The following is a 72,089-nucleotide window of genomic DNA, read 5'->3' as shown; positions in this document are numbered from 1 at the left end:
ATCCTATCCCTAACCTCCAGCGTGTCTACCACTTCTCCCAGTTTAGTGTCATCTGCAAACTTGCTGAGGGTGCAATACACGCCATCCTCCAGATCATTAATGAAGATATTGAACAAAACCAGCTCCAGGAACGACTCTTGGGGCACTCCGATTGATACCGGCTGCCAACTAGACATGGAGCCATTGATCACTACCCATTGAGCCCGATGTTCTAGCCAGCTTTCTATCCACCTTATAGTCCATTCATCCAGCCCATGCTTCTTTAACTTGCTGGCAAGAATACTGTGGGAGACCGTATCAAAAGCTTTGCTAAAGTCAAGGAATAACACGTCTACTGCTTTCCCCTCATCCACAGAGCCAGTTATTTCATCATAGAAGGCAATTAGGTTAGTCAGGCATGACTTGCCCCTGGTGAATCCATGCTGACTGTTTCTGATCACTTTCCTCTCCTCTAAATGCTTAAAAATTGATTCCTTGAGGACCTGGTCCATGATTTTTCCAGGGACTGAAGTGAGGCTGACTGGCCTGTAGTTTCATGGATCCTCCTTCTTCCCTTTTTTAAAGACGGGCACTACATTAGCCTTTTTCCAGTCATCTGTGACCTCCTCCGATCACCATGAGTTTTCAAAGATAATGGCCAATGGCTCTGCAATCACATCCGCCAACTCCTTTAGCACCCTCGGATGCAGTGCATCCAGCCCCATGGACTTGTGCTCATCCAGCTTTTCTAAATAGTCCTGAACCACTTCTTTCTCTACAGAGGGCTGGTCACCTCGTCCCTATACTACGCTGCCCAGTGCAGTAGTCTGGGAGCTGACCTTATTCGTGAAGACAGAGGCAAAAAAAGCATTGAGTACATTAGCTTTTTCCACATCCTCTGTCTCTAGTTTGCCTCCCCCATTCAGTAAGGGGGCCACACTTTCCCTGACCTTCTTCTTGTTGCTAACATACCTGTAGAAACCCTTCTTGTTACTCTTAAGATGGGCCTCTCAAAGAGTCTAGTGTCCCCTAACACTGCACTGTGACATTGGACAAGTACTGGCTCATGGGGGAAGAATGACACAGTCTATTGTGGAAGTAATAACAGGACCAAGTTTGATTAGTTTGCAAGATAATGTGTTAACAAAAGAGGTGATATGATTCTATCATGTGCTGCTCAGGATACATTTGAGGTTTTGCCAAAGGTTCAGTTTAGTTCTTATTTCATTAGAACAGAACTAGCTTATCCATCTCAAATATAAAACTAACTTTCTAAAAGCCTATCCAGTATGTGACTTTAAGGCATTTCAGATCATAAACTTTAAAATGTTTCTTCCTCCAGAATAATGTGCCTCATAATCCATGTTAGCTATTCCCCAAAAGCAACCAATGCCTTTGGCCTTTAGACTACTCACTTAATTAAAAATTAATTCTGTGGAGAATACATACTGCTGAACAAATATTTCTCCAGCTAATCATCAGATAGGTTAAGGGGAAGCTAAGCTATTCTAAAGTGCATATGTCTGTATGAAAGTACATTAGAAAATAATAATTTCCTTGACAAAAAAACATATGTTTGCCTTTGTGCCTTCTATGTGAAAAAATAAAAACAAATGTATGTTAGACAAGCTAAAATGTCTTAAAAGATCATGAACAAATGTTATTTGATTAAAAGTATGAATAAAAAATATCCCAACCATATTTTCCATACTCGCATGTGGAAACTATGGGGGACTTTAATCTAAACAAAAGGAACAATAATTGGATGACAATTTAACATGATGTATAATGTATTCATCCCTAACAAGTAGCTGTGCAAAAACACTCTTAGCTTAATCTTGCACAATTGCTTACACGTATCATTAATGCCCTAAAATAGGGGATCTGGCTCTGCCCCTGAGCACCAGTGGGGATCCACTGATAGTGGTAGCAGGATCCTAACCCTGGAATTGCATGGGTTCATTTGGCCTTATGTAGAATATGGTAAATGTATTACAAATAATGATTGTGGCAGTGAAGAACAGCAGTTGAATACTGTGAAAGGTGAAAAAAACTTCCTGAGGACACAGCAAAGGCTAAGAGTAATATGCACAATCAAAGGAAGAATTTTGCCTCAGACTATTTTTTTTTTTAAACTGCTGCTGCATTTGTAGATACAGCTACATCTAATACACATTGTGATTGTTTCAGTAGGATTGCCTGGGTAGAACTGAGGGTAGAACTTGGCTCATAATTTAAAACAGCAGTTGGCATTTCTGAGCCTTTTGCTTGAGGCAGTCAGCTGGCTTTAAAGTGATGTTATATCTGTGACACTGTCAATGTGGGAGCCTAATGTCTCGAAGTATAAAACAGACTCCAACTGGCTTTAATAAATTAAGAGTGAAAAGGAAAAACTTGAATATTTTAAGTAAACATTTTGTTCAGTGTTTCCTTAATAGTTTAAACAAAGAAGCAAAGTGTAAGTTACCATAATCATTTTTATAACAGAAATGATCAAGACAGAATATATGGATCTGAATACTGAATTCCTCCAAATTTGGGGGAGTTTGGCTCTACCCAAAAGCTCAGATCCACCCTGTATTGAGATTTTACAGGATCAAAATAAATTGCTTCAAGTACAAAGCATATCAGTATTTGCGTAAAATATGTTGTTGGTGGTGATTGTTTGTATTGCCATTGCACAAAGTGCACTGATAAGACCCCCATTGTGCGAGTTGCTGTACAAATGTGGAACAAAAAGACAGTCTCTGCCCTAAATAATTTACAATCTAAATAATAAAATTACATTCAAAGATATTATACTATTGATATAGCCATGATCTATCTATACTTAGAGTATATTAGATTGAGAAAAACATGTATTGGAAAGAGAGGAAAGTGAAGAGACAATGAAGGAAAGAATAAAGGAGAATAATAATCTTGGTAGTATTCAGTCATATGCACTGGCACATTAAAACCAGACTGTAAAATTAATTCATGGTGGTGGATGCTTACTCATATAATTTGTCCCAGTGAATTCCATGAGCCTTTTTGTGGTACACAATGGTACTCAGTATGAGTAAGGGTGGCAGAATCTGGCCTTTAGAATCTTGCCTTTCTGTCTAGGGAAAGAGAGAAATCCAGATAACTTGTATTTATTTTGTAGAGAAAAGCCCCAGCTCTATCTTACTGTTCAAGGTGCAGTATAGATTCCAAAATACATTAGAAAAACTTCAGATGGCTTAAGATTTATCTTTGTCCTATTCTGCATTTGTACTGTGTTACTTTCTGACTTCATCTCACTGAACAAATATGTATATTGAAAATCTACATTGATGATGGATTATGATTTCCAAGTACGTAGCCCATTTTGGAGGACACTAAATTATACCTGCCTTTAAGAATTCTCAAAGTGAAGAAGCTAGTAAAAATGGCAGCCAAATGATGAATTAACACTTGAAATATGTATATGTGTAGCATAGGCGCCAACTTTCCCTGGCACCAGTGGGTGCTCGTGCCCCCCGCCTCTGGCCCCACCCCGACTCCACCCTTTCCCCCCCCCCGCCTGCCCCCATTCCAACCCCTTCCCCAAAGTACCTGCCCCAACTCCGCCTCTCTCTGCCCCTATTGGACCCCTTCCCCAAATCCCCGCCCCGGTCCCACCTCTTCCCCGAGCGTGCCGCGTTCCCCTTCCTCCCCCTCCCTCCCAGCTGCGTGAAACAGCTGTTTCGTGGCACAAGCGCTAGGAGGGAGGGGGGGAAAAGCGGGCATGCGGCGCACTCAGGGGAGGAGGCGGAGCGGAGGCGGAGGTGAGCTGGGTGGGGGTGCGGGGAGCTGCGGGTGGGTTTTTCCCCATGGGTGCTCCAGTCTCGGAGCACCCATGGAGTCGGCGCCTATGATGTGTAGAAGTATATCTGGCAAAGATGGGTGTGTTCGACATTTAGTTATAAAATATGGCTGCAGATAATTAGGATCCAATTAAATCCTATGTTTTTATACTAGTCCAATATTTTAATCAATGAAAATAATGCTCAGCTGAGGGTTCCTTGAAAGACTGTATTGTAAACATATGTGGCAGCCCTGGGTCCTGTGGAGGAAAATCCCGTTCACAAGTAGTACTTACAAGTAGTTCCTTTGACATCAGTGAAGTTACTCATGTAAAATAAGCAGGATTTAGCTTGAAAGCTCAGCTAATTAAGAAACTCGTTCTCCATCTTAAAAGTATGTGGCCATCCAGGATTTATTTGACAGCATGTTTGTCTGACAGAAGAGAGATTATTTGGCTGCTGTTTCACCTACACTTTTGAGCAATAATCTCAATAGTATTATTTTTTTAAAAGTTGAGGGATAAGGAGTAGGGAAAATAGTGGAGTTTTTATGTAGGCTGAAATTATTTAAAACACGGCAGATAACACCATACTACATCCTAAGGTCTACTTTAGGGCATAGTGCAATTCACAATCTGTGTTGTGGTAGTCTTTAGGGAAATAGTATTTTAGTATGGGAAGTAGTTCAATGCACTATAAATAGAATTCCTTTGTGAAATTCATTAGAAAAGAAGTGGATGCCATTCTAAGGAGACAATAAATGTATGTTACACAATTATTCCTGTATAATTTTGCATTATATATGCTTCACTCAGTCTCTAGATTACAGCTGTAGTTTGGGATATGCCTCCCCGGCACCTTTTGGGCACAAATATAGCTAATACTTCTCAGAGAGATGCTGAGAAATATGATTAGGGAATATTAAATCAAAATATTCTATTGAAATTAAATTAGGAAGATTACTAAACTGATTAAATTCAAGAAAATAACATTAAATTGCCACAGTAGCCTTAGATAATTGTTTGCATAGTTCCTTGAAGAAATGTTGTTGTATAATGGCTAAGTCTTATTTTCGCTGACAGTATTAACCTAGGAATATTATTGTTAGGTCATAGCATGCTGAAAGTCTATTTTGCAGGATGTAAACAAGCTTGGAGTCTGCAGAATGATATAGTATCACACTGCATTGTCAGGAGATGAGGTTTCATCAATGTGATGACATAATAAGGTTTTGGTGCATTGTATGGTGGCTTCCTAATGGAACATCATAATGTTAGGATGCAAATGTTGCAACATTATGATTAACAAGCTTGTCCTGTTGCTACAAATTTGAAAAAATGTAGTCGTAGGTTGCCATCTGAACTGTTTCCTTACTTTGTTTTCAATGACAAAGCACTGAACTACACTTCTCCTTTGGATGCTAGTAACAACTATTATTAAGACTACCTCACACATCCCATTTTAACCATGTGATCAATTGCTTATAACATTGACAAGCCCTAACTCCCATTGGGCTGAAATTTTCCATGTTTGGTCTCTGCCTCAGGTTGAAATTTTACGTTTTAGTAAAAAAATCAACAACAAGCAGTCATTTTGAGAAAAAAAATGTTAGTGAGAAAATAGCATTCAAACTTTCTCATTTCTTGGGAGACAAGTCAGTCCTCGCCTACACACAGCCCCCCAACCTGAAGCAAATACTCACCAGCAACTACACACCACACAACAAAAACACCACCCAGGAACCAAACCCTGCTACAAACCCCGGTGCCAACTCTGTCCACATATCTATTCAAGGGACACTATCATAGGACACATCAGCCACACCATCCAGGGCTCGTTCACCTGCACATCTACCAATGTGTTATATGCCATCATGTGCCAGCAATGCCCCTCTACCATGTAAATTGGCCAAACCGGACAGTCTCTACACAAAAGAATAAATGGACACAAATCTGACATCAGGAATCATAAAGTTCAAAAACCAGTAGGAGAAAACTTCAATCTCTCTGGTCACTCAATAACAGGCCTAAAAGTGGCAATTCTTCAACAAAAAAACTTCAAAAACAGACTTCAATGTGAAGCTGCAGAACTGGAATTAATTTGCAAACTGGATACCATCAGATTAGGCCTGAATAAAGACTGGGAGTGGTTGGGTCAGTCCAAACCTACATTTAATTTCCCCAATACTAATTTCTCCCTACTGTTACTCACTCCTTCTTGTCAACTGTCTGTAATGGGCCACTCTCTTACCACTTCAAAAGTTATTTTTCCTCCCTTGGTATCCTGCTGTTAATTGATTTATCTCATTAGACTGACCTCACACTTGGTAAAGCAACCCCCATCCTTTCATGTATTTATACCTGCTCCTGTATTTTTTACTTCATGTATCTGATTAAATGGGTTCTAGTCCACGAAAGCTTATGCCCAAATAAATGTGTTAGTCTCTAAGGTGCCACAAGGACTCTTCATTGTGTTTGCTGATACAGACTAACACGGCTTCCGCTCTGAAACCTGTCATTTCTTTGAGAATCTCTTGTGTCTAGCACCTCAGAGGTTTCGAGTAGGGGGATATATCTGGGAGCAAAGAGAGCCTTTAGATGTCTCTTTGTCTGATGTGATCCCCAAAACATCATATCTTCCTCCACCCAAGTACTATTCATTCCCAATGCCAGCTACAGCACTTCCCTTTTATTCACTTCCTCTACTTGGCCAATGGAGCAGCTTCTTTGTTCAGCCTGGAGCCTTATCTAAAAATGCACTATATGTCTAGCTCTGTGTCCAGAGCGAAAATATCTGTCAAAGACAGGAAATATCATTGATGCTCCACTGTCTTGTCCTAATCTATGGGGAAGGGAGAGAACAACTCCCAACCACAGAACCAGGAGTCACTAAAATAGGATGCTTAGGTTTGACACAGCCAAAGATCTGAAGAGACTCGAGCCATCCCTGTTTTGTCTGTCTCATTTATTGCATGTCCTTTTGGCTTAACTGTGATCTGCTTTGTAGTCCTTCGTGTCTTGTATCATACATCAGACTATATTTATGGGATGGTATCATATCTCCAGTTACCACAGAATATTATGTAATTCAGTGCTTGGATGAAAATGAAACAAAACAACAAAACAGATGCCTATTTGTCAGGAGTGAGAGGGAAGCATTTCCTGTGATGTGATCACTTTCTACAGAATTTAAGTTCCTGCTGAATTTCTGATTGCAGAGGTGATTTTTAGAAACATGAGCCAAGTGTGAATCAGTGCAGTGCTGTTTTACTGAGTCAGAAGACCAAGCACTCCAGTGCTTCAGCTCTTGCTCCTAAGCAGCAGCAGAATGAGAAAGGCTGTTATCAGGTTCACTGCTGTAAATGAGAATCCTGTGGGCAGTGGTGAAATTGGCAAGACTCATTTCAGTTTCAGGCTCCCGTTTGTCAAAGTGATGAGAAGAAACAAAGGTAGTTGTTGGAGTCATTCCTTGGTTGGAGGACCCAGTACAGTGCCTGGGGGAAGAGGAAAAGTAATGGAGGCATTTGGGTTTTTTGTTTTATTTTTTTTTTGCTAGAGTAAATCCTACTTCCATTTCTGGTGTGTGGGGGGGATTTTTTTCTAGTCATACTAAACCTTCCCATTCCACCCCCATCTCCCCAAGCTGTACAGGAGTGTGTTCTCCCTTCTCTTGCAGTAAATGGAAAATACACTAAAATAGATTTATCTTTATTTTAAAATATAAAAATTAAGTACAATAGAGCCTAGAGATATCAGAGTTGGCATCAAAGCACCTGCATCCATCACTGAGGATTACGTCTCTCATGAAGTGTCATTCTAAAGGGGATCTCCTGTCCCTGTAGCTCAGCTCACTTGCTCCTCAAATAGTTAACCAATTTCTCATATTCTCATGTGGATCCATCTTCCATCCTTCCCTACACAAGACAGCAAACATGACATGTAGAGTGGGAATTCTCACTCCAGGGCCCTGGAATCAAATGGCTAGCTAAAGAGACACACTGTAATAGGGAGAGAGACTCCCACTTAAATATTTCATACTGCCAAATGTACCAACAGTGTAATGGAAACAAAACAAAAATATTTTTGTGAGAAGTGCTCTCACAAACATAAGCAAAGGGAGCCTTGGCTCTCACCACCGTCTCTCTCTCACTCTCCTAATTAAGGTACTATCCTACATGCTGTTAAATGCAAGTGAATCCCTGTGGTCAATAGTATCAGCCAATGTAGAACTGCTTGCAGGATCAGGGCCTTAGTCAAGATATTCTAGAAGACAACTGTTGTTAGGGGAGAGGAGGAAAAGATAAAGGAAAAAACTATACCAAGAGCAATATTACTAATACCTGTGCCCAACGCCCACCAGTAGCTGGTGCCCTTAGACACTATCTTTAGGCCACTGCCTTCCAGCTTTAAGCAGCAATGAGTGGAAGCCACCATGCTGGATCTTTCTTCATTACTCAGAATGTGAGTGACATAGCAATTACAGCAACACTAACCAATAGAGGGAGCTCCTGTCATATAATAGAACTCCATTTTATGCTAACTTTTGCAACAGTGCTCCAGCAGCTGGTGTAGATCTCCACACCGGCAGTTGCTTTTCAGTCACCAGGTTCATTAGATTATCCTCAGAATGTCTGTCATATTTAGTCATATGTCACTCTACATATTACTGGAGCAGTTACTATTAAATAATCTGGTGCCATTAAATCTCAATGTGAATTCTGGATTTCAGCCATCATTTTCTATTTATATAATGTGTCATGAAAAATAGTTCACTCTTTTGATGGGTGAGTAGTTCATTGTAAATGTATGTTGGTCCAATATCACCAGCCATATTTGCTTTAAAGTAGCAGCAAGGTTAATTGAATGAGAACATAATGCTGAGAACAATTATTGAAATATTTTCAATGAAGTTAATGTTGGCATTAAGGGACAGGCCCATATGTGATGCAGAGCTATGGCGTCTCATAGGAAGTTCCAGGAATAATTCTGAATCTGGAAGACGGAACTCATTATCAGAGGTGCCTACTTTGCAATGGAATGTTCCTGCTACTACCTTCCTTGAGCGAGTTCACCATATCCATCATGGGTGAACATGGACCAGCACTTAGCAGCACTAAACCTGCCTTTTCCACACCTCATTCTGGGGTTCATGGAGGAAGCAGTCTTTGTTCTCTGGGAAACATAGTCACTGCAGTTGTTCTAGGCCACTGATCAGGAGTACAAGTGAAGATGGGCTTCTTGCACTCTCCCTTCCTTTATCCTCCCATGCAAAGCAGAAAAAAGATACAATCTGGCCTTGACATATTAATCATATAAAGCACATTTAATTAGAGAAGCTTGCTTTTTTGTGCCAGAATGCTGTGTATGTTGCAGGGCACATGTCAATGACACAATCTGTTCAATATATGGTCTTAAAATAATTGCCATGGCTATATTAGTAATTCAACCCCACCTTTAGCCTAGCTCTTCACAAAAGCTGCTGTGTGCTATAGATATATTTGACATTCTCGACCAGCATACTAAGTAGTCCATCTGTGCTGATTCATAGAAGAGGAACAGCATCTACATGAATAATTTTAAATTTAAAACAGAATAGAGCCTGTTATTATAAAGATATTTCAACTTCTGTGTTTTAATCATAAATTTCCAGATTCACTCCCTCCAGGAGAAATCTATATTTGATTTAACTTCATAGTACAAGGTATCTTTGCTTGTTGAACAAAAATTCTTTTAAAAAATCACCCTCAAAATATGAAAGTTTTTAGCTGCATTCATTATCTTTTGGAGTGCGGTATCTAACCCTTTACAATAGCCTTTCTCTACAAGTTTTTGGTTACATTTTTTTTCCTTTGACGTCTGTACTGTGGCAGAGCTGAAATGCAGAACCTGCAAAATGGAAAAGAATTAAAATCTAAAAGCACACATTAGGTTGTGGCCACCACTATGTTCACATGCAGGAGGTCTTTGTCTGGCTAGCTAGAAGAAAAAGGGGAAATGCCCTTTAAAAGGGTCCCTTAAAACGGGTGTTGAGAAGAGAGAACATTTACAGTGATGGATCCCTTTCACCTCATGCAAGGGGAGGGTGATGGGGTCCCAGCAGCACAACGGCTGGGACCTAGTTGGGGATTATTTGGAAATTATTAAGGGAAGGATGATGCCTACACTGTACAATTGGTTGTTGGGTTCTCCCAGATATTTTAAGCGAATAACATTGTGGCCTAATTAACCCACATCCATTACCTCCTGTCTTCTTTATGGCACGGCCGGACAATGACTGACTCTTCCATTCCTGCTACTTTTTTAGTTAGGGCATGATTGAACAGCCCTTCTACACAAAATTCATATTATAATTCAGGGATTGGCAATCTTTGGCACGCAGCTTGCCAGGGTAAGCACCTGGCGGGCCGGGCCAGTTTGTTTACCTGCCGCGTCCACAGGTTCAGCTGATGGCAGCTCCCACTGGCCGTGGTTCGCTGTCCCAGGCCAATGAGGGCTGCGGGAAGCAACGCGGGCCGAGGGATGTGTTGGCTGTGGCTTCTCGCAGCCCCCATTGGCCTGGGATGGCGAACCGCGGCCAGTTAGAGCCGCGATAGGCCAAACCTGCGGACGCAGCTGGTAAACAAACCGGCACGACCTGCCAGGGTGCTTACCCTGGCAAGCCACGTGCCAAAGGTTGCCGATCCCTGTTATAATTAATGGGAATTGTTCATGTATAAGTAGTGCAGAATATATGGGAGTACTGGAATTAAGGCATGTGTTTTATTTATTTTATTAAATTCATAGTCCTTCAGTATTTAAAGAAATTTGTATAACTTTACTCACCTTCTTTTTAAAGTCTATTGTGCCTGTTGGTCACTCTGTGATTCCTCCTGAAATTCTTTTTTTCATTTTTTTCAGTTTAAATGTAATGACTTTTAATTCTGGTCTGTCCAGCAATGTCTGATAGGAATTATATTGCATTTTGTAATAGCCCTTAACTATATTAAATTGTTTCATTCATGTTGTTACCTGGGGTTCCCCAAACCCAAAGCTCTCAGTAACTTTTCTCTCTGTGAGGTGGTCTCAGGACAAACCAAGGGAGACTTTGTGCCTCTGGCTGACACAAACACATCAAAACCAAGTGCTTTCACTTAAAGCCAGCACTTTATTAGTCTCTAGCACTCTCACCAGAATGCCTTTACTCAAAGTCTCTGCTTTATTTAGTCCCAAGCACATACAAACACAATGGGTTATAGAGCACCCCAAACTAGTAGTTACCCTACAAGTCTGGAGTTGTCTTAGGGTAATTCAGCTGCAGATTTCCAGTGGTCAGCCTTCCGTCTGTGGCTGGAGATCCACGAAGCGATCCACTTGTCCTAGACCCACAATTCCCCTCTTATACCCAAAAAGTTACAAAGACATGTCAATCAAAAGTGTGACACAGCTGACCAAACAAAATCAACTGTTAGGCAAAACAGGAGTTACAAAAACATATCACTAAAAAAAAATCACCAAGCAGTTTCGAGCTATTAGTCTAGCAGCTCTATTTCCCCATAATGACACTCCTAAACTATATCCAGACTTCCTTTTTTCCCCCACAGATGTTTACCCCAGCAGGTCAGAGAGAGTGTAGAGTCAAACTCATTTCATGTGATAGCTGCCTACCTCTCCTGCCTTACCTTAGTTATGCAAAGTTCCTGCAAAGGCCTACTACAGGGCTAAATGCAACAAGCAGAATAATTGATAGTCCATCCCAGTAATTGGCAGTGGCTTGGACACTTGGCTGGTTGCTAAAATGCCCCTCTACAATGTCACTTTTATTAATCATCATCATCATCTCAAAATTAGAGCTGGACAAAATAAAAAACACAACAGAATTTTAATTCCCCAGGAAATGTCAAGATTTTGAAATTTTGGTTTCTCCTGATTTGGAACAAAAAGTTAATCTTAATTTTATGCAAAACAAAATATTCTAAAATATTTCATTTTGATAAGGTTGAAAAGGTTTAATATATGCTATTATGTATTAATATAACATAAAAGTCAAAATGATCAAACTGAAATAAGATGAAAAAATCTAAATGAAACATTTTGATTGTTTCTTGTGAAAATTTCTATACAATCAATATGTTCTCATGAAGCATTTTGATTTTATCAAATCAGCATTTTCTGAGGAAAAACGGTACCATTTGGAAATTTTCAATCAGCTCTGCTCTCAATGTCTCCTCAATGTATTGTATGTAAACCATCCCATGTATCAACTTAGTTACTCCCTGCTGTACTGTGGGCAACATAGTCACATGTTTAGGGTGATCAAAACTAGACACTTTACTCCAGATATGGCTGCTACTTCATAAAGAGATAGCATAGTGTCCTTATATTTGTATATTTCATCTCTCTTGATAAAAGTCAACATCATTTTGTGCTGATGCTCCACCTGCATACTTGACCAGGTTTTAGAATACTGAGTTTTTCAGTACATGTAGATCCTTTTTTCTATCTTTACATGTAACTGTTTCATCTATTCATAAATAAATAAAAAAATACCTAAAAGTACTAGTTCCGGTGTAGAGTCCTGTGGGACTTCATTCCTCACCAAATAACAACAAGTGTACATAACTTTATTTCCCACCTCCTGTCTTCCAATTAACCAATTTCTCATTCATCAACAATTATTATCTGACTACTATTTAGAGAGCTTATATAACAAATTCCACCATGTGAAGCTGTCAAAAAGCTTTCTAAAGATTGAGTTATATTAAATATATTGGTTTCTGTTTACCCAGACTGTTAGTTATTACATTAAAAGAGTAATCTAATTTGTCCAACACAATTTACCTTTCAAACATCCATATTGACTCTTGCTTATTAAATTGTCCTTTTCTAAATATATCCTTTAGTTAAGCATGCTGTAAATATCACTTCAATAACGTCTCCCATCAGCTGCAGTTCAGTAAGCACTTAACCACTTGCTTAAGTCCCATTATCTCCAATGGAACATTTAAACAAACACAAACTTAAAGTTAATCACAAGTCCTAAGTGATTTGTTGAATCAGGGCTATAGCTGTTTGATTTACAGGTCTGGAAGAAGGAATCTGAATCAGTTTTAAGAAGGTAACTGGGGTGGGGAGGGAGAGAGAGCATTGTTTACTTTCTTAAAAGAAGAATGGAACTAAGATTCCAGGAAGGAGGCACACCCACTCTCTGAAAATCAGGCCTCTTTAGGTCATAAATTAAAATTGAATCACCAAAAATAACTAGTTCCTTTTGAAAATCTTGGCCACATTTTGTGTCGTGCTGTATTAATAAGTTACAAAGAGTCAGTGAACCGAACATTGGTCCTGTTCCTGATAATTACCAGGCACTTGTAATTCCCACTGAAATCAGTTGTGAATATGATTGTGAATATGATGTGGTTGTGAATATTCTGTACCTCTCAAGATCTGAGCCTTCAAAATCAGTTACCCAGCAGAATAGATTGTAGGGGATCATGAGTGTTGTATTTAACTAAAAATTACATATACCAAAAAAGTAAGCAATAGAGTATTAAAAAAAACCCCATGTATATGTTAGCAGTGGGATCAATAGTGTTGTTAGTGCTGTGTAATGTTGTAGCTGATGCTGCAGTGTTGTTACTGCTGCCAGTGTTGCTGGTTTTGGAGCTGCAATGTCACCTGCACTAGCAGACTGTGCAGCATATTCATTCAGCACACTTTCATGTTACTTATGAAGAAAGACCACAGGGTCAGTTTGGTGGCAAAGGTGCTTGGCTAAATTTATTATTGACGAAGCACCCCAGCTCAATGGTTACAGGTATGCTAACACATGCATGCCTGTGACAGGGAGGAGCCAATGTGTTTTTGTACCATCTTTTAAGTATATGTTTACATAGTTACTTGAGAGCTGTGTTTTTCTACAGACCTTTCTAGTCAGGAATGTGCTTACTTTGTTTGTTGATGCCTGGTACATTGCAATTTTGCCAAAGCCAGGCCTACTCTGGTTCACAGCCTTTGGTTTACACTGTTACTTATGTTTAGGGCTCCAGCAAGGTCTCTACAGTCTTATAACACGGAATGTTAAATATGTATGTTACCAATGTTCAATTTATGGTAGCTTAAATGGCTTTTCTACCTCCCTCATTCCCCCTCCCATGTATTTTAATTCTGTTTTACATTCTAGTTCAGAGATTCCTTATTAAAGTGAACTAAAAAAATGGCATGGTACTCACATATGTTATCCATATAAAATCATGTAGTGCAACATATGTATATAAGCATCCTTTTCTGTGGATTATAAACACAAATTGTGGATAATAATTAGCCTTTGGTTTAAGGCCCTTGGAATCATTTGATTCACTAGAAACATACAGTCAATATACTCCAATAGTCTACTGTATGTCAGATACCACAATGTTTCCATACCTGGGAGCAAGTTGGGATATGTTGACTTTTGAAAGGCAATTTACTGTTAAGATTAAAGTTCATAAATCATTCTAAGGTGATCCCAAAAGCCAAACAGGAACTTTTAATAATTATTATAACTACTAAAAATAAAATAGTATGTTATAAATATACATATAAATATAAATTATTAATAATTATTACTAAACAATATATTAATAACCAACATAAGATTTGACCTCTCCCAACATGGCTATAACAACACTGCAAACAAGAAGAGACTTTGTCATTTTAAAATTTGGAAAGGGCCATTTATCATTTATGGTGATTATTAAATAATAATGCAGAATAAATATATACATATATATAAATGGAATGAACTAGAGACATGTTGAACTTCACTGCTCATTCACTTTGCTTTCTGTTGCATCCCATCCTATCCCATCTCACGTAATTCATCTGTACATTTTGTAGAAATTGAAGACTCCTCAGGAAAAGCATCTAGCCTCCTTATTTGGCATTAAAGTATGTAGCACACATTAGTTGCACATCTAATAATAATCAAATATTCCAGTGCTATAACCACTATGCAGAAAGAAATGTTTGAATTATCTGACCTTTTATTGCTTCCCTATCTTGCCAGTATTACCTTGATCTTATCGAGATTGCATTTCAACCACCTATCCTTAATCTATGACCCAATTTAATTCAGATAATACAAATGAAGTCTTACTCCCTAATGCCAGCTGAAACATAAAACCGCTAATTCCTTTGGAGTGCAACTGAATTTTACCATTGTGTAAATAAGACCTGTGCTGCCTCTTGTACAGCATGAATAGAGAATATAATGCTCTCCATATAGTAACAATTCATACATACACACATATAATGACCTTATTCTGTTTCTCTGCATTAAGAGAGGGGAAATGAAACTTTGTTTAGAAATCATTAGGCTTCTACTAATAGTCACAGCAATACATAAATAAATGTTTCAGAAAAGAGATTTTTGCAGAGATTGCAGTGACTTTCAGGGTATTGAGGTTTGAATTCCTGGAGTCACAAGTGATTTTAATCAAATCTCTCTAAAATTGTGTAGAGTCATGATATCTATCCTGCTTTATATAGCAATAACTTGAACTCTGCTGCACTATAGGAAACCTGACAAGTACATTTTTTTCCTAATACAAGTTTTTTCTGCTGAAACTTACAACTTCTGAATAAATAAAATAAACTTTGGGACTAGAAAGAGATATGGCCTACCCATAGAGGTCAGAGGAAAGTTGGGCAAGTTTTGGGGGTTTAGATGCACAGAAGTGTTTGAAGCTGACAAGAAGAAGATCAGAGTCTTAGTGAGCACTTGCTTTTGGTTCCTTTCTTACTAGATACTGCATTGAACTTGGCTGTAGTTTGACTGCCACCAATATAACAAACCTTCCCTCTAATCCTCACATTGAGTAAAATCATTTTAGTCACTCACTCTGCTGTATATATGTGATATTCTGCTTTAAGCCCTGAAGAGCGGTTCGTAGCACACAGACAAGATGACCAGGCCCTGAGCTTGTCAGCCAAAGGTTCATATTTGGTAGCTCAAGCCACATAAGGATTGGCCACCATTTAAGCCAGTTAATGGTTTCTAGATAACCATACTACCCAAATACCTGCCTAGCAGAAACATCATCATGCTTCCATTACACAAGGGACACAGACTCCAGTGTACATTTGGGACCCAAAATATCAAGAAAACCTGCAGGGGTTGGCCCACTGCTAGCCCCTGGATCCAGACCCTGATCAACCAGCTTCAAGAGGTCTCCACAAGTCTTACCTTGTGAAGTTTGTGTAGCCTGGATTATTACTGCTCATTTGTCTACCTTCTGAGCATTTTAAAACTGTAATGAGTGTCTCCATTTAATTTTGACCTTGTATAGCAGAAATACCAAGAGAGATTCATCTTGTATTGCAAATGAAAAATAACATTGCCTATATGAGGGAACTGTAAAATGGAGGTACCCTAGCAGCTCCAAAGGTAACTGTTAATATTTGAACCTAAAGCAGGACTGAAAATCCTTCCATTTCACACTTCTTGGTTTGAATTTTGTCTCTGTTTAACGCAGGGGACTTTGAAAGGTCAGTTGGATTTGATCAAATATTTTCAGACTTAGGTAGACGAAATATTTAAAAATGAGACCATTGTCAAATCTTTCTTGGTTTAAAAATTTAGAGTTTAACAACAAAATTACTCCCATTATTCAGTATAATCTGATGCTTCCTTGGGATGCCAACAATCTGAGACAGCAGTGCTGAAGGAGCTGACTGTAGGCTAATGCAAGTTGCTGCATTGGCTTTCCAACACATAGGCTGTGGAGCCAGTAGGGCCACTGAGACATGGCCTGACCACTTCTAAGGAGGTACATAGGGGAAAAAGAGGTGCCAATTGGCCTCTCTGGTTTTTCTACTCTCTTTTCAGCTGCAGGCCAAGAGATGTAATTTGTGGTGGGATGGTTGCTATAACTAGCAGCTAAACATGTAATGGCTGAGAGCATGCTGAGGCTGGCTGAGTTCTATTCTTTGTTATCCCACTCTTGCTGTTTGGATTTGGGCTAGTCATTATGTGCCTCAGTTTCTCCAATTGTAAAGTGGCAATGTTGATAGTTGCTTACCTTTTGTGAAAATGTTCTAGGTATATGTGGGTAAACAGTGTGGCTGGAAATGCTAAGTACAGTAGAACCCTGTTTACCCAACCCTCTGTTATGTGGCTCTCTGTATTAACCAAACAACCAGCACACACAGGTCCAGAAGTGGGTGATCCCTCCACTAGATGGCACTGCAAACTCATACTTTCCCATTCTCTGGATCAGTGGTGGGCAACCTGTGGCCCATCAGGATAATCCGCTGGCGGGCCAAGAGACAGTTTGTTTACATTGACTGTCTGCAGGCACAGCCAGCCGCAGCTCCCGTTGGCCGGGAATAGTGAACCGTGGCCACTGGGAGCTGCAGGCAGCCGTGTGTGTGGTCCGTCAATGTCAACAAATGTCGCGGCCCGCCAGCGGATTACCCTGATGGGCTGCATGTGGCCCGCAGGCCGCAGGTTGCCCACCACTGCTCTGGATTATCTGAATTTTTGTTTTTCCAATCTGGCCCTGGTCCAGTTAGAATTGGATAAATAGGGTTCAGCTGTAGTTATTTTCTGGAGTTCTTTTTCTAAGTTTTACTACATTCCAATTTTTGCTATCTAATGTCTCCAGCCCAGAGTGTACATGTTGTAAACGCTAGGATAAAACATCTTGCTAGTGTCAACACATTTTATTTTCAACAAAGGCTTTGTCTTTATTAGAAAAGTATACTTGTGTTGGGAAGTTACCAATATAAGCTAAATCGATATTAATGTTTAAACCAGTTTAAATCTGTCTATATTACCGATCTGCACGAATTGAACTAGATCAATTTTGAAAGCTATATCCTTATATTGATGCACTTAACTAGGTGTGACCTGGCCATAAGCAATTTACACCTGATACATGAATCTCCATTGTATTGCACCTTGTGTAATCCCATTAAGGATGGGTGCGGAACACTCTCATTCTGATCTTGTAGGGTGTTACCCCTACTTCATATGGGTGTAAATAATTACAACATACACGGTGCAGTGAAGACTCAAGCTCCTGGATTCTAAGCCCTTTTTGTCTGTTACAGAAGCCTTTTAGCTGGAGTATATCAACAAAGGGGCTGTTGTGCTACTTCTGCTTTTTCTATCCATACAAATGGTAATAAAGGATGAAGGAGAAAAGAGGTCCAGGTAGTGCCTTTTGCAAAACTGTTGATATTTCATTGGGAGATGAAAGAAAGCTATAAAGATAAATGTTACATAATCCTAGCTATTCCAGAAACGGAAGCTGATTGCTTAGTATGCAAAATGATAAAGTATTCATCTTTCTGCATCTGAGAGAAGCTTTGTTATCTCAAGTTCTGTTATCGCTGAAACCAAATAAATAAATACATCCCATTCTGCTTGATTGCAATTTTGCTGCAAAGGATGCAGATCAGCATTTTGAGAAGTCACACTGTTTTAGCAGCATGACTTAAGGAGAAGAAATTTTTGCATTAATGGGAAATAGATCACATTTAAAAGCTTTAATTGATTAAATATTAAGCATGCTGCTGTTCTAAAGACAACTACTATAATCAACATTTTAAAGCTAGGCTCCCCAAAGCATAGGTAAGTATTTAAATTACTTCTGGGACCTCTGCTGTCATCCGTGAGTTTGTAAATATGATTGCTAGTGAGATTTCTTCAGCTAATTCCTACAGTACCTTTGGGTGAATAGCATCTAGCCTCACTGATTTGAATTCATTCAAATTGGTCAGAAGATCTCTGACATGTTCTTTACTTATCCCAATCTGCCTCCCTTCCCCTTTATTGTCTATGGTAACTTCACTAGGTGTCCAGTTACTTGTTATTTTTTGTGAGACAACTGAAGCAAAGTAGACATTGAGCAGCTCTGCCTTCCTATCATCTGCCATTACCAGCTCACCTTCTCTATTGAGCAGCGTACCCACACCATCCTTGAGCTTTCTTTTTTGTCTGATATATTTGAAGAACCCTTTCTTGTTGTCTCTAACATTCCTTGCCAGCTGTAACTCATTCTTTGCCTTGGCTTTCCTGATTTTGTCCCTACATGTTCGTGCTATTCCCATGTATCCTTCCTTGGTGATATGCCCCTCCTTCCATTTCCTGTATGTATCACTTTTGGTTTTTAGATAGCTAAAAAACTGCTTGTGCAGTCACATTGGCCTCCTGTGGCTATTTTTCTCATTCCTCTGTGTTGGAATATGCAGGACCGGGGCCTTATTAGCCAATATTGGTAATATTTGGGGGTTAGATGCAAAGTTGACTCATCTTGAGGAAGAGGGATAGCTTGTAGTGGGCATCAGTGGAAAGAACACTGGGCTAAGAGTTAGGATAACTAATCCTGACTCTCCCACTGGCTTCCAATGGAACCTAGCACAAGTCATTTTGCCTCTTTTTTTCCCCTTAGGATCAATATAGTGATTGTTACCCTCTGGCATTTACTTGTTCTGGGGGAAGAGACACCAGTTTTCTTCAATATAAGGCAGCATACTGTAACAGAGGCCAAAAAAATGATGGGATCTTGGGAAAGCTGATGTAAAGTGTATATATTTTTAGATTAAAAACTTGCATTTTTAGTAATACAGTATCCCCGTTTGTGTGAAAATTTAAGAGTTCTTTGCTGGATGGAAAGCATTTAAAATTAATATTCCAGATCAAACTGTATGTTTTCCTTCCAATTTGATTTGTAATACATTAAAAACTTCTTGGTGGTGGTTGCTGGATTGTTCGTTATTTACAGAAATATAGCTGTCTGGAATTCACACAGTTCACTGACAAAACAGCTAAGCTCAAGTCTTAAGCAGGTTGTTGTAGGATGGAAACAAACGGAGTCTGACTCTGGTTTTTAAAAGATGTCTGCTGCACAACTTCCCCGTGGACATCTTTGGTTCATCATCATGGAACTAATCAACAACAATAAAACTGAACTTGCTGTTGCTAAATCGCCTGGAAATAATAGAGGCTATTGTGTTATATATCCACAAATGCTAAGTTTTGCTTTTATGGCATGCAGTTCTAACCAACCGGTGAGACAAATGAAGAATGTTAAACTACTGCTATTATGATCTAAATATACGTCTGTAATTAGTTTACATCAGTTGACTGCTCCCTTTCAGGAACTGAGTAAAGACAGAGAGCATGGCTCCACGGCTCCACTGTTTGGACTAGCAGTGTGTGAATAGAAATGCACACCAAAATGCTGTGCTGTAACTTCCCCATGTGGACACTACAAGTATAAACTAAAGGTTCCTACTTCAATGACTGTAGTCCTGTTTGAAGAGGGTTGCATTAATGTGAAGTAGGAACCTTTTAGTTTGTGTCCACATGGGGGTATTAGAGAACAGTGCTTTGGTAAGCCTTGCTGTTCACACTCCTGTAGTCCAAATTGTGGTGCAGGATAGATAGGCCCAGAAACTCATTAAGGGTTAGATTTTTGCCAGTCTGCTCTGGTGAACAAGGTGGGTGGCCACAACACAAAGTAGCCTTCCTCCCCATTATTCACTGGGCTCCTGCACAGATCCTATATTTAGTCCTCCTTGGAGATTGTGCGCTCTGTGTGTGTATGTTGGGTGAGAGGGGGGAGGGGAAGAAAGGGTAAGGGTGTTAGTGCAGATCAGCAATCTGAGATAATGCAGATGTACCCTGTTCCAGGATTTGACACTCCTGGAGGCATTTTGGGCCTGATCCTGCATTGCAGTGCACCTTGTATAGCCATTTATACCTGTACAGAGTGGGTATGAGTTGCTACCAGATCAGAATAGTAGTGTTGTGCAACAATTTCGTAGTCATGATAATGACTACACCTTCTGTAAGGCAGTGACGATCCATGCAGAACAGGTAGAACACATGCAGAGACTCAGAACCAAGAAACACTGAACTATAGGACTCAAGAATTAGAGGATTCTAGCACTTAAAGGTTCTAAAATTTAAGCTATCTGACATCAGGATGACCCTACACCAGTGAAAACAACAAGGAGTCTGGTGGCACCTTAAAGACTAACAGATTTATTTGGGCATAAGCTTTCATGGGTAAAAACCTCACTTCTTCGGATGCATAGAGTGAAAGTTACAGATGCAGGCATTATATACTGACACATGGAGAGCAGGGAGTTACTTCGCAAGTGGAGAACCAGTGTTGACAGGGCCAATTCAATCAGGGTGGATGTAGTCCACTCCCAATAACAGATGAGGAGGTGTCAATTCCAGGAGAGGAAAAGCTGCTTCTGTAATGAGCCAGCCACTTCCAGTCCCTATTCAAGCCCAGATTAATGGTGTTAAATTTGCAAATGAATGTTAGTTCTGCTGTTTCTCTTTGAAGTCTGTTTCTGAAGTTTTTTTGTTCAATGATAGTGACTTTTAAATCTGTAATAGAATGACCAGGGAGATTGAAGTGTTCACTTACTGGCTTTTGTATGTTACCGTTCCTGATGTCCGATTTGTGTCCATTTATTCTTTTGCGGAGGGACTGTCCGGTTTGACACCTCCTCATCTATTATTGGGAGTGGACTACATCCACCCTGATTGAATTGGCCCTGTCAACACTGGTTCGCCACTTGCGAAGTAACTCCCTGCTCTCCATGTGTCAGTATATAATTCCTGCATCTGTAACTTTCACTCTATGCATCCGAAGAAGTGAGGTTTTTACCCACGAAAGCTTATGCCCAAATAAATCTGTTAGTCTTTAAGGTGCCACCAGACTCCTTGTTGTTTTTGTAGATACAGACTAACACGGCTACCCCCTGATACTTCCCTACACAAGTGGTTTCCAAACTTGTTCCGCCGCTTGTGCAGGGAAAGCCCCCAGCGGGCCGGGCCGGTTTGTGTATCTGCCGCGTCTGCAGGTTTGGCCGATCGCGGCTCCCACTGGCCGCGGTTCGCTGCTCCAGGCCAATGGGAGCTGCTGGAAGCGGCGCGGGCTGAAGGATGTACTGGCTGCCGCTTTGGTTTTGGAGAATTAAAGGTTGATCTTCTTAAAATGCAGAATGGAACAGATGGAAATATATATGAGGTAAAGAAATGAGATTACATATTAGCAATATCTGCTGATTTCCAGAGTAATTTATCTTGATCTGAATTCTAATTTTAATACTTTTGGTTTTGACTCTCTTCCATCTATTAAGGTTCAAGATCAAGGTGCAGTATTTCAGCATATTTGCTTCAATTAGCAAAGGATTCTTAACTTTTCTAGATAATTCTAAAGCTACAAGAAATAGATAGAATCAACCCTTTGAAAGGTTACACCACATCAATTATAGCAGTTTCTTCAAGCATTAGAAAGACAGATAATGGTCTCTGTTTTCCAATTATGAACATCTGTACCTGTTGAGAAGATATTGTATTCAACCCCAAAACAGTCATTTCAGATACAAAATTTGCATACTTAGACTCAACCTGGAGGTGATTTTTGTCCTATATTTCTTCTTCATATACTTTCAGAAAAAATGTATTTGCCTGTTTAAATGTAAAGGATTACAAAACAAAGGGAAACAAGCTTACTTGGCTTGAACTCCAGTGAATTTAATATCTCCCTGTATCTATAAATTAGACTATTAGCCCATAATGGATGAATTCTGTCTAATATTTCTAGAGAACAAAATTAAAACATCCAAGTTGTTCCATTAGAGGTGTTAGGAGTGCTAGTGCCAATGTAGGATCCAGGCTTGTATTTTTGCCTGAGACAGTATTTTGGGTTTTGCTTGCCTGTTTAATTCTTTTTGATACATATACATTGTTACTAATATGTGTGAACAAAGGGATCCTTACTAAGGACAAAGACACTGTGTATGTTGCTTTTGCCTAAACCAGATGGTTTTGTTAGTATAATGGGAACAGACAAGAGCAGTTCAAGTGTTACTGGGCATAGTGGGAGTGTAATAGATGAGCACACACTTGAAGACTGTCTCAACTCCTTATCTTAAGGCAAGGTCAAGCAACCAGTTGGGAGGGGCAAAGGGGGATTTGGGGTGGAGGGGGGGAAGGTAAAGCACTAAAAGGCCAGAGAAATGCATGCCCCTGACCATAGCACAATCTCACTCCTTACCCTTCCCATGGGGTACAAAAGGGGTGGGATGAAGACCTCAGAGTCACGACCCCCCAAAATGGAACATGACCGTAAGTTGTAAGGGGTGGGACTGTGGGCATGCATTTCAGGTATAATTATGTCTCCTGAGGAGGGGTAGAGTCAGAACATTGGGAAACAAGGTTCTGCGGCATTAGAGTTATGGGAAACATGCTTGCTGGAAACTAACCCCAATAAACCTTGCATTGTCTGCACTTCAGATTTCTGGTCTTCTGCTTTCTGTCTGCGTGAGAAGAACCAGGGGGGAGGGTAAAGGGAAAGCCCTCTAACAAGAGCAATACTTCTACTGTGTGTTTGCAGTAACCCATTTCAGATGGAATTTCACTGCACATTAAGAATTATAGAGCCATAATCTGTAAGTAATATGCTGTATGATGTGAATTCATATTAAGACTAATAGGCAAGATCCCTGGCTGTACCAGAGCAGTGCTTGGTGCAATTGAGTAGAAGGGATAAAATAAATAAATAATATATGGAGATATACCAATCTCATAAAACTGGAAGGGACCCTGAAAGGTCATTGAGTCCAGCCCCCTGCCTTCAATAGCAGGACCAAGTAGTGATTTTGCCCTAGATCCCTAAGTGGCCCCCTCAAGGATTGAACTCACAACCCTGGGTTTTGCAGGCCAATGCTCAAACCACTGAGCAATCCCTCTCCCCAGAATGATGGTGTGAGAGAACTTTATAGCCACCTTTGTGACTCCCTGATCCTGAGCCCACTCTGTGCAAGCCTTTGTTTCTGACATAATTTAGAGGAGCCTTAGGGTGACTCTACAGTATGCTTAGCTGTTAACAGATCACAGGTGCCATTCTGGTAGCCTGGAAATCCCAGAAAGGCTGGAGTAACCAAACATTAACCCTTTTGCCCATCAATTTCCCTATATTGAAGGAGGGAATTGGTTTAGGAGCTGTGAAGCCAACCTTATGCCACCTGAAAATTCCCAAATGCTGTGTAAATATTGAAACTAAAATTTAAGCCAGATTTAAGCCTACATTGCACTACCAGAGCAGCACAAAGTAGACTTAATAGGCTAAGGGTCTGACCTAATACATACAGAATACTTATGTAAGATTAAATGATTTTGAACCTAGTATCAATTTTTGTCCAGACGCAAAAGGCATATGAAAAATTGAAGCTAATCTATTTTGAAATTATCTACCAACCTCTCTCCTCCCCAAAACCCTACATTAAAAGAATATTTAGGTTACAAAGTCAAGTACTCCGCATTTTAAAAATACTGGAATTAAGGTTGCACAGGTAGCCTTAATTCAGCCCTCTTGTGTGTTTGCATTACAATAGAGCTTTTAACTCCATGGTGATACGCTAGTTTTTTTCCACCTGAACTCGGCTGCCTTCAGTGTAGCTACACTCAACTCTGCAGTTGGTAGGTCAGAAACAAACAATGCTATAGTCCAACTTCCTCTCTGGTTACCTGAAATCAGCACCTGGATGAAGAGCAGGTGGCTAAAGTTGAACAGGGATAAGAGTGAGGTGATGTTGGTATTACAAGGCAAGTGCTTACATTTCTCTCCTCTCTAACATCCTTCACTATGAGGAAAATCTGGTGACAAATTAAAATGGTTTACAGTTGTGGGGTCACTGTGGATGCCTCAGTGCTACTGTATGCTCAAATAGCCAAAGTAGCAAAAAAACCCACCCACTTCCGTCTTCAAATTGCCAGAAGAATATGCATCTTCCTATCAGAGACAGATCTGACCCTGGTGAGCCATGCAGGACTAATTATTGCTACTATTCTATCCAGGAATAAAGCCTACCCCCCAAAGAAAGCTCCAACTGGTACAAAAAGCAGCTTAATAACAAATATTGGAGTGGATGCATCACCTTGGTTTTCTAATGTATGTACAGGCTCCCAACTGAAAACAGAGTCTGATTCAAGGTCTTTGTACTGATGTTCAAAGCCCTCTATGTGATTGGGTCTAGTTAACTGAGTCATCATTTGTCCGTGAGTTGACCTTTCATGATAGCATTGGAACAATGAAACTGTCAAGTAATAGAGAAAAGCTAATGAGTTCATGAGACAGAACTTTCTGTGAATCTTTACTATTGAGCTCACTCCTGCAAGAGATAACAAGGACCATGAAACTTGCCACTTTTATAACAAAATTCATTTGTGGCTAAACCCTAATCCCCTTTAGCTCAAAGCATATGCACAATTTAGGGCTCTGTGCTTTACAATGCTTTATTTAATGTCACATTTTGAAGGCCTATTGTTGCTGTAAACCAAGAGCAGCCCTGAAATGACATTACCCATTAGGGTTCTGTGGAAACAGAGCACTCTCTTAAACATACAGTATTTTAATTATTGAGTCTTTTTCGTCTTTATTTTAAGAAAAGTTACCACAGTTCCAGTAAATGTGTTAAATAAGAATTGGGTAATGGCAGGGCCCGGGAAATATTTCTGGCTTATCTCCAGTGTTCTTAGAGATCCATAATCATAGCCTACTTAACAGTACAAACCTTTCCTACAAGCTAAGGGCTTTTCTACTTGGGGATGTTAGTGCACAGCAAGCTAGGGTGTGAATTTACAGCACATTTGCAACTCCTCACTAACTACCCATGTGGACACTCCTATTGTGCACTAAAGAGATCTCAGGTGGCTTAGTGTCATAGAGTTTAGTATGTAAGACCAGGCATAGACTACTAAGTTTTGTCAGTATTGCTATGTGAGCCAGGGTGTGTGAAAAAAAACACACATACCCTATCTGACATAGCTATGCTGGCAAAAACCCCAGTGTATACTACATCTATGCAGAATATATTAACTTCCCATGTAGAGAAGCCATAATGGACCTGACGGGGCCTGATTCATTTCTATGACTGTTTGCTGGTAGAAGTGTCATGATCTTCCTAAATCAGTGTCACAGACCAAGGGATACAGAATTAGGAAGTCCAGTCTACGATCTTCCCAAGGCCAGTGAAGGTACTTAACTAGCAATCTGATTCTTGGGAACACCAGAGGCCTCCCCAAAGCATGTGATCATCTGTTCATGTCTTGATGGCATTCATGATTTTATCATGAAAGCTGCAGTATTTGGTGATGCCATGGCTCTGTTATTATGAAAGAAGCTCAGCTTTCATTTTAAAAAAAGTAAATTTCTAGCCCTTGTTTATTTTTTTTTGTAACCATTAATTTTATGACAATCTCATGCTTTCAGGGGGCAGGCTCATAATTTTGAATGCTTGCAGGGGGCAGCATTGCTGTCTTTAATTTGCAGAAAGCTCTGTGATGGAATTTACAAACCCCACACTAAGGCCAAGGCTCCAGATTCCCCTATGCCTAGCTCTGGGTTGGGAAGGAGTGGGGATCTACCAACAAAAAAGCTGAGTCAGCTGAACCCTGTCAGGGGTCCCTGACAAATTAAACTGAAAGGGAGACTAGAGTAGCAGACCCTGACCACTAGGTCAGCTGACTGGACAGACCACCAAACTACAGGCTCCTATCACTGTGGCATGTGTGCATTTTTTTTAGACAGTCCCATAGCATCCTCACACAGATTCCTCTTCAGCTGAGTGAACAGCAGTCACCTTGGGAAGAAGTGGAAAAAAGTTATTGTGACCTAAAGTTTTGTTAAAAAATGGCAATAGAAAGTAGAACCTCTCTGATCCCTCCCCTCCCAAACATCAAAGTACACATTGAAGGAGCTCATATTGTTTTCCCCATCTCCTAAATTAAAGGAATGCAAAGAAAAAGCCTTCCTGTAGGAAAAACAGGATGGGGATTGGAAAAGGAGTCAGATTTACTATGGCAAATTTCAACGGAGCTTTCAGTGATCAGGGAAGAAACTTACCATCTCTCCAGAAAACCTTCAGAATTACAAACAAGCAAACAAAAAAATCCAACCCCAAACAAACAAAAATCTGAGGTCAAGCAGCAGTTCAGCATTGGAGGCAAGGTAGTTTATTTTCATGCATTCCTGCCCTTCAGGGTACAACGTGTAGTGTATACAATCCTAATGGTTGATTTGATTGGAGGTGGGGGTGTTGGGCTGGGAAGGCAAAAGGAGAGGACATCTGAAGAGAGTTGCTTTCCATGTACAACAATCTATTTCCTCTGCAAAACTGGACCTGTCACATGCAAAACATCTATACTATGACCTTGGACTTGTGCAACTTGCAATTCTATAGAGATGCTGTGCTAGACTGGCACCTAAGGTTCTAACCTGGATAATTGGCTCCTTAATTGATAGTGTTGATTTTAATGTCTACAATCAAAGGTATTGCGTGGCTGCTTTAATGTATTTTGGGGGTAGCGAGGCTTGAAAATCCAATCTGATATCCAGTGACAGTCTGACTTCTAACGAAGGATATGTTAGCTAACAAACTCTGAACTGGTGTCAGAAACAGAGGATTTCTTCAATCTGTTAATTCACTTGGAATAATTCATTATCTACTGTACACCTGTCACTTTTGACAGTGGCACAGAAGTCAGATATGATTTTAGGACATTCAAAAAGAGCTGCTAACAACTATCTCTGTCTTACTGCTTGCACCTAGATGAATATTTTGTTTCTGTGATTTGCTGCCCACATGTAGAGCAAATGGCCAGCATAAAACAGGACTTTCTGTACATTTGTTTTGTTGTATTGTTACATGAAATGACAATGTGGTGTAGCATGTATCATACCTGCTAGATATTTTAAGTACTTAATCATTTTCTATATTGACTAACTTTTTGATAGCACTAAAGTAGTGTACAGCGGGTAGTGTGGTGACTGTTTTAATGAATATATATAAGTTTCTAAGCTAGTCACAGATATCTATAGTCCAAATGCTGTTCTGTTAAACTGGCATAAATCTGCTGTGGCTCAGCTGAAAGTAACAACTCCTCAAAATTCCTACTCATGAAAATGAGAACAGAATTCGGTCTAAAGTGTCCTCAAGAGAAGTCCTATTAATATCTTGCAAGCCACTTCTCATTTCTCTTTGCAGTATTATTGATTTGTCAAAAGCACAGGCTGCAAAAGCTCGAAATGCACCTGTTGATATTGTATGGAGATTTTGATTGGAAAAATCTGCCCTCTGCTGTACGCATGTGTCAAAGTTTCTTCCTCACTCTGAACTCTAGGGTACAGATGTGGGGACCTGCATGAAAACCTCTAAGCTTAACTACCAGCTTAGATCTGCTTTTGCTGCCACCACCCAAATTATTTATGAGTTATTTGGGAAACTCTGTCTACCTCCCCCTCCCCCCCCCCCGAATATCTCCCTTCCAAGTACTATAACCCTTCCCTGGGTAGCCTTGAGAGACTTCTCCACCAATTTCCTGGTGAACATTGATCCAAACCCTTGGATCTTAAAACAAGGAGAAATTAACCTTTCCCCCTCCTTTCCCCCCACCAATTTCTGGTGAGTCCAGATCCAACCCCCTTGGATCTTAAATCAAGGAAAAATCAATCAGGTTCTTAAAAAGAAGGCTTTTAATTAAAGAAAGAAAGGCAAAAACCATCTCTGTAAAATCAGGATGGAAAATAACTTTACAGGGTAATCAGATTTAAAGAGCCCAGAGGAACCCCCTCTAGCCTTAGGTTTAAAGTTACAGCAAACAGAGGTAAACCCTCTAGCAAAAGGAACATTTACAAGTTGAGAAAACAAAGATAAACCTAACATGCCTTGCCTGGCTGTTACTTACAAGTTTGAAATATGAGAGACTTGTTCAGAAAGATTTGGCGAGCATGGACTGATGTCTGGTCCCTCTTAGTCCTAAGAGCGAACAACCCCCAAAACAAAGAGCACAAACAAAAGCCTTCCCCCCACCAAGATTTGAAAGTATCTTGTCCCCTTATTGGTCCTTTGGGTTAGGTGTCAGCCAGGTTACCTGAGCTTCTTAACCCTTTACACATAAAAGGATTTAGGTGTCTTTGGCCAGGAGGGATTTTATAGTATTGTACACAGGAGGGCTGTTACCCTTCCCTTTATAATTATGACAGCATGTAGTCCTATCAAAGTCAAAGGGCCAGCGTACTGTCATCTATACCACAGCGTACTATCATCTATACCATTGTAAGTCTGGAGTTTGTCACTGACTTCAGAGTAATTACTCCAGATTATTAGTTAGATAACCTATCCAGATTCTGCCCTGAGTGAGGGAAATGACAACAAGATTTGTCCATGTAAACCCAACTCATCTCTGGTGTAAGCCCAATAATTTTAATGGCGTTAAAACAGAAACATCCATGATCCCCTCAGACCGTAATTTGGCAAGATACTGAAGCATGTGAGCATTTGCATAGAAGTCAATGAGACTACTCTTATAATTAAATTAGGAATGTGTTTACGTACCTTGTGAATCAAGCCCTAACTATATTGAATATATGCTGTAATAGCTGATATTCCAGCTATGAATATTTCTGATACTGAAAAACTGTTAGAGCAAAGACATTGATTATATAAAGTATAGTTAAAATAATAGGTATTTTCTTTCATGCATGATGACATGACAGCAATTTGTTTCATTGTTTCAGAAGCCTAAATGCATGTATGAACTTGCACTTCAAAATCTTGGGCAGGGAGAAATAGCAGGTTGGTTGCATTTTGATTGAAAAGGGTGTTGTTGGCAACATAGGTTTTGTAACACTGAGTAACAACAGCTAATTATCTGGCAAATGCTTTCGATGAAAGCATTCTTATTATGAGTCCCACTGGAACAGCATGTACTAGCAGCTGTGAGTGACTGAGTGAAGTAAAGAAATAGTAGGCTTATTATTTGGTCATGAAATATTGACTATTCTCAGCTGAGATTTTCCTATGTTGTATTAATGTAGCAGTGAATGCTCTTATGGAAAGGAAAACTGTTAGCAGTGCAAACAAGCTAATGCCCCTGAATTCTGAACACAAGCACATTAGTTAACCTAAAATTGGGCATTCGGTAGAAGAAGATCTGGCCCTTTTGGGTCAAACTGTGTGTAGTTTCATAATGTTTCCATTAAGGGTTAACCTCAAATGTATTTCACATCAGATTAGAGATGAAGAAGTCAGTACTACAGCTGTTAGTGTTTTGTTTTGGGTTGGCGTGTGTGTAGGGGAATTAAAGTATAAGGTTTTTAGACTGTCCTTTTCTTATTTCCCATTTTGAAAATGTATTGAGTGCTTGGATGGCTTAAAAGATTGTTAATGAGATACACACTTTATCTTGAAGTCACTGGCACATAAGTGGCTCAGGTGGATAATGGTATCTAACAGACACTCATTGTCCTGTGTGAAATAAGTTGTGATCCCATACTACTTCCTAGCTGGCAGGTATCTACATCACAAAAACTATTGCCCCTACTGACACCATTTGGCACTTCTGTTTTCGGCCTTAGTAAGAGAGGTCCAGTATTGAAGAGGCACTGAGAGTACTGTATACTACCCTTTCACTACCCCCCAAGGTCCTTCCAAGACTGACCAAGGGCAAATGCCAGGAAAGAAGCAAACTGTGAGGGAAGATGTTTGACAAGTTTGCAGTGCTGCTGTCTGTGCTGTATTGTACTTGCTAAGTGGACGGGTTCATTCACAAGAGCTGCCAGTCAGGCACTTGCAAGCAGTAAACTCTTGTCACTTTCACTTGAAGCTTTAGTCCTGCAAATCACTGTTGATCTTTATGTCAGACTTTGTATTCCTTCAGAAAGTCTTTGATTAACTGTTGTCTAAGCACTACACAGCAGCTATCATTTTTTTAAACTTTTCACTATAATAGAAAAGTTCTGTCAATGATTTTGTCAGATCATTTTCTTTGCAGGACTCTGCCATTTTGCTTGAGTGTTACTGGCCCTGCATTGGTGCACAAGGAAAGAGAGAGATTGTGAGGAGCCCCTGTGTAGAGGCCAGACACGTATGGTAGATGGTGGCTCTCAGGTGTAATGTAATGAAACTAAGAAATGGGAAGTCTTGACTGAATATTAGGCCTGGTCTACACTAACCCCCCAATTCGAACTAAGGTACACAACTTCAGCTACGTGAATAACGTAGCTGAAGTCAACGTACCTTAGTTCGAATTTACCGCGGTCCAGACGCGGCAGGCAGGCTCCCCCGTCGACTCCGCGTACTCCTCGTGCCGAACAGGATTACCGGAGTCGACGGCGAGCACTTCTGGGTTCGATTTATCGCGTCCAGACAAGACGTGATAAATCAAACCCAGAAGTTCGATTGCCTGCCACCGAACCAGCGCATAAGTATAGACAAGCCCTTAGGAAAACTTCCTTAGAAAACATACTAGAAATGTATGATGGAAATAATCCTGAATTGGCTGGGACTGAGTAACCTCCTAGTTCTTTTCCATCTCTCATTCTGTGATTCTGTAACCTCTTCTGGTTTCAGACTCAGATGTTTATGAAAATAAAATAGATATCTACTGTATTTGGTTTAAGCTTTTAAATCAAAAGCTGCTAAACTTTGCCAAGTAGCTGTAAATACATTCTAATAACTTTGCTAATTTTGTTTTTCAAAGTGAATTACATTTTAAAAAAGTTACATTCAAATACTAGTAAATCTAATTTAAACCAAGAAAATCAGGAAATTCAAAGTTAAGAATGTAATTCATCTCATTATAGCCTTGTCTTCCCCCATATCTATGAGAGTTAAGAACTGAATGACAATCTTACCTTTGTCTCCTGACTCCTGATTAAGTCCGATCATTGCTCTTATCTGAAAGGAGAGGATTTTATAATTTAATAAATGCATGTGACTGAAATTTGACAGTCATTAATGTAGCATTGAATAAGCCAATTTAGTTCCTTCCTGTATGTTTAAAAAATACCCTCCATTCAGACTTTAGGTTAGAGTGTCTGTAACAATCCCATTTATGAAGTGTTGGCAAATTAAAACATGGTTCATTAACTATAGAAAATATCTACATATTAGTAAAGGTTATGTCAAGACTCTTGTATTCCTGGTGCACTATTGCAAATGTAGATCAAAGTCAAAGATCAAAGATTAAAGAAACAATCAGAGCTTTACACATTCATAAAGCCACACAGCTTAATTTGCTCCTTTATTTACTCTTCTGATCCTCATGCTGTGCTGAATAGGTCAGATTAAATGCAGGCAGCTACCTGTAAAGCTGCAGAAGCTGTCAGTACTGGCACAACAAAGCAAGGGGTGGGGGAAGTACTGGAATTCTGCTTTTGCTCTAAATGCCACATGGAAGTGGTTGGGTCTGGGGTGGTAAGAGGAAGGGAGAAGATTTGACAAGAATTTTCAGTGAATCAACTGGTATAATGGTGTCTGACATCAGAAATGGATTTGATTTTTAGTACACAAATCCTGAGATGTGACAGTTTTAAACCATGAGGGGTTAAGAAGCACTCAAAGACCTGATGTAAATAGAGTGTGTTCAACTTACAGTTTTCTTTTAGATTTTAACAGTTGACATCTGTTCCCTTCAGTATTTACAGTGAAAGAGAGGTTACAAGGTGATATGTTGGTGACATATTATGTCCCCAGATGACGAGCAATGGCAGCATCGTGTCAGCCTGAGGTAGCAAAAAGACATTGTTTCCTAATTAAACAAATGGTAAACAGAAGTGACAACTGCCATTTTATGAGCACCTGTTATCTCCAAATAAGATGGAAGTTGTTTTCTCCACCATCAGTAGTTAAAAATACATTCAGAGCTGCAATAACAGGTGTAAATGAGATACAGGTAGATTTGCCCTTTAGGCAACAAAATCTGGATTTAAAAAAAAACCTGTTTACTGAAGATTTTCCATATTGATGTAAACAATGCAAAAAAAAAAAAAAAAACAACAGCTGGAAAGAAAGTATAACATGCTGTGAACAGATGCAATGCATAGAGGATAAAAGTAGCCTTGGTCTCCAAAGTATGGATAAATAACAAATGTTGTTTATTTACAGCAGTGTCCACCCTGTGCTAGGTGCTTTTCAAACAAGGCAGATGGACATTCCCAGCAGATCACAATTTAAGGACAAATAAATACAAGTACTTTTGTTCCAAATCCCAGTATTTTAAAGACACATTTAAGCCTCAGATTTTAATAATATATAAAACCTGAGGCTTTAAAGACAAAATGAGCACCTCTGCAGCTGATTTTTTTTTACTCAATTTTTCTAAACTAGTGAGTGTACCTCTGTGACCATGCGGGAAATATGAGAAGAATTTAGGGGGCAGGGGAAAATTAATTGTAAATTCCACAGGTATTTACCACTTGTACCTCATAGTGCTTGAACTGAGATGGTATAATAGGATGTTCCATGCTGGTGTAGCATACCAACTCACACACACACACACACTAGTAATAAAAAGGATTTTCCATAGGTCCCTGGGTTAAACGCTGCTTTCATGATATATAGGAGCCAGCACAAGAGCAGGGGCACAAAGTAGGGTATGGCAGAAAGCTGTGTTATGTACAGTGAGAGTTGCTTGAAGACTCTGGGATGGATGAGATCCAGGAAGAACAGCTTCCTTGGAGGAGAGAGGTCGGCAATTCCTGAAGCTATTGCATCCAGGAGTGAGCCAGGCCCAGAAGTAAGGGGAATATGGGAGATTGGAAATGGGAAGAGAGGAGAGAAATACAGACTGCCTGAAAGGAGGGAAAATGAAGAGAGAGAAATAGAGAAGAGAAAATGGATGAACATGAGAGTCAGGGTTGCAAAGCAAGGGAAGGAAATGAAGAAAAGAAGGGAGAGAGCGAGGAGTGAGAGTAGAACTTAACATGGAAGTCTAACAGCCTATTCACTGGTCTTATTTGCAAAAACTAATTTCTCTTATATGCTAATAGTTTCCTGTCTTGGAGTGAATATGAAATGGGTGCATGCACTTTAAAAAATTGTCCTATTTCCACAATTCTTTCTATCTTGCTGTTAATATTCTTACATGCTATGCATAGTGAAAACAACTGAATCATGGCCATTTCTGATCTTACTTGCTGAGCATGACTAGACCATGGCCTCATGAGGTTGTGAGAGGGGGGGAAACTCCAGACATAATAGTCTCAGGGCAGAAGAGAATGCAGTAATGATTTCCCCCAAGTTTTCTAATGGAATCATTTGCTGCCTTTTGCAGAGCTGCCCAGAGGATTCAGGGGGCCTGGGGTCTTCGGTGGCGGGGGCCCCTGCCGCCGAATTGCCGCCGAAGACCCAGCACTTCGGCGGCGGGTCCCGGAGTGGAAGGACCCCCTCGCCGCGGGTCTTCAGGACACTTCGGCGGCGAGTCCCGGAGCGGAAGGACCCCCCCCCCCCCGCCACCGAAGACCCAGAGCGGAAGAAGTTCCAGGGGCCCGGACCCCACGAGAGTTCACCGGGGCCCCCGGAGCGAGTGAAGGACCCCGCTCCAGGGGCCCCGAAAACTCCCTGGCCTTTTGCTCCATAAGGGCTCCAAATCTCTAAGTCCTGGAGAACAAGATGGAACCCCAAAGAAGGAACATCTTGGGGAAGAGTGTCTGCCAGCAGAAGGAGGGAGAATTGGGTGAGAAAAATCCTGGCTGCAAATTGGTTGAAACCTGCCTTCGTGATTGGGGAGACACCCATTTTACGCACTGATGGTGAGCACATCATGTAGTATATTTACTTGATAGAAAGGATCAACTGAAATGCTGTGTCCAGTTTAAGCTCATCAGGAGCAGGAAGAAACTTTTGGCTCATCGTTGCCAGTGGTGGAGTACAGAATCTTGAGACTAACTGCTGTGCAAAAGTGGGTGCCATGTCAGTAAGGTTTTCCAGTGCAGGCCCTGATACTTGTTCCTTAAGGAAGAACATATTTAGGTTCAGGTAGATTTTGATAAACTACAAAGGGCCTAATATGGGAGTTGTGGATGCTCAGCACCTTGTAAAATCAGGTAACATATTTAGATGCCTACATATGGATTTAGGAATCTAAATTTAGGCACCTAAGTCTGAAAATATTCATTTTTCGTGATGAGTTAAATAAATCAGGTCTACTATCTCTGAGCTTAAAAGCCACTTTTTTCAATAGATAGAGAATCTCCTTTTAAAATATACTGCTTGTTTTCCACTTTGTGAATATCAGTAGAGTCCCCCGCACCCTCAACATTTCTGAACAAACAACATTAGAGCTCGAGGATCAAGTTCCAACCTGTCAGAAGTGACGCGGGCCGAGGGATGTGCTGGTCGCCGCTTCCCGCAGCCCCCATTGGCCTGGAGCAGCGACCTGCGGCCAGTGGGAGCCACGATCGGCCGAACCTGTGGACGCGGCTGGTAAACAAACTGGCCCAGCCCTGCAGGGGGCTTACCCTGGCAGGCCGTGGGCCAAAGATTGCCGATCCCACATCTAGATAATACTGAGTCCCGCCTTGAGTGCAGGGGACTGAACTAGAAGACCTCTTGAGGTCCCTACCAGTCCTATGATTCTACGGCATACATTCAGCTGACAAGCAGCTGTATGGTGAGTGGTGCTGTGAGTACATGTTCATGCTCCATATGTAAGTGGCAGGTTTCCATGGGAACTTACAAAGAAAAAAACGTGCTTAAAGAGGCTATAAATTACAAATAAATAAATAGAAAAATAGCGTGCTTATATTATAGGTTTAATAAACCCCAAACTTAATTACATGTTATTCATACACAACATAAAATAATTAAATTAACTACATCATAGAGGAAAATAAGCTTTGAAAGCCTGCACAGCACAATTGGCCTGATCCAACTTATACCGAAATCAGTAGCAGAGTTTCTGCTGACTTCATCTGGGTATTTGGACTGTGTTCTGAGGCCTGTCTGAACTGGCATGAACATCAGTGGGCGTTCTGTATAATTTGCCAATTACTGAGCCATACAATTACTTTTCATAGAATATGCAGGTCTCAATATGCCAAAGAAGCAAAGCATCTTTATACATTCTGAAAGGGTAGTATTTTGGTGAACAATATACATGGTTCTACATTTGTTTGTGATAATGTGTCGTATTCCATATTTTCCATTATTATTTTTGATTTGTATAAGGATGCATGCTTACAGTTATTCCCTTAGCATCTAAATGTATGTGGTAAATTTTCTAATCTAGTCCACGGTTTGGAAATATTATCTGTATTTTAAAACAATCTTCTCCAAGTAAAATCTTAATTTGCTCATAAAAAAAGCATTTGGCCCTATGAATACAACTTACCCAACAGTCCACCACCTGACACAATGACTCTGCACACTCATTAGCTGAAATTGCTGGGTACCCTAAGCCAGACCTCATTCCATTCTGGTCTACTTCTTGGGTCTGAAGACCCTGGTCTCCTGTTCGATATACTCTGAGACAGTTGAAGCTGTCTCTAATAAAGCAATTAATTCTGGACCACCTCAAGAATAAAATTAGTGCTGATTCATTTCCCAAAATATGTTTCCCACATTCCATCAGGTTACACGACTTACACCACACTAATTTATTGTGGATCCCTCCTTCCTGTAAATGAATGTATACTAGACCTTGCTGCTGTGGTAGTAGGAGGGAGTAGCTGGGGGATTCTCTCCTAATCCCAATAGGATTTTTCCCCAGCTCTGTTCTATAGTAGTATGGGGCTGAGTTCCCTTTTGCCTGAACTGGACTTCCTGCTCAGAAGCAATGAACAGAATGCTGATGTGGGCTTGACTCGCCTGATAAGCCATGGTGGAAGGCCTTAGGCCCCATTGGGTGGGGGTTACAGCCTCACCCCACTCTGAGGGCCCTCTACTCTTAATTGTAGCAGCTGGGATCCTATCAATAGCCACACTCCTGCCATTCCCTGTAGTAGATTTAGAAACAACATTCTGTTCGCATGTGTAAGGTTTTCTTTACAACCATAAGGGCAAGATTGAAGTCTACATTCTGCAGAAGTCAGTAACACTTGCCCAGGGATGATTCCTTTTTCGAGCCTTATAAGTCAATGTTGAATATTTGTACAGTATATAGGTTTTCTTAGTAGTATTATTATCCTTTAGCATTGTAAAAAAGGTACAAGTCCTGAGAAGTGAAAATAGATCAAATACTGTTGAAAAGGACTATCTGTTCTGTAATAGCTATGTACCTAAAAATATAATATTTCCATATACATGTCCTATGTTTCATAAAATATATTAACTTCTTCATGCTAAATATTTAAATATTTCAGAATTCAGCCAGTTTCATAAAATCATAAATGATGCACATAATAAAGCATTCACATTACATTTTAATATTTTAATTACAACTCTGGATTGCCAACCACAATTCATTTGAGCTGATAGGATTGCCGGATCTAAAATAGATGTGCGCTATTGCTTACCTGCCTCTTCTGAGGCTATTTAGGTCTTTCCACAGGAAGTTAAATAACATTTTAAAATGTTACAATATTTAAACTTCAAAACACTTTACAGGGAATCAGAAGTATAGCTGAGTGAATGGGAATGGGCAACAGGGGATGGATCACTTGATAATTACCTGTTCTGTTCATTCCCTCTGGGGCACCTGGCATTGGCCACTGTCGGAAGACAGGATACTGGGCTAGATGAACCTTTGGTCTGACCTAGTATGGCCATTCTTATGTTCTTATGAGTGAATAACTGATTTTTTAAGTTGGGGATGAACCAAAAAAATCCCCCCTAAATTCAGTTCTGATTTTTTTTTTCATTTTGAGATGGCTGAAACGAACCATTTTGACTTTTCAAAACAAAATAAACAAAATCACTGAAAACTATTCACTGAATTTCACTTGAATTCAATTAATAGTTTTGGTGCTTCCAAAATGCATTTTTCATCAAATGTATTACAGTATAACCTCAGAGTTACAAACACCAGAGTTACACAATGACAAGTCAACCACACCAGACTGAGAGGGGGCATGATAGCAGTTTTAAAGTACATAAGAGGTTGTTACAAGGAGGAGGAAGAAAAAAATGTTATTTTTAACCTGTGAGAAGAGCACAAGAAGCAATGGGCTTAAATTGCTGCCAAGGCAGTTTAGGTTGGACATTAGGAAAAACTTCCTAACTGTCAGAGTGGTTAAGAACTGGAGTAAATTACCTAGGGAGGTTGTGGAATCTCCATCATCACAGGGGATTTTTAAGAGCAGGTGTCAAGACTGATTCCCGACTCTGGCACTTCGAGTGCAGAAGGTGGGGGTCCGCAAGGATTTTTAAAAATTAATATTTGCCACTCCAGGCCTGTATTAAATTCCCAAGGTTACAGCTTTTTTCTGACCTTGGCCTGGTAAATGCTGCTATCTGTTACAGCTGTCCCCCTGCTGCATTCCTTTCCCCCCCTCTCCTTTCTGTTTGTCCTGTGTGGCCGCCCCTCCCGGCCACTGTGCTAACTAAAGTCACAGCCCTATTCATAGGAATGGCTTGTACAGACTAACTGGAGCCATTGCTCTGCCTAGGGAGGGGGCTTCTTGCTTCTTTGTTTGGTTCCTTTGTTCAGACCCGGGCTCGGTGTGGGGGGCGCTGCCCAGAAATGCAAGACCTGAAGTGGCCAACTAATTAAGCATATGAGTCATACCTGTGGCTCAGAACATGCCCAGGCATGCCTATGCTTAACTGCAGCCTTTCCCTGCCTTCTCTCCTCCCCTGTATCAAGAGGAGCCAATCAAAAGTACTGGTGGGAAACTGCCTGAGTTTGCCTTTAAAGCAGGACATTTTCTGATCAGACCTCGGAGAAGGTCCTTGCTTTGCCACCTGGTCTGATCAGCTAGGGGTCTTTGGGGGGCCCTCTCCCCGCTCTCGTTTGTTTTTGAGCGTACCCCCGTTTTTAAACTCCCCTCCCACGAACAACGAATTTGTGCCTGGAGATCTCCTGATTATTGTAAGCGAATCGAGTCCTCTCTCCATCCTCCGATGCTACTGCCGTTCCTGTCTCTGTGCTTGCTGCTGTTCTGGGGAATGGTAAGAACTCCCTCTTGCAAACTCCCCCTGTCCTAGCTGCTGGCCTTGTTTCCCCAGCAGACAGACTCAAGCTAACTCCTTGGTCTGTATCTGTAATCTGTTTCTGGCTCCGCGGCGCCTTTGCTGCTAGAAATAAGCCTGTGCCGCTGCTAGGCTGTGCCTTCCTGGACTGTATCCTGGGCTACCAGCTTGCAGCCACCCCACTGCTGTGGCCACCACTAGCCCCCCCACAGGTTGTACCCTGGGCACACACCACTCTGCCCTCTGGAACTGCTCCCCCTCCCGATCAAAGAAGTGACAGGGAGTGTAAGGTGCACCTATTGGAATCAGGTTCTTAGTCCAGATAAGTTGTAATTTCATTTTGCATAGCTGTGGTTAAGTTAGGTTTAAAGAATTGTTTGTATTGTGCTCTGTAAGTTAGGTTTAAAAAATTGTTGCATTGTGTTCTGTTACTTGCTAATTTGTGTAGTCTTGGTTAAGTTAGATCATAGATAAGATTTTGCTGTGTTCTGTATAATTGTGGTTAAGTCTGTCTTCCCGCTACCCCCCCCGAGCTTGCCCGTGTCTCCCCCCGAACTCCCCAGTCACTCGTTGCAGTCTCTCTGCTGTTTAAACTTGCAGCCTGTCTGCTCTCTGTGTCTCCCTGAGTTTAAATCTCCCTCCGCAGCGCCTCTGCCTTTGGTCTCCGCTCCACCACGTGCTCCTCTTCCCCCATCCCCCAACCTCATTCCTCTACCACTGCCTTTCTCTCTCTCTCTCTCTCTTTTAATCCCTTCCCCCACGTGCTCACCCCGCTCCTACTGCTGCCAAACCTCAATTTTATTACTAAAGTCTAGCATAAACCCCCATTGGTTACCCTTTTCCTTTCTAACACACCTCACATTTTACATTTACACCACTGTGACATATTTTTACCTAGAGTTGTTGGTTATTTAACACATTTTACCCATAACTGTTAGTTGTTTATATGCTGCTGTGACACACCCTTTACATAGAAACTGTTAGCTACCTGTTACATATATACTTCAGTGTTAATTGGTTACCAACTGTATTGTACCCAACTGTATTGTAACCCACTATTGAAACCCCCTATCCTATTTACTAAAAGAAACCCCTCCCCAATTGTCTACCTTAGCAAACCCCATACTCCTCACTATTGAATTTTCCCTGTTTTTACATTTTCTTAATAAAGTTTATTTTGCACCCCACCAGTGCAGTAGTTGTCCCCCAAGATCCCCTACCTGCTGGCAGGGTCAGCTGCCACCACCCAAATGCAAACCTCCTTTTTGGAACCCAGGAAGGAGCACTTGAGAATTCCTTCCTGAGGGATACCCTCAAGCCCTTCCACCCTTCTCCCCCCCAGGGAAGAGCTGAGAAAGAAAACAAAGGAAATTAGCTGTTGCCACCAGTAAATTAAACAACATACGCACAAACCTCTTAGGACACCAAAAATCGAATCCTGCTCTTAAAAAAGGTAAATTTTATTAAAAACAAAAAGAAAGAAAATACATCTGGAACTTAGTCTTTTGATAGATTTTAAAAGAGCAAGTCCAAAAATTAAGCACCCAAAATAGCTTTCTTGGGGGTTCAGCTTAAAGGTTACAAGCAAACAAAAGCATCTGGAGTTAGCACAGAGGAGTCCACTAGACATAAGAAATAAATAGAAATAAACCTAATCACATCTTTCTAAACATTCATGACCTACTTACACATTGGGGGGTTCCAAATAAGTAGTTCTAGGTACGATCTGATGATCTGTGATCATACCTGGCTTAAAGCTTCTCATAGCATAACTGTTCCCTGTTCCCCTCTTTCCCGGAGAACCACAATAGACACAAAGGGGAAGGTTTTTTTTCCCCATTTTAAAAAGTTCTAGCCTTCCCATTGGCTCTTTTGGTCAGGTGCCCAATCCCTTTCCTTTACCTGGGTGACTTTTTAAACTCTTTACAGGTAAAGCAAGCAGAGAACAGCCACCAAGAGGGACTTATAGCTGACTGGCTGTCTGGGTGTCCATAAAAGGGAACTACTCCCCCCCCCCCCCAGTCATTTATCACAGCAGGTTAGACAAACGCCTGTCAGGGATGATCTAGATCAGGGATCGGCAACCTTTGGCACGCGGCTCACCAGGGTAAGCCCCCTGGGGCGGTGGGGCGGTTTGTTTACCTGCCACATCTGCAGGTTTGGCCGATCACGGCTCCCACTGGCCGCGGTTCGCTGTTCCAGGCCAATGGGGACGGCAGGAAGTGGTGGCCAGCACATCCCTCGGCCCACGCCGCTTCCCGCAGCCCCTGTTGGCCTGGAGCAGTGAACCGCAGCCAGTGGGAGCTGCAATCAGCCAAACCTGTGGACACGGCAGCTAAACAAACCGGCCCGGCCCGCCAGGGTGCTTACCCTGGTGAGCCGCGTGCCAAAGGTTGCCGATCCCTGATCTAGATAATATTTAGTCCTGCCATGAGTGCAGGGAACAGGACTAGATGACCTCTTGAGGTCCAGTCCTGTGATTCTATGATTGTAGCTTGCACCTGTATCTAAGTAAAGCAGAGTGTGTTTTTGTATGGACACCTCCTGTGAGCTGCTAATTTTCACTCTGTACCCAATAAGATTACCTTGCTGCTCTTACAATCTTTGCTGTTTTGTTTTGTTTTATGTTAGCTGCTTTGTCAAGTAAATAAAAGTGACTGTTTTTTATGCTTTATTTTATTTTTTTTGAAGAGAGTTAATGGGAAGCTAATGCTCTTTTCATGGAAAGAATGCCATCCAATGTATCTCAGTGCTTTCAGCCTGCAGCTCTGGACTGAAGTTGCTGCATTTGACTTGTACAATCCTCAGGGGGGAAATTTTTCAAATGCAACAGGAATCCAGACATTCTTGTTGCCTGGCCCATGGCTGTAGATGTTCACTGCCCATCAGACTGATCACTGATTTCACAACGTTCACAGTGAGATGTAAGACTATTCTCATTGCAATAGTTTTCTCTCAGGAGCCAGCCAAGAATAATTTGTGGGTTTTTTTTTTCATTCCTGAAGATGGTACAGGAGGGAAAAGGAATTTCATGCACTGTCCAGTAACATATCTGAGGAAGGAGTAAACAGTCTTTCAGAGCATCTGGGTATTTAGATAATTCTTGTTAAAAGCCAAGAGAGATAAGCAGTGCATAGTAGATGATGATGATCTGTGATATGTATGTCTTTTTCTGTATCCAAGGAATCAGAAAAGGATTGAAATAATGGTAATGCATATTAATGATTTGGAATTAAACTGATGGAATAGGAGATTGAATTTAGATTTAAATGGCTGATGAGAGATCAGTGTGGTACCACTGCCTATCACGCTGACCAATATTGTCCCATTGTTTCCTTGTGCTCTCTGGTCTGTATCCACCTAACGTTTTGGCCTATGTGTACATTGTAAGCTCTTTGGGGCTGTGACCTTTGTCTTGTTCTGTGTTTGTACAGTGCTTATCACAATGGAGTCCTGGTCCTTGACTAGGGAGGCTAGGTGCTATGCTAATACTACTACTAATAATGAAATATTCCTTATTCTCTGTTTTGAGACTAAATATGCATAATACGAAGAACTGTGCAGTAAAAAAGGCACCATGTACAACACATGGTCACTTTCTAGTGATAACTGCACTTTAAAATAATATTCATTTTAAAACTAACCTGGGACAATTTGTATGGGGAGATTTTGGCAAACCAGTGAAGTGCCTGAAACCACTATGGCTTAGTGCTAAAAGCAGCCTAGTCAGCAGTCTCAGCTTAACCAAGGCAGGAGGGGAGGGGGTTTGGGGTGCCACAAAAAGGGCAGCTTGACCCTGCATCCTTCCTGATAAGAATTGTGTTGAAGTTGCTGATACATGCATTTTAGAAGAGCAGGATATGCCCCAGGAATGTCTACTGGGGCCTCAAGGCTGCAAACTCTGGAAAAACCCACACCTGGTTAATCAATAATCAGAAGGAACCTCCTGCTTGACCATTGAAACTGCTTACTTAATAAGTTTTCTATAAGGGAAATGTCATCCTATTACTAATGTATAAATAAGGGGGAAAAGTTTGAGGTAGTTGGACTCTTTTGGACTCGTTTGGGCTCTCCCTCTGGATATATCTTGTGGTCCACACCGGCAGACAGAAAATTTGGCCACCGGAAGCCTGCTGCTGTGTCACTTGAGAGCCACACTGAGCTTTGGTAATTATCAAGGGTTGGGGATGTTTTACTAACCTGTTGCAGACGTGTGTAAGTGCTTTAGACTAAGTAAAGTTTAGCTTTCAGTGAAAGCACTCTTGTGTTGTCCTGTTTGTGCCAGCCATCTATCGGTTGGACGGCAGTGTCTCCCCTGATTTATTTCCTGACACCACCTCGCACAGAATAAAAGTTACCAAGAGCTTTGGGTTGAAAGAACCCTCGGTAACAAATTCAGAGATCTAAATAAGAGTATTATTTCCAGATCAACCATATATTGCAACAAGTCTGGATGCTTGCAACAAAAATGAAGGTATCTGCCTCACTGTATACTTCACTACAACTAGTCTCCTTATGGAGATTCAAGACTGTTTCCAATTAAGAAACTTCAATTAGAAATAATTTCCAAAAACTGTTGAGAAACTGTATAACAATGTTGATGGTAAATTGAAAACATGACTTTTACTAGTCTGAAGTAATTTTTATTTGATTTAATTTAATTTAATTACTTCCACACCATTTCAGCCTTCATGTTGCCCAGACTAAGAATCCCCTATAGAATGTCGGGAATGTGATCATAATGGGAGTATAATTATTCCATAACAGTTTTGGTCATTTGGTATCAACATGCACTTTCTTTTGTTATGGTTGCACTGTACAGCTGTGAGAAGGTAACAGGTTCCATGTCTTCTTTTATGCTCCAGTGCTGCAAATAGATCTAAGCAGGCCTTTATGTATCCTATTGTAGTACACCTCTACCCCAATATAACGCGACCCGATATAACATGAATTCGAATATAACACAGCAAAGCAGTACTCTGGGGGATGGCGCTGCGCACTCCGGCAGATCAAAGCAAGTTTGATATAACGCTGTTTCACCTATAACACGGTAAGATTTTTTGGCTCCCGAGGACAGCGTTATATCAGGGTAGAGGTGTACAAGAGTCTTAGCATGTATTTGAGAGTACTGGTTAAGCTCAAATTCTGTAGAACCTTCTATACTCTATTACACTTAAAAGCAAACAAGGCACTATGAAATAGTTTCATATCAATGAAACAGCTTGAAAAGCTGGGATTGTTAAGAATGTACTGCTTTTCTTGCCCTGTGTTGAGTGACTTTTTAACGTAGCCTGTTATGTAACAATCAAAAGGTGATACTGGTTTTGAGAATGCCCTTCATTAATCTTGCCTTCCAATTTTTCCTCCATGGATGACATTGGTTTTAATAAGAACAGTTCAAAAGTTGAAATCAAGTGCTCACCATTTCAGTATTCTCATCTTTTAATAGGGCAGGAGAAGGAGGAATTTTTTATTGAATAGATTTGATCACACTTAGAGCTGTTGCATGGAAAAATTGTTAACTCCATGGCAAATAAAAATAAATACATAAATCACTATTTTGATAGTTATACCAAAAAAAAAAAAGGAAAGCACTTTTTCATGTTCCACTCCAGTATTTATTTTATAGTGTGTAAAAGCATATTTCACTGAAATTAAACACATGAATATTTACTCCCAATTTTTCCCATCCACATACATGAACATACACAATTGTTCTCTAGAAGAGAGTGTGAAATTTCACCCTTCCCCCAATTCATATATTTTTCAAAAATGTATGAAGAGTTCAGTGCTCTCAGGTGAAAATTTGTAAGCCCCAAACTGACCGTTCATATAACCCTACCCTTCATTTGCTTGAAATCATGGTGAGTGTAAAGGGTCCAATTCTGTTTTCAAATATGACTCTGCAGCTTTACTGAAGTTAGATATGAGCTGTGCTTGCTAATTAGATGGCAGAATGAGGTCCACAAGTTTTACACAAACACCATTTTAGAACGTACAAAACTCTGCAAATACTGCAGATGAGATGGATGTGTGTGTGTGTGTGTGCAGAATTTCTCCAAAATGTGCCCCACTCTCCTTCATTTTCCATTGCTGTGGACAACTACCATAGTTAGTTTTCATCACTCAGGTGCATAAATGTGGAGTCATTCTCAAATACTTCTCTTTACACATCCAAGTCTTGATGCTGCTCACTTCGAGACATCTCAGTAATTGGACCCTTCTTTTCTTTCTGACTGCTAAAACATGTATCCACTCTCTAATCATCCCAAATTCTTGCTCCTCCCTCTTCCTCTGCAGGAAGTGGCTCAGGCCAAGGGATGTGCTGGCCACTGCTTCCTGCACCCCCCATTGGCCTGGAGTGGTGAACCAGGGCCAGTGGGAGCTGTGATTGGCTGAATCTGTGGATGTGGCAGGTAAACAAACTGGCCTGGCCTGCTTATGCTGGTGAGCTGTGTGCCAAAGGTTGCTGACCCCTGCTCTATGCTTTACATTATATTCTGCTTTATTATAATAGAATATCAGGGACTTTAGGAGGTCATCTAATCCAACCCCCTGCTCAAAGCAGGACCAATCCCCAGACAGATTTTTGCCCCAGATCCCTAAATGGCAACCTCAAGGATTGAACTCACAACCCTGAGATTAGGAATCCAAGTCTCAAACCACTGAGCTATCCCTCCACCCCCTTTTAGCACTAATGCTAGGAATCTACAGGCTTGTATCCTGTAAGACATTGGCTTCAGCAGTTAGCATGCTGCTTGAGACCTACAAAATTTGGCATAGATAAACTTAGGTAACTCATAAGTTTTGGGGACTGGAAGTAGAGTGTAGGAGGGAATTTTTTCCATACTGACATCAGCCAGCCACAGAACATGAACTGACACCAGCTTCTGGGAGGTTTTGGATGGAATATCCAACCACAAGAGTGCCATGGCAACTAATTGACGTATATAATGGGGTGAAATCATAAATACACTAACCTACAGAAAAAGGACACCTTAACATTGGTAAGGGGAGGAAATACAAATAAGGAAGAGGGGAGAAACCCCTGTTGAATATGCATTAGACATGGTAATATCAGCATAACATGTTATAAAAGTGGCATCCCAGCCTCGGGGCAGGAGGAAAGAGAGATGTAGCCCTTAGGAGGGGCCAGGATGATGGCCACTGGTGCAGATGAGGAAGGTGACGGTGATGAGGAAGGTAATGGCTAACATTTCAGGTTGTTCTGCAAGGGATGGTGTGATTATGGATATCCAGATGGACCTTCTGCATTATCTCTATCTATCTTACTGAGTTAGAGTGTTTGTGACTTTGCTAAACATATTAATAAATTATTTATTTGTAAATATAAAAGAGTTCCTATAGTGAGTGTTGTACCTGTGCAATAATAATAATCTGAATAATACTGGGTCTGAGCTTGGGACAAGAACCTGTCAACCCTCAAAGTGATAACTGGGAATTTTATTCATAATCTATAGATCAGAGTACAAGAGTACAACTCTAGGCTAAACATCCAGTAATGTTATTTTTTTATTGTGTACCACCTCAGCCCTTCTGCAGATGCCATCATCTGTGCCCTTTGATTTCTTTATTTAATCTGGCTGCTGTAACCTTAATAAAATCTTGTCTCTAGAGAGGCAAGGCAGGTGAGGTAATAACTTTTAGTATCCCAATAACCTGGGACCAACAATGCTAACAGAGTGCCTCTAGGCAGTAGGAAGTGAACCTAGAGATGTGTGATTCCATTATGCCCTTAACTATCTATAAACCACTATCTAGACTAGCACCACAGATTGAACTGGGGATTCCCAGTGCTTAAAGCATAACTTTCTACAGCTTGAGATAAATAGCCAACCTCTGTAACCACATGCTCTGTGGATTGGACACAAAGGGAAATGTATAACACACACTGACCACTAGATTACAACTGTGCTGGACTGTTTCTTCTTGCTTGAAGAGGCGTCACATTGTAGCTGTACCATGCTGAAATGGATCCTTATCCTGCAGCATATTTTTTGGCAAGCTAATTGTTCTCCCTGCTGCTCTGTTTTTCGGTGGAGTATAGATTTGAGGTCACATGCTGGAAACCATAATCATTTTTAAATAACTTGAACTCTCCACAAAGAAATTGAGTTCCATTTTCAGATAAGGAGTTTAATAGCGTACTGGCACTTCTGTTTGTTTATCAGGATTTGCAGGCTGTACATGGCAAATGTAATATCTCTAGGAAATGTGTTAAATAGTCAGCTGCTAATAAGTATCTCTGTCTATTGTACTCACATAAATCTGCAGCCAACATCATTCATGGGTCATCAGGCAAGATAGTTGATGTTAAAGGTTTTTGAATTGGCTTTGAATCCTGCTTACAAACAGCCAAATGAGCCAGACCAGCCAAACAAGTTGTGTGTTTTTTGAAAGTATTAAATAATTAGAAGCCTTTGGGCCAGATTCACCCCAGCCATGACATTTTCTAGTGAGACAAATGATACTTTCACTGAGAATTAGTGAATCTAAAGGTATGTTTAGTATGACAAATCTGCATCTTATTCTTCTTTAATAGAAGGAACAATAGGAGGAGTGCATCACTCACTTGGTTTATGAATCTTCACTCTAGCTCCATTCTTCATTCTCTACCTCTGCTTGTCCTTCTGACAGCACTTGTGATTAAATTCTCTGAGTAGCCCTTACATTACAGGGGTTCATATTCTATCTCAGGAAGAACTTTACATAATCTGATTTCAAGAGGCCAAAGTCTCCACACTCATGATAATAGGTTTATATGTTCAATTGTTTCCATCATTCTTGCTTCACTACACCCTTCAAGCTATCAACCTTGTGACTTCAGAATACAGAACATGAAAACTATCTATGCCTTGCCCTTTAATTCAGCATAGTCTTTGCATTTCAGTACTAACTACTAGAAAAGCTGATTCATCACTGGTTGGCTGCCTCTGTGGCTGTGACATCTTTCTGTCACACACCAATATCACAAAAACAGAAGCCTAAACCTTTAGATTTGCACTGTATGCCTTTACAAGCACTCTTCAAGCAGATTCTGAGTTATTTTCACACTTGAAAAACTCCTAAAAATATATATCTTTCCTTACAAGCTATAGCACATTAGATGGGATATTGGCTATTTTCTTACAGGTCTGGCCCATTGCTGTCTGGTAGGACAATAATCATGCTGTTCAAGCTCATATTTGTATCTGGTCCACTGTACAGATTTTATATTTTAGAGACTCCTGTGATGGATGGTATGGACCTGAAAGGGTGCCTTTGTGGTGCAAGTTTCCCCTATAACCTAGATTTCCGAATATCTTCTTTCTAATAATTTGCAGCTATAGTAGGTATTCAGACTGGATTACTTTAAAGAAAATATGTTCTCTTATTAAATGGGATTCGTTCCTGAGCCTCATACCCCTTATGCTTGGTTCATTAGAAACCCCTAAAGAATCCATAATACAAATTTATTAAACACAAACTATTCTATAGAGTTGTCCTCATTTTCTAATGTCACTAAGAACCTTCATATAACCAGTCCTACTATACAAAGTGTAAGAACACTAGCCATAGCTAGACAGCAAATGTGAAAAATCAGGATTGGGTGTGGGGGGTAATAGGAGCCTATATAAAAAAAAAAGACCCCAAAATCAGGACTGTCCCTATAAAATCAGGACATCTGGTCACTCTAGCCTGAGCCCTAAGAAAGCATCACCTGTTAGTTAAAATGATGATTTTACATGGTAGATTACTAACACTGTACTGCAGATCCCTTCACAAATATTGTGAGATACTCTGACATACACATACACTCTTGGGCTTTGCATGAACATAAGTATATGTGCACAAATTCCCATCTTGCATGAACACATTAGATGTTGTGTGTGTGTTTACAAGTCTCTAAATATATCAGAGGGATAAATACCAGGGAGGGAGAGGAATTATTTAAGCTCAGTACCAATGTGGACACACACAAAAATGGATATAAACTGGCCATCAGGAAGTTTAGACTTCAAATTAGACGAAGGTTTCTAACCATCAGAGGAGTGAAGTTCTGGAACAGCCTTCCAAGGGGAGCAGTGGGGGCAAAAGACATATTTGGCTTCAAGACTAAGCTTGATAAGTTTATGGAGGGGATGGTATGATGGGATAGCCTAATTTTGGCAATTAATTGATCTCTGACTATTAGCGGTAAATATGCCCAATGGCTTGTGATGGGATGTTAGATGGGGTGGGATCTGAGTTACTACAGATAATTCTTTCCTGAGTGTCTGGCTGGTGAGTCTTGCCCACATGCTCAGGGTTTAGCTGATCGCCATATTTTGGGTCATGAAGTAATTTTCCTCCGGAGCAGATTGGCAGAGGCCCTGGGGATTTTTCGCCTTCCTCTGCAGCGTGGAGCACAGGTCACTTGCTGGAGGATTCTCTGCACCTTGAAGTCTTTAAACCACGATTTGACGACTTCAATAGCTCAGACATAGGTTAGGGGTTTGATACAGGAGTGGGTGGATGAGATTCTGTGGCCTGCGTTGTGCAGGAGGTCAGAGTAGACGATCATAATGGTCCCTTCTGACCTTATAGTCTATGATTCTATAAAGTCCAATATATGCAAATATGCACATTTGAACCTGCCAATTTTAACATTTGGGCCATGAAGCCCATTAGAAGCCCAAATTAACCAGAATGAAGATGAGAAAATGAGTTATGTTGTACAAACTACAGAGACAGAGCTTTCTTCACGTATTAATAACCTCAGTCAATAGACAACACCAATAGTCTTGTAAGACAAACTTACAGGGTAGTGTGAGAGGACACAATAGTATCAACATAAAATAAACACTTAATTTATGGGGAGGAAGAGTTTATACTGATAGTTTTTTACCACAATATCACATAGCTGGTTCTAAGAAAGTACATTTATCCGTAAGGTGAAAGCATTACAGAGAAAACATATCAGAACAATAAAAGAATCTACATGCATGCTAATAAGCTTACCACAGGCCATCCCTCAACTCCAACAAGGACTCTGTTGTCAGTACTTCAAAACCCACAACTGGGTTTTCCCTGTGGTTACAAATTCATAACTGTCTCTAGTTCAGAACCATAACAAAAACTGTACAGTGTATCTGTTTCTTTAGATAGCTCAGGCCTTTGATATCCAGTCTCCAGGAAAAGGTAATGAGTAGAAAATCATGCTCTCCTGTGGAGATGGTGTGGAGGTAGGGAATTTGCATTAACCTCTCTGTAGGGATGCCCAAGGAAAACCACTTATTGACTATTGTCCCAAAAGTCTTGCTGGGCACACTTTCAATGTTGTCCTGTGAACTCCCTGGCCTCACATCTCCCATATCCCCCTATACAGAGGTTACATACAATCCCAGACCACAATAATACATAAACCATTAATTTAATATAGTGGATCCAAAAGATACTTAAACTTAATTCAGTAAGGTCTCTCAAGCATGTGGCAAGCCAGTGTCATATCTGTCACACTGAACTCATGAGTAGCCCCATTTTAAATCAATGTGAGTAAGGGCAGCCCTCTACGAAAGATTTCTCATTGCCCGATAATGAGTACACATAATGTCCTTAGGCATTCTGATATGCTCCATTAAATGTGTTAAACAATGAAGAGATTGGCAAAGGCAGTCTTATCTTGTGCTCTGAACCATATTTTTCATCTCAAGTGATTTGAGTGGGGGTTTTGTGTGTGTGTGTGTGTTTGTATTTTGAAGCTTCTTTGGAAGAGCAGTCTGGTAAATAAAACAGTCAAACTGAATTGCCCTTGAAAACAATTTTCCTGTAAAAGCATAAATAAGTCATGATTTATGTTTATGTTCCAGTAAAAATGTGGCTGTGTGCATAATAATAGAATGGCCACAGATTATAAAATATAGAAGCAGAAAATAATATATGCTACATTATTGGTTAAGAAAGCTCTAGCAGAGAACAGATGCACGGATTTCAACTATATCTCACAATGCAACTATGTGCATGTTTTAGTGTCATCTAAGTAATTGAGAGTCAAGTTTTCTGGTGTCCAATAATTTTGGGTGCCCAGTGAGAGACATCTAGTAATTGATTTTCAGAAGTGCCTAGTTCCCAAAGCTCCAATTTACTTCATTGAGATTTTAGTGACCTGCACTCCTGCATATCAAGACAAAAGTGTCTCAGAGTGGGCACTAAAAAACAGAGACACCGAAAATCATGGATACTTTTGAAAATTTAGGTCTGACTCTCTTTGTGCCAAAAGGTCCTTCCCTGGAAAATGGAGCTGCTAATACAAACCTACCTCACAGGGATGTTATATGTACTGTAGAGTGATAAGTATTCTTGTTTTAATCCTTATAGGATAGACATGTTTATAAAGATAAGATATACACGGGTGCCAGTAAGAGACTATTCTTTATTTCCAGGCCTCCATAATATGATGTGTGTCAGGGTTACACATTTTGTCCTATGACAGGGGTCAGTCTTCACTTCAGTAGACACTGTTGCAATGGCCCTTCCCACCCTTAGCACTCATTTATATAGAATGAAACTCATGTTAACTGCCCTCTTAAGGGACTGACGAAACAATGGACTTTTTCTGGGAGGTGACCTTCTCGTAAAGACTGCAGAGTAGTTTCCAGTTTATATTCCACAAGAGTCTCAAATCACATACTTTTACCCTGTTCTTGCAGGGCCAGCTGCTACTTTTTATTTCTCTCATTCAGACTCTGACCGTATTTCTAACTCCTCTCCTTTCTTTTCATTTTATTATCCCATTTTGGTTATTAATTTGCTTTTTCCCTCTCTTTCCCTCTCTCTCCTCTACTGTTTTCTTCCCTCTTCCTCTTCTCTCTCTTTAGTCTATACAGTCTTTCCTTCTCTACCTCTCCCCTTCAAATTCTTTCCTATTTATCTAATCTGTCTCCTGGTCCTCCATTCTCCACCCACATGTGCATATGGCTCCACTTCCCCTAAATCCCATCTACCACTGTGTCTCTCTGGTTCTCTTCTATCCTTTCCCTAGTGCTCATTCTCTATCTCCCTTCTTAACAGACATTTCTGCTTCAAATATATGCACTCTGCACATTCTCATTCAGGGAGCTCTGTGTGTACTGTGGTGTGACTTGAAGCTGCTTTGGCCCAGCTATTTAGCTCCCTGATCATAGTGATGAAGTTGAGGTTGGGAGGAGGAGAGCACATGGAAAAAGGAGGTATTGCTGCAAAATGAGGGCTGATTTCAATGGAAGTTAGGCACCTAGACACATTTGAGGGGGCCTAAGTGGTATAATTTATGCCTGGAATACTGTTTGCAAAAGCAGAGGTGGTATTACGCCCTTCATTGAAAATGTATCCCTTCATATACATTGAATTACTGTAGGGCATGCCAAAATTATACCCATTTAATTCATGACACCTGATATTACAACAAATCTATTTTAATTTCCTTTATGTAACAGTCCTCTGGATTATCTGTTAGAAGCTAAAGAAAGGTAGTAGATTTTAGATGTAAATGACAATGCTAAGTAAACCAACCACAGCTCTGAAAGAGAATTTTTTTGAAACATCACTTGATTAAGCAATCTAGAAACTGGACAAAAAGATCAAATAATAGACCTGTCATGCTTGGGGATAATATATTTACATTTTTAACAAGCCAATTAAAAATCACCATGGGTAGTTTTTTTTATGTTTCTGATATTCACAATAAACAAAGTCCATTGTTCTATCCAAGCAAATTGTAATCCAGGAGTGAAAGCAAAAGCAATTATTGCCCACATGTTAAAGCCTCCAAGAATGAATGTGTGATCTGACAGTTTGGAAAAGAGATCACACTTTTTTAATATTCCTGGTTTTAAGCACTACAAAGCAAGAAGAAAATGTTTGGCACTTAAGAATTTTTGTCTAAGTTTCCAGAGAGATAATGTATCTCACACATTGAAAGCCTCATACAATCAAAGAGATCTTATTATAGAGTCGTACTGTGAATGAATGACTCAGCTAGTTAATCTGTTCCCTTCTGGCCACCAGACTTTCTCTTCATCCCATACTTAAATGATTAATGATGCACAGTGAGTCTAAAAAACAAAAACCAACAACAACAAAAATTGGGAAAGTCATACAATCAGGGCAGCAGGAAATAAAACTTTTCCAAGCATGGAAGCTAATATAGCTGTTGAAACACCAGTTAACACTGAGAACATGATCACTTGGCTTTCTTTGCTGGTGTATCTGTGAGAGGAGCTGATGTTAGGCTGTCTTAACACCATCGGTGGTTGTTAGAGGAGAAAGATAAAATAAAAGAAAATCACAATTGGACATACTCTATTTTTCCCTCCTTGTGCCAAAGAATGGGTTTCAGGGACATGCATAAATTAGAACTAAGATTCAAATGGTTTAGTGATTGAGCATTTTAATATTATTAAGGGAACACTCAGCTGTAAGAAGCTTTAATTTGAGCTCCCACTGTCTCACCTAATCAACATGGAAAACAAAAACATATTTTCTACATGCTGAGATAGAATAATAACAAAACTAGCACTTTCATAGTTTAAAAATAATCATTGTGTAACAAGCTATTTAGTTTTGTTCATTATTTTAGATGTCAATTATTTATAATTGGTTTTGTATTAAGATTTGACAATACGAAATGGCCAGTGTTGCCTAAACTTTTAAGAATTCTGAGGATGTTACGGTGAGGGTAATATAGTAAACATGTAGACTTGGATTGTGTGGTAAGTGTTTTACCACAGATTTAGAAGGTATAAACGATTAGCTTCCTTAAATACATATCTATTTTGGGGAATGTGAGGTGAAAATAGTACTTCTAATATACTGTAATTGTGCCTCGCCCACCAAAAAATCAAATTGTTTATTTAATCTAGATACAAAAAGGTTAAAAAATGCTGATTTTGTTGGTCACAATTTACAACTGTGAAGAATGAGTAATTGTATCCCCTTTATATTTGTGGAAGCACAAAATAAAAATGGAAAAAATAATGTTAATCTGTTTTATAGAACATAAACGAGGATGATTCTAGGGAAAGTACCTGGGCAAGCAAAACTCTGATACTGTTATGATTCAGGGAACTCACTTAATGAAAAGTATTCTCAAATAAAATAGTCAGCCCAGGCTTGATATTGGAATGTATGATATTCTGTTCTATATAGGTTCTTATACTGCATGCATCTTCATAGTATCTGAGTGAGTTCCAGTAGTGCATTAAGTAAAGTCACTAATATCTGTCACATGTTTGTTTTTCTCATCCTCTCCCCAGTGGAAGAAGTGTGTTTGAATTTTTTAATATATCTATACACACATGCACAAGTTGCTATATGTTCGTTAGAGAAGGCAAGGTCATAAAATTAAATGATAAACACAAGTTCTACCCTTCAAACCAATGCACATTCTTTCTCATTTGTGGGCGATTAATGTATTGGAGTACCCAATCTTGTCCTCTTCTTAATTCTAGTTTGAGTCTCGCTGACAGCTCATGTTCAGACAATTATGTACCATTACTCCACAAGTATTTTTCAGAGTCATGGCTTTTAAGGATTGATTTCCCCCATCTTATAAGTATGATCTACATTTGTTGTTCTCAGGTGTATAACTTTACATTTGGCTGTATTAAAATGCATATTGTTTGTTTGCATCAAACTTATATTCCAAAAATGTCTACAGAATCACATTTTCCAGATTGATTGTAGTAGATCTCCACTGGTAATATGCAAAACTTGCTGACTTCTGGTTTCAATCAGTTTCCACTATTTTTTTTTTAAGTTCCATTTTACATCTCTTCTGTTTTATTATGTTTAGAATTTGTTGGAATCCAAAATGGCAAAAATTAAACTAGTAAATTGCATTAAGCTCTATGCATTGCATGTGACTTCATGAGATATCATAGGTACAGGTTTTAGTAGGCTATATTCCATACAGAAGAGCTACCAAGTAATCAGTTATGAATAATTTCATTATAAGAATAAATCTAAACCATCATATTTGGCCTCAAATATATTGTATGTATCCAAATACTTCAACAACTTCATGTATCCAAAAATGGCTCTCCAGGAACATGGCTGCTTTTATTTCCATTTTTGAAATAAAAGCTAAACAATTTCTTCATGGTTTTAGGTTTAGATGCTCATATTTGGACAACATGCCTAAAATTCCCAATATACTGAAATTGCTCCAACTTCTTTTCAATATAGATTGGAAATCAACTTCAGAAGCATCAATTGTAACAGACTTTTGCCAGAAAAAACTTCCATGACTGAGCTACCTCTGATAATTAGCCAATAGATACTAAGTACCTTAATTTTTACGTCATCAGATCCATGTATCAGTGGCTGAAAGTTTGTGATTTACATAGAAATTCATCCATGTCTCCTCATCTCACCGTGTCTCCACATGTCTCTATGCTATACACCTCTACCCTGATATAACGCGACCCGATATAACATGAATTCGGATATAACGCGGTAAAGCAGCACTCCGGGGGTGGGGGGGGGGGCGGGGCTGCGCACTCCGGCGGATCAAAGCAAGTTCGATATAACGCGGTTTCACCTATAATGCAATACAATTTTTTGGCTCCCGAGGACAGCGTTATATCGGGGTAGAGGTGTAGTTTACTTTGAAATCAGAATGTTTCATGAGAATGTGTCTGTTTTGATTAATTGTCAGGAAAAAGTTGCAATGAATCAATCCAACTTTCTTCTTCCATTTCAAGAATGACAGTGTTTTATTTGATACAGTCAAAACTTTTTTACTTTACTGTTTTGATTCATTTTAATATATCAAAATATATATTTTAATATTATATATCTGATATGCAATATTTTTGATGTTATCAAAATGACATGTTACAATAGTCCTGAATCAACATTTTTCTAAATTTTTGTTTCATGGAAAATTTTTTAACTTCAGCTTTTCATTCTGACTTGGAATGAGAACAACATTGAATGTCAGATTTCCCCTGGAATGGAAATTCCATTTTCTAACCAATGCTACTCATACATAACTGTTTATATAACTGGAGGGAAACAAATTCTTGTACTTTTCTCTTTATTGTGTACTATATCATTTCTAAATTACTGCTAATTGTATATGGAATAGAAGTACTTTGTGAATCCAAAGAAGAGATGTTATCTAGATGCTTTGCAACACATATGATTTTGTTTTTGTCATTCTTTAAATCCATATGGCTAGAGAATGAGGCTCCATATAGGTCTGCTGTTTCATATTACTGATTTGACTGTGGTTAGAAAAACAAAAGGCAACATCTAGAATCCATCCAGAGAATAAGATGCTATAACATCATAATAACTGATCAGTACAGATGGTCCAAACAAGAGTCCTCTAATCTCCTTGAGGCTAGGACTCTCCTTACATGTTTATACAGAGTCAAGCATGTTCTCATTGCTGAAATAACAGGTAATATTAATGTATCTACAAATCCACTGTATTATGTCTGGATGTAGTGAGGTATACAGAAATAGAATAATCTGCCTGTAGTCAAATCTTCCAATGCAAACTTGTGTTTTTTGTTTTGTTTTTTTGTTTGTATTGGCATAAAGAATATGAGCATATTAAGTAAATGATGCTACACTAATGTTATGGAAAGATCAGCAAAAAGTTATATAAAAGTTTAAAAAAATGGCAAAACTTTGAATTTAGTGAGGATATTGATTTACATAAAGTGGAGTCCATTCACTACTGCAGAATGCAATTACACAATCAAGATTTTTTAAATAAAACGTATCCTCACTATCTGCTCTTGGATAACCTACTGTATAACTTAAATGACTAAACACAAAACAGCAAATAGAGTAATATGTATTTTCCAAGTAAGGGTTCAGTTTTAGTCTCTTCATAACTTTGGTGAAAAGTGCTTAAATTACACAAACGGGAAAAACGTTTTTCCCCTTACATTAAATTATACAGCCTTTTGGACACTTACAGCATGTCCATGAATCCAGATTATTCTCAGTGAATAAAGCTCTAAACCAGGGTGAGCAAACTTTTGGATCCGAGGGCCACATCTGGGTGGGTGAAATTGTATGCTGTGCCATGAATGTAGGGCTAGGGCAGGGGGTTGGGGTGTTGGAGGGGGTGCGGGGTGTGGGGAGGGGTCAGAGCAAGGAGTTGGGGTGCAGGAGGGGTGCGGCAGGGGGCTCAAGGCAGAGGGTTAGGGGGATCAGGGCAGGGAGTTGGGGTGGAGGGTGCAGGAGAGGTTCAGGGTGCGGGCTCCATCCTGGCGCCGCTTACTTTGAGCGGCTCCGGGGTGGCAGCAGCGTGCAATGGGGCTAAGGCAGGCTCCCAGGCCTGCCCTGCCCCGCGCTGCTCCTGGAAGTGGCCAGCATGTCCAGCAGTGGCTCCTAGGGATGGGGTGGAGCAGGTGGCTCCGCCGCGCGCTGCCCCTCGTCTGTGGGTACCACCCCCGAATCTTCCATTGGTCGTGGTTCCCCGTTCCCAGCCAATGGGAGCTGTGGGGGGTGATGCCTGCAGGTGAGGGAAGGGCACGGAGCCCTCCCCCCCCCCCACCCAGGGGTTGCTGGGACATGGTGCCGGCTGCTTCCTGGAGTGGTGCAGGGCCAGGGCAGGCAGGGAGCCTGCCTTAGCCCCACTGCGCTGCAGGGTTGGCAATCCCGTGGGCTGGATTGAAAGCCCTGATGGGCCAGATCCGGCCCGCGGGCCGTAGTTTGCTCTCCCCTGCTCTAAACTGATAAAAATCACATAGGGCTAGGGAAACCATATGGCTTAGTGTTGCCAACTGATTGTACACTTGAAACAGGGCCTTTACAAAAGAGTTATAATGCATATAACAATTACCGTTCTCTATTTAAATTGTTGACATCTGCACACAATTACATTGTTGCATTAATACCTGCTGAGGCCAACCCCATTACATGGTGCTTGAGGGTTACGACTGACATTCAGAGTTAACTTTGATTTTTAGACACTGCAATAAGCTTGTTTATAAAGGGAACGTGATCTTACTTTATAAAAATAGAATCTTCTACAAATTAATATTTAGAACACATGCAATATGCAGGCTTTCACTGCTACCAGATTAGGGAGGCTTTTTTTTTCAGTTCTCATTGCCTTTTTGGGGGAGTAGCAAGGGGCAAATGAAAAAAATCAATATACATTTTGTGTGATCTCATTATATTAGGAAGGAGAGGATACACTTCGGATATTGTCATTAAGGAAACAAAGAAGCTATCTGTATATCTAAAGTAATGGGAGTTTAGAAGCACTATGCAAATCATTGATCATTACATATCCCCACAGAAGATGCTGCTTGCAAAGTGCTGTATTTTGCTTTATTCGGTATGCTCTCTTTGCATTGAAAGGTAGTATAGTACTAGGAAAGTTATTGCCATTATAGACTCATGCAATATAGAATATAGAATGGCAATCTTTTCACAGAAGCCTTGATTCTAATTTTAATGGCATGGGAACCCATCAGCACATATGTTATCTGAAAATCTCTCTTACTGCATGCATGTTGAATGACAGAAGTTTGTGTTTTCCATATTCTCTTTCTGCTGGTATGGTGGTTTATTTGTAGAACATTGTGCTGACCAGTAGAAATCTGAACATTAGATTGCAGTGTGGTCCTTTGTTTTTGGAGAGCAGATATTGTAATCATGAGTCTAATAAGTTTAACCCCAAAATATGGGAGGTAGAGTAGAGAGTAAAGCACATGTAATGGCTTTTAAACACCTGCTCGAGATATTTTAAGAATAACATTGACTGACCATCCAAGAAACCATTACCATTCCTTTTTGTCAGTAAAACAGTCTTTGCATGAAGGAGATGGTAGAGTAAAAATAAACATGACCCTTTCCCTTTTTCCAAAATTTTTAGCAGGCATTACAGAAGACAAAAGGAAGTAGGACTGGAAATACAGAGATAAGAAAACCATATGGAAATTGTGACTGCTTGGATAGGTTCATTATATTGAAAAATTGTGCATGTACCATTTATAAAACTGCCCAAAGAAGACATTATTCCAAACACGTTACCACTGGCGGGTGAGTGATGTTTGCATAACATCACAAACAGCAAGTCCCTTTCAGCCAGCCAGTCTCCCTGACTAGATGCTCCAGTATAGCTGAGTTGCAATACATGCATTGCCAAGATAACTCTACACATCCTCCTGTTATGATCTTGTGGCCCACGAATGGCCATTTTGGTCCCTGGTACAATTTAGAACTGACTCAGGCTGCTAGATGTAACCTGGAACATCCCTAACATCCTACCCAAGCCGTTTTGGGAGCCAGGAAGCATTGGAACATAAAAGTAGTATGGCCAAGCTCTCTTTCTCCTGCAGTTTCCCCATATGCTGGATGCCTGGAGGGGTTTATTGTAGAGCCACTACTACTTTTGGTTTTCACCAGAGGTTGGTGGCGAGTTGGACGTCTAACATATTGAATGCCAGTGAAAATGTGGTAGGATCAGAATCTAAAATAGGGAAAGAACAAGTCAAAAATGACTTAGACAAGTTAGATATCTTCAAATCACCAGAGTCTGATGAAATGCATCCTAGAATACTCAGGGAGCTGACTGAGGAGATATCTGAGCCATTAGCAATTATCTTTGAAAGTCAGGGAAGATGGGAGATATTCAGAAGACTGGAAAAGGGCAAATATAGTGCCCATCTATAAAAAGGGAAATAAGGACAACCTGGAGAGTTACAGACCAGTCAGCTTAACTTCTGTACTGGAAAGATAATGGAGCAAATAATTAAGCAATTCAATTTGCAAACACCTTTAAGATAATAAGGTGATAAATAAATGTCAGCATGGATTTGTCAAGAACAAGTCATGTCAAACCAACCTGATAGCTTTCTTTGACAGGGTAACAAGCCTTGTGGATAGTAGGGGAAGTGGTAGATGTGGTATAGCTTGACTTTTGTAAGGCTTTAGATACTCATATGACCTTCTCATAAACAAACTAGAGAAATACAAACTAGATGGAGCTACTATAAGGTGGGTGCATAACAGGTTGTAAAATTATTCCCAGAGAGTAGTTATCAGTGGTTCACAGTCATGCTGGAAGGGTATAACGAGTGGGGTCCCACAGGGATCGGTTCTGGGTCCGGTTCTGTTCAATATCTTCATCAATGATTTAGATAATGGCATTGAGAGTACACTTATAAAGTTTGCACAGGATACCAAGATAGGAGGGGTTGCAAGTGCTTTGGAGGATAGGATTAAAATTCAAAATGATCTGGACGAGCTAGAGAAATGGTCTGAAGTAAATAGGATGAAATTCAATAAGAACAAATGCAAAATACTCCACTTAGGAAGGAACAATCAGTTGCACACATACAAAATGGGAAATGACTGCCTAGGAAGGAGGACTGCGGAAAGGGATTTGGGGGTCATAGTGGATCACAAGCTAAATATGAGTCAACAGTGTAACACTGTTGCAAAAAAAGCAAACATCATTCTGGGACGCATTAGCAGGAGTATTCTAAGCAAGACACGAAAAGTAATTCTTCCGCTCTACTCCGCGCTGATTAGGCCTCAGTTGGAGTATTGTGTCCAGTTCTGGGCACCACATTTAAGGAAAGATTTGGACAAATTGCTGAAAGTCCAGAGAAGAGCAACAGAAATGATTAAAGGTCTAGAAAACATGACTTATGAGGGAAGATTAAAAAAATTAGGTTTGTTTAGTCTGGAGAAGAGAAGACTGAGACGGGACATGATAACAGTTTTCAAGTACATAAAAGGTTGTTATAAGGAGGAGGGAGAAAATTGTTCTTCTTAACCTCTGAGGATAGGAAAAGAAGCAATGGGCTTAAATTACAGCAAGGGCAGTTTAGATTGGACATTAGGAAAAACTTCCTAACTGTCAGAGTGGTTAAGCACTGGAATAAATTGCCTAGGAAGGTTGTGGAATCTCCATCATTGGGGATTTTTAAGAGCAGGTTGGACAAACACCTGTCAGGGATGGTCTAGATAATACTTAGTCCTGCCTTGAGTGCAGGGGACTGGACTAGATGACCTCCTAAGGTCCCTTCCAGTTCTATGATTCTATTAATCTTATATACGGGAAATTCCCAGATAGCCAGCAAAGCTGGCATTATTGATGCTTTGTGCCATCACATCAATACCATGCAGCCACAGCAGGCCTTGAGGATCTCTCTCTTACTCCCTTCCTTCCACAAGAGTCCATGAAACCCCTACTTGGTTTCGATCTGAGCTGAGTGGCCACTGATTCTGTGCTGAGGCTGGGTGATACACCTTCAGAAGCTACCAGGTGGCCATTCCTCCCCCTGCCATCACTACCAGAGAACTGTCTTCCTAATTTCCTTTACATATTCTCAGCACTGTATAAATATAAACTAAGTGACTTGGAGGGGGAGGGGAAGAGTGAGCACTGTTCCCATGCCTAAGTGGCAGGAGTAGGGAAAATCATCTTTTCACTCCAGTTGCTCTGAAACTAACTCCAGAGTAGTGAAACCTCCTAACTGTCAACCCAGCCATTAGGCAACCTGTGGGAGTCCCTAGCAAGAGAGCACTAGGGATTATGGGCCTGATCCAAAATCAACTGAGCCAATAGTATGATTCTTATTGACTTCAGTAGACTTTGTAACTGATTTTGTACACCGTTTTAATTAGCCCATTTGTAATTAGAGGTATATTTTTGCCCTCCCATACTGCGTGGCTGGGGAATACTGTAGAACTCCTCTTTTCCCTAAAACATCAGCATCAATTAATTTCAGCCAGTCTCCTGCAGTTTGATTGCCAGAAATACAATTCAATACATTCTAAATTCATGAACCACTTGGTCTTTGAACTAATAACTGGTATGTTTTTGACTTTCAATTTGGCTAGAAAATGTTCCTTACAGTTGCTTCCCTCCTGCTTGGCCTGAGATTGAGGTACTTTTTGTGGATTGAGAAGGACTGTTCAGATGATAAGAATTGATTCAGCCCTCATACATGCTTCAACTTTTTTTCAATTTTTCAATTTGACTTTGCTTTCCTTAATATTTATGCTTCCTTTCCATTTTTCAGTGGACCCATCTGGGCAGGCACCTGATACAACAAACAACCATATACCTACAACAGGATATGAAATGAAGCTGCTCAGTTCCCTGCTGTGATACCACAGGAGCAAAATGATCTATTTTTTTGCACTTGCTGTCTGGACATCCACACTACCTCCAGTTGGCACCAAGTGAATGCTCTCCCCTCCCACCCCCCCAAACACACACTGAGTGCATTTAGAACCTTGCTTTTGATTCAGACATGGTTTATTGCACTATGATCTGACCCTTTTATCCCCTGAAGATTGAGATTTCTCTGCTACCTCATTTAGCCCTTTCATGGCTCCATGACAATTTTATAAATCCAAAAGATAAGTAGACTATGCAATTTTCTTCCATGTCAGGTCAGAAGCTAGCCTCAGTTTCTGGGAAGCTCTTTATCTAAGATGCGTATGACAAGTTTGTCCCTGCTGTATTCCTCCAAACTCTTCCTTGTCTGAAAATACATTCAAGCTCATTGTAAATACTTCTTTTGATTCCCATTTGTTTCTTCTGGTAGAAACACATTGTTATTACTCGTATTACTTCTGTGGACAAAGTATTCATCACATTTCTCCTATTGTATTTTATTATTGTCTTCCTTATCTTTACATTCAAATTGGGAGGATTTAAATATTAAGTCACATAAATACTGAAAGACAGTAATGTGTTACCAAAGGTACAAGTAAGTCATTGTACACTCTCTGTCTTTACAGCCCTACTCCTACAAACACTGACATGTGAGTAACTTCCAGCACGGGAGTAGTTAGTGAGCAGATTCCTGATTCCATGTCACCTCTAGATTCTGACCTCCTTCCTGAGATATATGTAAAGGATCATACAGGTTTGTTCTTGTTCCTATTTAACTTCTGTGATCCTGCAATAGGTGTGGTACTGTGTTCAGACTATTCCATTTAGGATGACCAGATGTCCCGATTTTATAGGGACAGTCCTGATTTTTGTTTTTTTTTTTCTTATATACGCTCCTATTACCCCTCATCACTTGTCCCAATTTTTCACACTTGCTGTCTGGTCACCCTAATTCCATTAAATGGTTAAAATACTAACTTCTAATGGGTTAATGATTGGCATATTTTTGTAATCAAATCTCTCTCCATTCCTTAGTATTGTGCAGTGTTTGCTTATTATACCATATAAAATACAATCTAGATCTTCTTATCATATGTGCAATGTGCCTCAGGTGGCACGTGACCAGGAGTCATCACCGAATTTGGTCCGCTGGTTGGATCATTAGCTTTCCTGTCTCTAGCATCTGTCACTTAGTTTTTGGAATAATGCGTCCTGTTTCACTGAAAATGCTTCTCCTTATAATGCACATAGGAACTTTTGATTCCAACTATAATTGCTGTAATATTACTGCTTATTATCACACAGTGGCCTGGAACGGCGGCCACCCTTTGCTCCTTGGGGATTAGAAGGAGTGGAGCGGACTAGCTGGTCCATCCTAGCATTCCATATATAAATTTCATCAGTAGAAGTTATTACAAACTTCACCCATATGGACTGATATGTAAATTTTTTTAAAAATCATATACATCTATTATTTATTGCAGTAGTAGTTGTATAACAAAAGGGCATTTTGAGTGTTAGACCACTTAATGTCTTCCCATACTGGAACTTTATTACTAAAAATACAAAAAAAAACCCTCTGTTTTTCCTCTCATTTAGTTTACCCTCTGAGCCATAGGTTGAGCAATTAGGATTAATGATGAAATTAAAGGTATCCCAGTGTAGGATTTTCAAATTAAATTATTACTTTATGTTGATGTCTTGTTTATATTTTAAGTGATCCAGAAAGTTCAATCAAATCTTGGCTTGAAGTTGTTACTGAGATTTTGTTGTTTTCTGGGCATATTACTCATTGGTTTTAATTGGAGGCTGTCCTGGTGAGTGCATTCTAGTGGGGGCCCTTCTTTTCCTTTGTCTCTCTTCTCCTGGAAACATGATCAGATGAAGCAGATGGACATTATTTTTTAAAGTAGACTTTAAATAAATTGTTGACTTAATTTAGAATGCATGTTCAGTACAAAGATTGTTTTAGAAAGTCTCCTTTCCATACAACAGGAAAGACTGGAAGTCAAAACGATACTGATGCTTCAAATTACATCGACCACTACTACCCCCCTTCACCTATAACTTTCTCTCCTTAATAATTTTTTGAAATCATACAGTAACTATGCCTATACAAATCAATGACTGTTAATATTATGCCAGTAAATATGATGGAATAACTTTTTTTTCCAATTATTGTACAATGCTTATTGTTAGAAAACACAAGTGGTGGTTTCTTGAAACAAAAAATGGATTTTTAAAACAATGGAATTAACATTTCTCTTATTTCTTTTTGTGGGTCTCCCCTTCATCCTTTAGGTCTCTTAAAGATGCATAGATTCTAAGGCCAGAAGGGACCTTTGTGATCATCTAGTTTGATATCCTGTATAACACAGTCGATAGAACTTCCCCAAAATAATTCCTAAAGTATATCTTTTAGAAAAACATCCAATCATTATTTAAAAATTGATAGTGATGGAGAATCTACCACAACCCTTGGTAAATTGTTCTAATAATTAATTACCCCCACTGGCAAAAATTTACACCTCACTTCCAGTCTTAATTTGTTTAGCTTCAACTTCCAGCCATTGGATGATGTGATATCTTTCTCTGCTGGATTGAAGAGCCATTATTAAATATTGTTTCCCCATGTAGATACTTATAGACTGTAATCATTTCACAATAGATCATACATCACAATAGACCCAAAGAGCTCAATCTATCTCCAATTTATCAACATTCTTCTTGAATTATGGACACTAGAACTGCACACAGTTTTCGAACAGTGGTTGCACCAGTGCTAAATAGAGAGAGTAAAAACAAAAACAAAAAACCTTCTCTATTCCTAATCGAGATCGCCCTGTTTATGCATTCTGGGATTGCATTATTTCTTTTGGCCACAGCATCACATTCGGAGCTCATGTTCACCTGATTCTCCACTCAACCCCCAAATCTTTTTCAGAGTCACTGCTTCCCAAAATAGAGACAGCATTCTGTAAGTATGACCCACATTTTTTTCTTCCTAGATGTGTACCTTTACATGGAAAGCTGCATGCTCCTGGAAACTCACTTTAACGGGCAGCCTGTATGCTGCCCTAAGTGCAGAGACTGCAATTGTGAAAGGTCTTTGCATGGGATGGAAGGGTGGGGGAAGGTTCCTTGTACCCTTCCTGTTCAGGAACTTGCCACTGTCTGGCCTTGAAGCTTTTTAGAAGGTGAGGGCCTGATCCCGCTTACATTTAAGTCAATAGAAACTTAGCCTTTGATATCAGTGTGAGTAGAACCAAGTCCCTTGTGTGTGGGGACTCACTAATGAAGGATACAATCTGTTACTCATTTTAGAGCAATGAAATATGACAGTAATCAAAATGACTGGGATACAGCTAATATTAGCAAAAACTGAAAGCTGCTGGGTTTTCTGGCCCCTTCTTACTGCATCCAAATTTAATAATAGCAATAAATAAGGTCCCGCACGACTGAGGAACACTATACTTTGTCTTAAAAATAGTTAAATAAACCCCTCCAACTATTTTTTTTTTATGTCTCACCAAAGCAAACCCTAAGAAGTAAGGAAAACAATAGGCAAGTAATTCACCAACCCGATAAGGACAGGAACATTTCATTTTTGAAACTCTTGCAGATTCTTTCAAATCATCTATGAGCTCTAGAAAAAAGCCAACAAGTTATTTTAAAATCAACTTGAGGCATGTTTTCTCACTGAACACCTAAGTGATTTCATTCCCATTAACCTTCAGCAGGAGTGTGGACAAAGGGGTGCAAACAGGGGCATGGGGCCCCCCAATAATCAGGAGGGGCACAGAAACTCCTCCGGCCCCAGGGCTGCGGGGGCAGGAGGCAAAGAGCAAGCTCCTCCAGTCCTGGTGCCATGGTGGGGAGACAAAATGATCTTCTCTGGCCCTGGGGAAGTGGTGGAGATACAGAATGTGCCCCTCAAAAAGCAGTCACATTTTTATTCCTGCTCATACCCCTGAGCTTCAGTGACATCAAAATCACAAATGAAAGGAGTGAAAATAACTGTTTCCCCCCCCCCCAGTTTGAAAGTTCTTTCTGTATTTGATGAGCTTGTTTAAGGTAGTGAGCTTGGATTTCACTTCACAGTAAACATGCAGGGGTATTTCACCTCTGATATCAGTGTGTTTACTAATGCGAACCAACTATTGTACAAATCTTGTTCCCATTAGAGAGCACTTATTCACTTGTTTAAAATCGATGAGGCAAACTAAAATAAAGTGCTACACAACATGAATGAGTGGCAGAAGTTGGCCTTATCATATTTGCCATTGTGGAATGAACATTCTGCTTTCAGCTGTTATCCTGAATCTTTCTTAAACATGATCCTGAATGTTAAGAAGATACTCTGTATAATCTCAAGGAATTAGGAGGAGGGCTGGCCTGTGTGAATTGCACACAATCAAGCAAGGGGCAATGTCCCAAGTGAAGCACCAAGGAGGGAGTTCCTTGGTGTGCAGAAGTTGCATGCTCACTAGTCATTTGTGCAGTAAAAGCTTATTCCTCTTTGGGGAGGCTGGCCAGCTCCAGAGCATAGGGGCTGCAGGTGTGCAACCCACCACAGTTATGCAGAATTGGTTGAGGTGGGGGGGGGGGGTGAAAAAAATTGTTTTTTTTAATGTCGTTCACACCACTCATTGTAGAAGCCAAGCAGAATCAATGGGACCACTTGTAGAGTAAAGTGCAACTCAGCATGAATATAGGTATCGAAATCTGGCTCTGAAAAGTCCGGAAATGATCAGCTAGCACACACACAATACAGGATCAGAGCAAGTACACAAGTGGCTTAAACCAAGGTCTGCATGTACACTTGCATGTGCACATGCATGCACACACACACACACATATATTTGAGCTCGTATCATATTACTTAGCCTGAAGAGGCACCTTATTTCTGTATTTACTGATGTTTGAGAGCTTTAATATTCTATAAATAGAATGAAACATAACTGATAAGCAAGTACTGCATCAGCACAGAAAATAGCAAAGGGACAAGTTTTATTATAAACATGGACTGGATTAGAGGGGAAAAGAGAAATGCAATCTTTTGACTTGGAGGTTTTTTGTTTTTTGTTTTAAAATGCCTATGGAGAGAACAAACAATTAAATTTCATCTAGGTCTAAATCTCTGATTATGCATGTATATAGCTTCAGGGTTTGTCAAAGAAGACAACATTAGATGCGACTTTCCAAACATTATGATAGAAATGGTTCAGTTATCAAACGTATTAACGAAGACAAACAAAAACACTTATAAAGAGATCTGTCAGCTATATATCTGAGCCAGCTATATATCTGCATAGTCTGATAACCCAGAGCATCATCATCATCCCAAACTCATGCCTCATGGGATGCCTCCACTGAGAACTTCTAATGAGTCACTTTGAGCAGTCTACTTTCATTTGCATCAAAAGTTTCCAAACTCTCTCAAAATACTCCCATGTTGTCTTCCAGCCTTCTGTGCTACATTTGATTTAAATGTGTATGTAGATGCACAGTGTTGCATAAAGCATCTCCATGTCTCCTGAAGGAAATATATCCGATCTTTGAGATTAATATCAAGTTTACAACTTTTAAAGCAATCCCATGTCATTTACTAAATGGATTTTCTTAACTGAATGATATTACCATCAAACTGCATTTCTAAAAAAAAAAAAAAATATCGGCTGGCTTGTTGAGATTTATAGTTTGCTATATTTGATGGATCCTGCATTTGAATGCTACTTCTCCCCACCCTAATGTTGTATTAAACTACTTAGTCACTTAATGGCCCTTCTACTGATTCAAATGCTTTATTTAAATAAACCTTTATTTTCTTCCAACTTCCTTGTTTATAACATACTTTTATATCTATTTTAGGTACTAATACTGACCTCCAATATTTTCTGTAGTATTTGAGATTCACACAGTCTTTTATGTATTTATTCTTATAACACTCTTGAGTGGTAGATACTTTATCCCCTTTTTACAGATGGGCAGCTGACAAAATGACTTGCCCAAAATCACATAGGAAGTCGGTGGCAGAGCACTATTAATAAATCGATCTCATGGGTACCAGGCTAGCTCATTCTTCCTGAAGTCTAATTTATTTGATGGTACAAGCAAAATTCATAGCCAGTAAAACTCATTCAGTGAGAAATTAACTGTCCAGAATGCTATTGGAATTATCAACATAAAAAGTTGTCAGTGTTTTAGCAAATACTACCCAGTTACCATTGCCTTTTTTTTAATCTAAGAGAAAACTGTACAAGTGTATATCTGTAAGTTAGTCTCTCAAAAAGAGTTTTTCTGTTTGCGTCATGGAGACACTTCATTTTAATGTTTTCACTGATTACTCTTCACTAGTAATTGTATTCGGCACACACTAATAACCAGTGAAGGATATTAACAACTGCAGCAACGTGTTAGTCAGTAGAAGACTACCAGGGCCTTGTCTCTCTTTATTTTTTTACCATTTGCTAAACAGAAAGAGAAGGTTTAGTGCATTTGCTAGTTAGCTCATTGTTGTACCAATAATATTACTTATAGAGATTATCTAAACCATTTGGTATCATGCAGATCAACATTTTAGTTTTGGTGCAAATCTTCCCAAGCCCAGCCACGCTATAAGTGAGCATATATAGTGCATGTGTAGGCACAATATATTGGAGAATATTAAGTTTCTGACTAAACAAACCTACTCAAACCAAACTAGGAATTCCAGAGACACTGCTATAGAAATGAAGGAGATGGAATTGGCATTGCAGAGATACATGTGACATTGCCTGTGTGAAATACTCGTCTCTCCTCTGCCATTGTTCCCCCACCCCCACCCCTCCCACAAAAGTACACACTTTTCCCCTTCAGAAAATTTCTCTTATGGTTCATGTAGCTAATACCTCTCTTACTTCAACTGTGCCTGTCAAGCTCTGTCACTCAGCCAAATTCTGATAACATATGCCAAATTAGGGGTCTAATTTTTTATCAAATTATTGAAAAATGACACTTTAATAGTCATCAACCTTAGCTGAAGACCAGAATCTGTCTTCACCAACACCCCAACCCTCAGAGCTAATTGAAGATGAAACCGATGAAATTGAGGTTGGGCATCTCAATTTATGCCTTACCTTTCCTGACTATTCTTCCCATGTTCACAATCACAGAGATTAAGGGACTCAAATCATCACAGCCAACTACCCTCCTTTCTCCAAGCCTTCATATTCCTAACATACACCAGTGTCATCCTACCTTCTCTTCCACGTAAGGTGGTCAGTGAAAGGATGCAGTTGACCCCTCCAACAAAGACCTTGTGATGGGGTGTTCACCCCTCTCTATCCCACAAAAGGTTAATGGGGCTCAAAAAGAGTTAAGTAACCTGATAGGCCACACCTGAGTGACAGTTGGGTTTGATGGGCAAACTTTGACTGAGGGCCTAGCTGAGCAAGAGTGGCTGAGGCTGATATAAAGTCAGAAAGTGAGGCCAGAAGAAGGCTGGCTGAGGCTGGCCAGGCTGGCTGTGTAGGCCAGGAGAGGCTGAGATATGGGGCTTGGATGGGGTTGTCAACCCCCCAGGATTGTTTTGGAGTCTCCAGGAATTAAAGATTAATCTTTAATTAAAAATTATGTCATGCGATGAAACCTCCAGGAATACGTCCAACCAAAATTGTCAACTCTATGGCTTGGAACTCAAGGGCAGCTTGGGCTGGCAGTTGACTGGCTGAACAGAGATGAAAATACAGGCTGGGAGGGAAAGGTTGGAAGTTATGTTGGAAAAGCAAGGAGAAAAAGCAAGGGATGAGGAATGGCTTTAGATCAGGAAGAAAAAAAAAAGAATAGAACTATCTGTATCTGAAGAAGAAGGAGCAGACAGTGATGGAAAATAGAGACTAAAGAAATGGATTGATGTCTTATAATTATCAAATGACTAGCCAAAAATGAAAAGATAGGAGACATTAATCCCTTGAAAACAGTGGAATGGATTAGGTGAATATCAGAGATATGTTAAGAGCTAAGTGAATACAGGATGAAGATTTCTGAGTAGAATGTACACATAAGGAGCAGGCTGAGGAACTTCTTAAATCTACAGTTTTAGGGAAAATAAAAGTAATTTGGCAGCTACCTAAATTTATGACAGAAGAAGGCCACTTAGGGATCTGGGGAAAAATAGTACTTGGTCCTGCTAGTGAAGGCAGGGGGCTGGACTCGATGACTTTTCGGGGTCTCTTCCAGTTCTATGAGATAGGTATATGTCCATATTAAAAAAAAAGAAAAAGAAAAAGAAAGAGGGGTAATATATGGGGTCCCCTAGGCATGACTGAGGATGAAATTAAAAGGGGCATAGGTGAGGACCAAATGCTGTTTGTTAAGCGACTGACTAACAAGAGAAAGGGAGAACATAAACCATCCAGAGCTGTCCAACTAACATTTAAACGTGAAATGCTACCTAATAGGATTAATATAGGATATCAACACCCATCCCTGTGAGGTATTCGAAATGTCAAAGGCATGGGCATGTGGCAGCTGTCTGTAAGAGGAAAATGAGATGTGGTAAATGTGGAGATCACTTATATGAGAACTGTATGGAAGGAACAGAAGTAAAATGAAGCAATTGTGGGGATATACACAGTGCAGCGTACAAAAGGGTGTGGCTGATGAGCTAGAGAGATACAGAAAATAAATAGCATCCATAAAATATCCTATGCAGAGGCTACCAAAAGATTCACAGCAGAATGTGGAGGAGGAAAATATATATATATATTTTTCACACACACACACACACACACACACACACACACACACACACACACACACACACACACACACACAGAGTGAAAATTTCAGCATACAGGCACTCAGAAAAGCTATAGACAAAAGTAAAATATACAGCCCCAGGTAAAGATAGCATATGTAATGCAATGCTTAAGCACCTACTGGTTGGGAGTTTAGGAGTTTTACTGAAATTATATAACAACATATGGGCGGTGGGGAAAGAAGTATTACAGGCTGAATGGAAGGAGGCTGTGGTTATACTGATAGGAAAACCTGGCAAATTATGCACAAGACCTTATGCATATTGATCTGTTGCCCTGACATTGTATGTGGGCAAAACTATGGAAAGAATTATAAATGAGAGATTATTAGCATACTTGGGAAACAATGAAGTTATAAACTGTGTACAAAGTGGTTTCAGGAAAGGAAAATGCACAATTGATCATATTGTATGTTTAGAAACAGAAATACAAAAGACCACGAGGAACAGAGTTTGATAGCTGTCCTTTTGGACATTGAAAAAGTGTACACCATGCTATGAAGGGAAGGCTTTCTATATAAGCTAGCAGCAATTGGAATAAGAGGAAGAACATTTTGATGGATAAGCCACTTCTTAAGTGATAGGACCATCAAGTCAGAAGGGGGTGTCTTTGTCGAATATTTATAATGGCACCCCACAGGAAAGTGTTATCAGCCCAACCCTCTTTACTGTTATGATTACTGATGTCCCAGAAAGTGTACGGGCAGGAACAGGTATTTGTTTATTTTCAGACAACTGTGCTATATGGGCCAAACACAGAAGACTTAAGATAGCTGTAGAGGGAACCAATGAGGTTCTCCGTGGAATTTCAGAATGGAGAGATTCTTGGGGCTTTAGGTTCTCGCTTGCTAAAACAAAGGTAATGCTCTTCCCAAAAAAGGAAGATTGAGGGCGAATGGAACCTATATCGCTATACATAAAACATATATAGGTTGTTCAAAATTTTACATTCTTAGGAATTATGTTTGATAACAAAATAACTTGGAAGGGTCATATATCAATACTACATGTAAAGATAGGATGAATCTGCTAAAAAGTATTGCTGGGAACAACTGGGGTGCAGATAAGAACACATTGTTGATGCTGCATAAGGCATTAAGAAGACAATAAATAATAATAATAATTAATAATAATAGATTATGGATGTCAATCCTTTAATTCTGCTTCTAAATCAACATGAAACAAATCTACTAAGCTCTGCTTAATCGCTTGTGGTGTGAGGATTACAACTATGTTATGTGTGCTGCAGCTAGCAATTGGAGAAATGCCTATCCCTATAATTTTAGGGATGAAATTCTTAGATTTAACCTTTTGGGCTAAGATGAATGGAAATAGTGAAGATAAGAGTACTAAAAAAACATATACAAGGACTGTTGGGAATTAAGTAGACAAGAAGTAACTGGGCACCACAAATTCCCACAAGCTAAAAGGGTCAATAGATGGGTAAAAGACTTGGGTAAAAAGGAAGGTCTGGAAGA

This window comes from Emys orbicularis, chromosome 1 (assembly GCF_028017835.1).
Source record: "Emys orbicularis isolate rEmyOrb1 chromosome 1, rEmyOrb1.hap1, whole genome shotgun sequence".
NCBI classification, from domain to species: Eukaryota; Metazoa; Chordata; order Testudines; family Emydidae; genus Emys; species Emys orbicularis.
Note: the sequence above shows the minus strand (reverse complement) of the source record.